General features: G+C 40.2%; 7 pseudogenes; all 7 read left to right on the forward strand.

Moving 5' to 3' along the window:
• The first annotated feature begins 38,365 nt into the window (after positions 1 to 38,365).
• LOC148357038 (U2 spliceosomal RNA) lies at positions 38,366 to 38,493 on the forward strand (annotated as a pseudogene).
• Positions 38,494 to 38,711: 218 nt separating this feature from the next.
• Positions 38,712 to 38,832, forward strand: LOC148357039 (U2 spliceosomal RNA; annotated as a pseudogene).
• Positions 38,833 to 39,071: 239 nt separating this feature from the next.
• LOC148357040 (U2 spliceosomal RNA) lies at positions 39,072 to 39,209 on the forward strand (annotated as a pseudogene).
• A 266-nt stretch (positions 39,210 to 39,475) lies between these two features.
• Positions 39,476 to 39,612, forward strand: LOC148357041 (U2 spliceosomal RNA; annotated as a pseudogene).
• A 28-nt stretch (positions 39,613 to 39,640) lies between these two features.
• LOC148357042 (U2 spliceosomal RNA) lies at positions 39,641 to 39,889 on the forward strand (annotated as a pseudogene).
• A 28-nt stretch (positions 39,890 to 39,917) lies between these two features.
• On the forward strand, positions 39,918 to 40,183 carry LOC148357043 (U2 spliceosomal RNA; annotated as a pseudogene).
• A 343-nt stretch (positions 40,184 to 40,526) lies between these two features.
• LOC148357044 (U2 spliceosomal RNA) lies at positions 40,527 to 40,651 on the forward strand (annotated as a pseudogene).
• The last annotated feature ends 31,438 nt before the right edge of the window (positions 40,652 to 72,089 follow it).

Consider the following 72,089-nt stretch of genomic DNA (forward strand, 5'->3'; position numbering starts at 1 on the left):
TGGCAGACACTTGCATGCCATTCTTGTATTTCACAATCATGTCCCTCTTTCAACTGGATCACGTTTGTCATAATATTCTTCTTTTCTTTGCCCCTATCCCTTACTTTCTTATTCTCAGCAATAAAATGCACTTCATCACAATACATTCTCAACAGGTGCAGTATATTTCTCCAAATTATGCTAACAAACTAGTGAATCACTGTTTGTGATAAAGGGCTATACAAATAAATATGACTTGACTTGACTATTTGGCTGTGTTCGGGTTTGTTTGAGTTTTTTGTTCATATAAAAGCAATAATTGCTGTCATAATTCAAGCAGAGCGCGCACATGGTTGTGAATTAACGCGTACTTCTAATTTTAAATTTATAATTATTGTACGATTTTGTATTAATCGTTCGTGGCGCAAGCTAAGCATTGTAGGGACAAGTGTTGGGGTGAAGGCAGCTGGGTGTTTAAGTGTGAAACAACCTTCGTCCACCCAACCTTCAGGTAAAGGTATACCCCAGCGGCAGCGTTGTGGTGCGTGACGTCATGTCGCACATACAGGAGTTCAAGACAGTTCACTTGGATATGCGCTACATTTTTTCTTCCTCTGTTATTGTGACAGCTCAAGGGCACAACGGATGGAGGCAACAACTGGGTGTGGACCTTGTTCAAGGTGGTCACCTCGGTGCTATCCAAATGCCACCTAAAACGTTTTTTTTTTCGCGTTTCAAAGTGGGTGATGCCCTAATGGTGCCCAAACATTCTAGTTGGTTGGCGAGGGATGATCCATTCTGGTGTTAACCACCTTAAATAACATCCAGGTTTTGAGACCAGTCTCTGATTCTTAATTTAAAATATTTCCGTTAGGGGGATGGCGACGATCTTTGTGTCTACTTGTCTTATGTTCCTCACTGCCGAGACTCAGGGAGCAATTCAAGTTTTGCCTGAAGATAAATTGGCGAACCTTTTTTTGTCATTAATGATTCAATGTACACCGGTGAGCAGTGAGATGGGCAGCAGCAGGACTAAAAGAGGGAAAAGTGGGCACCAAGGGGAGGAGGGCTGGGATGAAATGTAGGACGATAAGCGCCAGGAGTGGGTGGTAATTAGCCATGAAGCAATGTGGTCTCGCTATGACTCCTCGGGCTGTGTCCCCTTGCCCGTCAAACGTCCGGGGCCTTAGCCAAGGCTCAGTAGATGAGATCTGGCTCTCAGTCTCTGATTTGATGACTTCCATTGGTAGCCTTTTAAGTTAAGGTTGTAATCCTTTGCCATGGTCATGCATGTGTCTTGACAAGCTAGCTACGTTGATATTTCACAGACAATGTTTTAATCCTGCATGAAGTTGTGTTCTTTCATCAGATTATTTAATCTTGCATGTCTTGTCAATTCTTTGAAAATGACCAATTTGCTGCCAGGCGGTGCTTAACTGAAAATACTGCAATGCTATTAGTGGCTACAAACGATGCAGGCATATACAGAGAGCCCCTGCTACTTCGCGCTTTAGATATCTCTGGTTCACTGCTTAATGGATTTTGAATTGAATTGTCCTTATTGTCATTGATATCAACATATCGTTCATTTTGTTCAGCGAGCCAGAGATATCACGAGGCGCAGGTTGTATGTATGTGTTGTGTTGGGTGGGAAAGACCGTTTGCACGACTGAAATAGGGTGCTGTATGCTGTCGGTCAAACAGCTGGGGAAAACGGGCTAAAAGGTCGACGTCCCCGAAGCCAAACAAACTGGGAAGCGACGGCTAGCTTTTAGTGGTTTGTTTCATTGAAAAGTAGTTAATTAATTAAATTGGACTATTAGGAAATCCAGAAGAACGCGAAGAAATAGTGATCACCAACAGTTGCTCAGTGGATTGTTATTGTGTACGAGAATTAACTGAGGCGGTGTAGGGCTTTGGCATAGTTGTGCAAATAGGCTAACAACTCTCTAAAGCCACCCCAGCCAAACCTGGCTGGTCCCCAACACAACATCCATTACCCATGAAAAGGATGAACTGGAGCTACAACTTTTGGAAAAACGATCCGCACGTGACTCTTGTGTTTTAATCCTTGCTGAAACCTTGCTGAAGTCGTGCAGCTTGCCAGCCACTCCCTAAATCCCTAAATCGCTTTCTTACTCTGAGAGAAAAAGCCTTCAAATTTCATTGTGCTTTTGTATAATGACAATAAAGACAATTTTTTCAATTGCAATTCTGTATTCTGTTTTTATTTGTAAATCTATAGTTGTTATTTTGTCACAGTCATTTACGCTCAGTGAGTAATCATGTCACCTCGAGGTAAGTTTGCCCCGTTGGGGGCTTTCATAAAGTGGTGAGGCTACTTTGTGGATTTTCAATTTTCACAGTGGTTTTGGTCCTCATTAAATGTATTATATGAAATGTTTGCAAGTAATCATTTTACTTGACAATTTATTGGTTTAATATTTTCATTTTTCAAAATCAAATAATGTTTTTAGCTAATATTCAAATACTAAAAAGAGTTGAGCACTAACTGATCCTCACTGTGGATTCACATCCCTATGCCGAGAGTCCCTGATCTCACAATCGCCTCTTGATGTGAGCCAGGAAAGCAGTTTGTCTCACTTTGCATCTGTGCAAAACAGTTAAAGCACAATTTGTCAACATTTTCTTCACCACAATGTCTCATTTATCATATTTTTACCATGCATTCACACGCTCACAGCAATATGCGATTGGAGATAATGGAACGCGGCAGCATGAGTGCACTTTTCTCTCCACAGCATAACACAAAAAACAAACATGCCACACGAGTGCAGGTCATTTTAGGTGGAAATACCGTGCTGGCAAGAAAGGAATCGCTAGGTACTCTGGACCTACTTGCAACAATATGCGATCAGGGGTAATTGAACGTGGCTACACAAATGCTGTTCACTTTTTGCCGTACAGAATGGCCACCAGACCCGACTAAAAGGTGCTTGATCACAGCAATATGTGATTCGGGATAAAGACCACGGAATCTTTTTCAACCTGCAAATCACTAACACCTTGAAGTACCAATTGTGAAGTAGTGAGGGATTAAAATATTTTAAACAATTTTGGAACCCAAATATGTTTAAAATAAAGATAAAATCCCCTCTTTTGTTTTTATTAACCTACTTTTGCTTTTATTTAAGACGTGATAACAAAAATCCAAAAGCCTAAAATTGGACAAAATCCATCCAGGGGCTTAAACCAAAAAATAATGCCTCTCAAAGATGTGTGCTGTTGCTTTGATGTGAAGCATAAATTGTCCCCCACCCATCCATGCTTGATAGAGTACAACCAACCAACCCTTTCCGCATGAACTGAAAAACCCTTCTCAAAAAAAGCTTTCTAAACCAAACACAACAGTCCATTTACAATGGATTCAGCACCCCGAGATGGAAACTAACCGGTCTTTTGTGCCTGACAAGCAGGACACAAAATGGTCACCATGTTTCCACCCCTTTTGGCAATTGGTTTCCGATTGAATTGCGCCTAATCTGCTGACGGCCGCGGGAAAACCCAGATAAAACCTTTTTTTAATCATCTGAGGCCCAAGGAGCCAATCAAGCAGTCATGGGGATTTGATCTGCTCCAAAGGGCAGAGATAGTACAACCGTTACCCACAAATAGTGAGAGTACACTGGTTAGTTAATGGGTGAAGTATGAAGTACAGTGTGAAGTATGTTTACGATGTATGCTTACTCGGGAATATCTTAATGTTGTTTATAGCAGCAGTTTTACAAGTCCTTTTTGGTCTCCAAAATTGTGCAGGGAGCTGACGTATAAAACGCAGTGTGAAAGATCATAAATACATGCTCAAGTCCGTGACCCTGAGTAGGTGTCGTTTTACAACAACGATGAAATGTGAGTCTTCCAATAAGGTGCTGTCTATAAAAAAAACATATGCAGTAAAATTAATTTATGTAAATGACGGGAGGGTTTAGAGTCACCTTAAGACATTGCGTTTCATTACTTCTCCCGCCCGTACTCACGTTAAAAGAATTGCAACGTCTTAAATCTCAATGATGGGCTTAATGGGGTGAAAAAAAAATAATTTTGACCCGAAGGACACCAGAAAGCAAAGATAGGCCAGAATTTATGGGAAAAAATGAAAATAATTTGCTTCAGAAACGAAGGAAAACCTTACAAAGAGTCATCAATACAGCCTAGAAAATAATCAGCTGTATCCCGCCCAGTCTGGGGAAAATAGCCAACAACAATGTTCTGCTCCTATACAAATGAACATGACTTTACTTGACTCCTACACTGGCCACAATCTTATGACCTGCTACGCACTGGTGAGGTTACAGGTCCCTTAAAACAAAGACTAATAAGCTCAAGGACATTTTTTTCCCCCAGGGCCTCAACCACACCTACCTAACGCACAAGTTTGGGAAAATAAACATTTTGCTTGAATATAAAAAACAATGTTACTACCTGTCATAGCAAGGTTTTCATTGCACTATTGTCCTGATGCGTGGACAACTTAGGCCAGTATACAAGCAGGGCTTTTTGAGTTCTGTAATCCCCCGTTTATTGTGGTTAATGGGGAACAGAACACCCTGCTATATTTGAAAATCCACAAAATCGCCCCCCCTAATATTCACTCTTACCGGCCCCTGCTCACAACACTAGTCAGCCGGTAATAATGAATTGTAGCCGCACAGGCGCTCTACCCTTTAGGTGGAAAAAAATTGAAAAATAAGCCACCACGCATTGCACAAATGTGCTCGCTTTGCCCCTACTCTCAGCAATAGTTGACCAGGGATAAAGAATCACGGCCACAACCATGGATATCAATTTAGCCATGCCAGAAGGACATGCCTCCAGTGCCTTCTGCAAGTTCCTTCGCATCAATATGGGGAATAATGGATCGCGGCCACAAACGTGTAGTTCATTAAAGGTGTAGTAGCGAGAAAAGAGCCTCGAGGCCCAAAAATACCTGCGCTCTTACTGACATCGCTCGCAGCAATAGGCAATCACAGTTAATGGATCATGGCTGCACGAGTGCAGTTCACTTTTCTGTGCAGGGAACACCAAAAGACTGCTACCAAGCCTGAGGAAAATGCGCTCTGGTGGCCCTTGCTCGCAGCGATATGCAATTGTGGATTGTAGATCGGGGAATATTTTTCTACCCAAGATTTACTAAAGTGCCAAGCAAGAAGTAATGAGGTATTACATAGTGCTTATCAATCATAATATTCTTGAACTCTTTTTTCTTATACGTTTTTATAACATTTTTGGCCTGGAGAGCAACATCTAATGAGATTTTTTCACATGTCATATCATATTATTAATGACAAAACATACTATTGTAGCGAATAAGGTAGGTAAATAACGTTTTCAGTTCATTATATCAGGAAAACGGATGAAAAACCTTGTTTAGTTATTCAGAAAGGTGGCTACACACACTTTAGGTGAATTATTTTTACCGTTTTGAAAGTTCAAAATACTTTAATCAAGACACACACTATCTTGGATTTACAGACTTTTCGTTGACTAATCATCTACTGAAAAACATGAAAATAAAAACAACTACAAGTTGAGAACTTAAATTAGCACCCTTTGGATAGACAACAACGTTCGCTTGATTATTATGTTATTGTATTTTGATAGAATTCCCCCTTCAACATAACACCAATACCAATACCTAGCAACAACGACATCTTCTGCGAAATTCTGCTTCGATAAAGATGCCTGCCCAGTACTTACGTCTTTGGCTGTAGTGTGATGAAGAATCCTGGTTGGCCTGAATGAGGACCACAAGATGCAGGGTGTTGAGGCAGAGGTTGACTGCTGGTGGCTTGAGGCCTTCTCTAAGGTTGTTGGCTTTGTCCGGTTTGGCTGCTATCTTGATCAAGCTTGGCTGCTGACTTGGCAAGGTTTTCTGTCTGTTTGTTGAGCTGAGACTTGGTCAGCATTTTGATTCAGTTCTCCTTGTTAGGACAAGCCCTGTTGTACCAGCTTTGGGTTCTGGTCTCCTGGGATGGGCAGACCCCTGTGGTGGAGTTGTCATGGCAACCTTTGATGGGAAAATACAAGCTAACGCCCCCCTCCCCAACCTCACATTCCACCAGTATCAGTCAGATAACATATCTACGTGATTGACTTAAAACACAGTATTCACTTTACATGTCTTGCTGTGGTTTGATCCTTTTCTGACATTGCGAAACGAATTCTGACATAATGTTGAATATCTTACACTGTTTTTTTGTTTCTTATACAACTTATTTAACTTCACGCTGCACAAATGTGGTAGTATCACAGTAATATGAACGGACAAGGCGAGGCAAGTTGATCAAAAGATCATTTGGAGCGCCTTATATTGGATCCGGCGAAACAAAGTCCCCAAAAATTAATGCAATGGCGTAATCTAGGAAGAGATTGTTTTTGGGTGGGTATGATGTTCTTGGCAGAGCCATCATAGCAGCTGGAACATCTGTGAGCGGAAGCGCCAGCCGTGAAAACATCTGTATTTGCCGCCTCGTCCTATGCAAGCCTTCCACCACCAGTTTCCCCCTGACTGAGGCATAATGTGAGTATCCTACACTTGCTATACTCATGGCAAAATGTCCTAAAGCAACAAGATATCCTTCAAGACAAAGAACACAATAACTTGATGAGAATATGTTGGAAAAATAATTGCATTCAGATTTAAAGCTCTACATATAGTAGTCCACTGGAATGTTGCCTCCCCACTTTACGACGCCTACATTGTACAGTGTGAAATAAGATGTTTTTAGTGCCTCTCGTCGAGGATTTTGAGCTTTAAGGGCCCCTTTTTTAATTGATTGGTAAGACATGGCGGCGCATGGATACATGCTTGCGGCTCGATGTCCAGCTAATCTTCTATTTATTGCCGTTCTCTTGTCTTTTTTGCTTTCACTTTTGGACACATGTGTGGCCAAAAACACTTACAGTAGGGACGAACTTATTCGGTTGGGTGGGCGTCTAAATTTCGACTTTTCGGGCACTTTTTATACCGCCCATGATATACCGAGCGAACTTCAAAGAGACCCGGCATCCTTGTGGACAGCTATTCCTCTTAATAAACGACGGCGGCGGCCCCGTAAAGAAAGGAAACAGAAACGTGGTTGCCGTGCAGGTAGATGTGTGAAGCGTGTGAAGTCCAAGCAGCAAGATGGACGCGAGGATGTAACTAATTCCACCATTCATTCCTCGCCGGACAACCGACGCTTTAAACTCAGCGCTCACGAACGGCCACAACGCCGGGAGCTTTTGAAGATCTCGACAAAGACTACAAAGAGTTCAGCTAAGTCAAATGATTCAGCAAAGCTGAAATTTGGTCTGTTAAATATTAGATCGCTTGCTCCAAAAGCTTTACTTGTTGATAACATTATTCGTGATTATAAACTTAACTGTATGGGTCTTTGTGAAACGTGGTTACGCCCGGATGAGCACTTAGCGCTAAATTATGCCTCTCCCCCAGACTACGAGAGTAGTCATATAGCACGCACGCTGAAAAGGGGTGGTGGTGTTGCGCTAATCTCTGAAAAATCGCTCAAATTTAATACACGTACCTCTAATAATTACAAAACGTTTGAGGCTCTTGTGATGCGGTCCCCTCAATTGTCAATTGATGTAATAACTATCTATCGTGCACCTGGGCCATACACAACTTTCTTAGACGAATTTGCTGAACTTTTGTCTGAACTAGTAACCTATGCAGACAAAATTATAATTATGGGAGACTTTAACATTCATATGAACTCCCCACACAGTTCACTTACTATTGCGTTTAGTTCTCTAATTGATGCATTTGGTTTTACTCAACTGGTTGACTTGCCAACCCATAAAAATGGGAACACGCTAGACTTGATTCTGACTCGAGGAGTTTTAACCTCAAACATTATGGTGCTACCGTGTACTACTGTTATCTCTGATCATTATTTAGTGACATTTGAGGTGCTAACTAAATGTAGAGTTAATAAAGCTGAGGGATATAGCGGACGCAATATAAGCACTGGCACAGTTTCTGAACTCTTTGAACTCCTTCCTGGAGCAGTTGCGTCCTTTCCTAAATACAATGGCTCGATTGACTCACTCATGAATGAGTTCAATACCACCCTGACTAGTGTGCTGGATTCAATAGCGCCCATAAAACTAAAATCACATCCTAAAAGACGCACACCTTGGTTTACTGATGAAACTAGAACCCTTAAAAAAGAATGCAGGAAATGGGAGAGAAAATGGCGCGCTACCAAGCTTGAGGTTTTCCATCAAACCTGGTGTGACAGCTTGTTAAAGTATAAAGCGGCCCTTGCCTCTGCAAAATCGGCCTACCTTTCGAAGGTGATTGCGTCTCAAAAGAACAACCCCAAAGCCCTTTTTGACACTGTAGCATCGCTTACAAGGCAACAGCCTATCGCAGACAGTTCGACACACTCTGCTCAGGAGTTAATGGTCTTCTTCACTAAGAAGATTCAATGCATACAGGAAGAAATTGCAAAAGATATTGTTAGTACCACACGTATTAAAGGACTGAAATTTACAGATGCACGACAGGGTGGCTGCCCTGGGAAAATGGCCGGTTTTAGTGAACTGTCACTTGATGATCTCAAACAAGTGGTGAATGCGGCCAAACCGACGACTTGCCAGTTCGACCCGCTCCCAGGTTCACTTATTAAAAGTCTTTTTAGCGTCCTTGGGCCTTCAGTTCTAAATATTATAAATACATCACTCTCCTCAGGTGTAGTTCCAGCAGCTTTTAAGTCTGCCGTTATTAAACCCACACTGAAACGACCCAACCTTGATCCAGAAATATTAAGTAATTACAGACCTGTGTCAAACCTACCTTTCCTCTCTAAAGTACTCGAAAGAGTAGTGGCACAGCAGCTGAATGCTTTCATATCGGAGAATAACCTTTTTGAATCCATGCAATCAGGATTCAGGGCTAACCACTCTACTGAGACAGCTCTGATCAAGGTAACAAATGATCTCCTAATGTCAATGGATTCTGGCGCTTCATCACTTTTGCTGCTGCTGGATCTTAGTGCTGCTTTTGACACAGTGCGCCACAATATCCTACTAGAACGGTTGGAAAAATGGATTGGTCTCTCAGGAGCTGTCCTCTCGTGGTTCAAATCCTACCTCTCAGATAGGACGCACTGTGTTAAATATGGTGAAACGACATCTGAGCCCTTTAATGTTACCTGCGGTGTTCCGCAGGGTTCAGTGCTCGGCCCCCTACTTTTCAACATTTACATGCTTCCATTAGGTGATATTATTCGCAAGTACAATATCAGCTTCCATTGCTATGCAGACGACACTCAACTATATCTTCCGTTGGAGGAATCTTCCACACTAAACTGTGGAAATTTGGAGGCCTGTCTCACTGAGATAAAAGAGTGGATGTCACTCAATTTCTTGCGTCTTAACTCTGAAAAGACTGAAATGTTAGTCATTGGTCCTTCTAAATGCCGGGACTTATTCTCAAAAACTGCTGTGAACATTGACAAATGTCACATCACACAGAGTGACTCAGTTAAAAATTTAGGTGTCATATTTGACCCTGATCTATCCTTTGAGATGCATGTAAAGCAAATTACTAGAACTGCCTTCTTCCATCTTCGCAACATTGCTAAAATCCGTTCAATACTGTCTCAGTCTGATGCGGAAACAATAATTCATGCATTTGTTACCTCCCGTCTCGATTACTGCAATGCACTACTCTCCGGTCTCCCGAAGTCCAGAATCAAGTCTCTTCAGCTAGTACAAAATGCCGCAGCGAGGCTCTTAACCAGGACAAAAAAGTACGATCACATAACACCGATTTTGGCTAACCTGCATTGGCTCCCAGTTAGCCAAAGATGTGACTTCAAAGTTCTCTTAGTATTGTACAAAATCATACATGGACTTGCTCCCTCTTATCTTTCAGATCTGATCTGCCACTATGTCCCGGTCCGAAGCCTACGATCTGAGAGTGCTGGTCTTCTGATGATCCCGAAAGCAAAGAAGTCTTCTGCTGGTTCGAGAGCGTTCTTCATCCGGGCACCGGTGCTGTGGAATGCTCTTCCCCCTGAGATTCGATCCGCAACCTCAGTGGAAATGTTTAAATCTAAACTTAAAACTCACTTCTACTCCATTGCATACGAATAACCTACTCCTCTTGTCGGTTGAAAATAGTTTGTGTAATATAGTGTAACAATCTGTAAAGCCCTTTGAGACTCTTCGTGATTTAGGGCTATACAAATAAAAATGACTTGACTTGACTTGACTTGACATTTTAAGAGAAAGTTTTCTAAAGCATTCTATCTTATTTATCGAGTTATTCTGAAGGTTTGTTGCTACACAATTTTTCATTGCACTATTGTTCTGATGCAATTACACCTTAAGCTAGTCCTGAAATCATTTTTAAATTATTTCTGCTTTCTATTAGATGTTTATCCTTGAGCGCTATGCTTAATTTTGTTGTATACAATGTTCACTGCATTGTTATCAGTGACAATAGAGAAAATAATAATTTCAGGGTATTGTAATTGACATATATATAGAAAAATGTATAATTATTAGACAAAACCGCCTTTTCTGGAGGCATCGGCCTTAGGAGTAGAAACTCTATAGCTCTTAATGAAATTATTGAACTATCCAGAACTCATCAAGGTGCTTTAATCGCTGGGAATATCATAAAGCTCCAAGGTGCGATATCTCTTTGGAGCAAGGACAATATTGCTGCTTTCTTTCTGTCCGGGGAAGAAAAGTTTGCCCTAAATATGTGGCAGTGCAGAGTACAGAGAGCTCATTAAGGGGACAAGCTCTGGGTCTCTCACGTGGCGCTTAATCACAGGTCGGGATTGTGGTCATTGCTCAAAGTTCTTTTGGGTTAGGGGTGACAGTCTTGGTAGGAGGCGCAGATGGTGTCAGCAATTTGTTCGTTTGAAAAAGCTCTGCCGTAGCAACAGGCAAAAATTCTAATGACCTGGAAGTATCTCCTCCAGCATTCCTCGGTCGGTCTTATTGGATTAAGGAAAAAAAAAAAAGATCGAAGCCCACGGCTTTGTTGGCATGCTGCAAATGATACGTCCTGCCAAAACATCCACTTAGTCCTCCAAGTGTCCCATTAGAGAAGTGAGGCACCTTTAAAGTGGTATTTCAGTGTCACTTCCGCCAACTATAAAAGTCGCCTCGGTGACTATCGATGCAGTTGCTGAGGCAACGAACTAGCTCTTGAGGAGGAAGGAGTTTTCTTCCACGCGTGTTTGTTTGACATCCGGGTTGAGAGATGGATAAAATGGGTGCTGGATCTGAGCAATTCCGTGGTTTTGTTAATGTATATTCAGGTCACAGATGAGATACAAAACAAAGCTCATTCATAAGTGCGCAGTTAAAACAGCTGGCATTCACTTTTAGACTAGGAGGGCGAGCTATAATGGAACAAAACTTTAGTGCTAGTGGAAAAATCCATACTTTACACCAAAACTTTATCTAGGCCTGGTCTGGTGAGTACTGATAAAACTCAGGGCCTTCTACTAAGAACACCTCTCGCAACAATGTAGGAACTGAATAACAACTGCATAAATGGATAAACCAAGAGGTCAAGTGATCATATCAATAAGTAAGTAATTACACTTAAATATATGAACAATAATGAAAAGCATTAAATGTTCTAATAAAGTAAAGGAGTTATTAATGACTGTGATAAAGCATTTATAAATGAACGCATACAATTTCGACTAAATATGCAGTGAAACATTTAAATATTACTACACTCTCAATCTAAAGGTACCACATAGACTAAAGTAGTGGATTACTTCTGACAGCGCTAATAACATAAGTTGATCAATGCCAGTAGTTGTGTGAATCAATATGTAAATTAAGCGTTACGACTATGTATTCGAACACATTGGTATTCGACCAAATATAAATTGAGGATTTTTGATGCGAACAAAAAATCTGAACTCGAACCATTATGAACACAGCCCAACACAGCCCAATTCATGGTAAGATAAGTGACCATTTTAGCCTAATAGACTGGTCCAGTAGCAGTTTTTCGAGAAATATCCTCAGTTCGACAACATGTGTTTAGATATTATTGTAATTTTGTGTGTTTTATTGCCTTTTTGTGCCGACCTGGGTTTTTTGAGATACTATGGGTATAAAAATAAATGTCATTACTTCATATGGAAAAAAAGTTTGATGAGTCATACAATTCAGTTTTCAAACCGTGGATATCGGTCAAGTACCGAGATATAAATGTTTTCAAATCAACTGTTTTATTTCCCATTGTAGGCTTCCTGATGTTTTGGCCAAAGAAAGTGTCACAAAAGAATGTCAAAGGAGCTGAAAGGTTCTCTATTTTCTTAAATCTTTACTGTATAAATGACACCAAATTTAAAGGTTAGTGCAAACTGGAGAAACATGAAAAAAGGAAAAAAGCCAGAAAAAAGGTAAAAAAGAAAAGAGGAAAAGGTAGAAAAAAAGGTTTAAGATAGAAAAGAAAAAAAGGAGTAAAAATGAAATGTGAAAAGTGAAAAAGGGAAAAAATAAATAAAAACACACCCAAATTGAGCAAAAATTATCTCTTTTGATACGTTCTCAAATGTTTTCAGTTTTTATGTGAAGAAAACTGGAATAGATAAAGAACTACAATCCGAATGAGAAAGTAAGGAATAATAAAATACTGGTTTTGAGTGTAGCCCAAGTGAGTATTCTCTTCTTTCAAATAAATGCTAATTCCTCTACCGCATGTCAAGTCGTATCTTTTAGCTTATTATTTAAATCAATATCATTTTCATTTTTCAAACAAAGTTTTTTTTAACCACCAGTTGTTAAATAATACAAACTATATGTTTAAAAATATGTTGGGTAAGGCTTAAAATCAAGTGCAGCTTATAGTATGGAAATTACATAAGTGGGAATTGTGCCAATTTTCGGGATACAGACGCTGATCAACTTAGGAACGAGATTTGTTCTGGACGATCTTTTTTTAAGTTGAATTTGTTCGTACGTTGCTTCAGTGCTATATTTTGTATGGAATCTATGTTTAAGGTTTATATAAGTATGTTTAAGGCTTGTATAAGTAACCGTATTGTTTTGTACAAAAAATAAACATTTGATAAAATAATATGCTCTATAAAGATAAATAAAGGTATGTTTAACTTACTTTTGTAAGATTTGCTCCAAAAGGTCCTCTTCCGTGGTAAAAAGTAGCAGAAAAAAAGCGTTCCGACCATTTTCTCAACCGCATCAAGCTTTCTTATTCCACTTACATTTAAAAAAAAATGCCTTGCCTCTCATTTACACTGTACACCAACCACATTGAATGGATGCACAAGATACTAAACAGTAAAAAATGTCAGATAGTTTAGGCGTAGAATGTGAGGTGTGCATGAAGAATGTCAGTAGGGCAACGAATGTCACGAGAATTAGTGCGAGATTGTAGGGGAGGTGGAGAGGTTTGGTGTGTTTACGAATAGACGGATGCTGACGGTTGTCGCTCTCCAAAGAGACTGTTAAGTGTTTCTGAGTATTTTTTTTATGAACGAGGATCAATCCATTACCCACAGAAAACAACATGCTACATTGCTGGCAGTGGTGGGATTACGAGTAGGTGAAGGGGAGATGTTTACAAACGGACTAGATGTGGATGTTGGGTGACCTCTCACAGCACTACAAGCTGGTAGCGGCGGAAAGAAGCACTACACAAGCTGGTAGCGGCGGAAAGAAGCACTACAATAATGTCCTGTACTCGGGAAAAGGTGCACAAAATACAAAATTTAACTTAGAGCAATGCCGAATATTTTTCGACATCCCTAAGAAAATGTTCGTACCTACCGTTTAACGTGATCAAATGGTCGTAAGTAGGGGAGCGTCTGTTCTCAATTTTAGTGTTTGACATACTGCATCCCTGATGAATAGTCTCCCGAGTCCCGGCATGGAAATAGAACAAACTGTGTTGACACAATATCATCATCTCATTCCCAGGCAAGGAGGCACCTGCCCACATCTTGGGTGCATCACCAGCCGTCTCTGCTACCTCTCGTGTGCAATCGTTCTCTTTGCTTTCCACAAGAACAGATGTTCAGGTGAACATTTGCCCCACTTTGCCTTCTGGATTCATTTTCTGCTCTGACAACTTTCTCATTTACAATGGGTTTTTTTGGGCCTGCCGGACACATTTGGCGGCGCGGGTCTCGTTACATGCCCTTCTTTTTCTTCGTGTGACCTCTGACTATCAGTCCTCTGTGGCGCTCATCGCTGCGCAGTATTATTCCAAACAAGGTTTATTTTTCCTGCCAGTTGTACTGAGACATTAGCAATATCAATACCATGATTGATAAGAGCAATATTGTCATTTCATACCTGTGCAAGAGCCTGGCAACCCTTTGCTCTACTGAAACAAATGAGATGTTCTGGTTTGTAAGGCCAACATTTACCATGTGATGGAGGACATTCAAGTGTGTCCTTCTTCACCATACTGTAATCCAGGGATCGGCAAATTTTTTGAGTTGTGGGCCGTTAAAATATGTTAGCTCGGGAGCCGAGCTTCATGGAAAAATATGATTGATTGGAATTTATGTGGGCAGCAAGGCGGCGCGGTGGTAGTGCGTGTGCGGCACAGTTCTGAGGTCATGGGTTCAAATCCAGCTACCAACCTTCCTGTGCGGAGTTTGCTTGTTCTCCCCCTGCTTGCGTGGGTTTCTTCCGGTTTCCCCACATTCCAAAAACATGCATGTCAGGTTAATTTGCCGGTCAAAAATGTCCCTAGGTGTGAATGAGCGAGCGAATTGTCTGTCCCTGTGTGCCCTGTGACTGGCTGGCAACCAGTTCAGGGTGTCCCCTGCCCACTGGCCGAAGATGGCTGGGATGGGCTCCAGCACACCACATCAGTTCAAGTTCAAATCAATAGATCCAAAAAAATATTCATCTCAGTGACACAGCAGAAGATTCACCGCTTCCTCTTTCCACCTCTTCGTCCCTTACGTCATACGCCTTTTCCGCTTTGCTAATAGCCTAGAAGCTTTACAAACTTTCTTGCTGCATTTCAGCCAAAATCTTTCACTATTTGCATCTTGCAATCTGATTTTCTTTTTGGTGCCATTTCTTTCAGATTCATTTTGCTGCTCTTCCCTGAAGAGTGCACTTCAGCTGTGAAGTAGGCACTGCGCTGAAGTAAAGCGTCAGGTTTACTTTGGGTTCAGTACCTCAAATCCAAATTTGCCAGGTTCGGGTGGTATAAGGCAGGTTCGGGTTTATAGACCCTCGAGCCAAATTTTCTAGGCCCAAACTTACCTCTAATGCAGACATTTACGTTTACAGGTTATATTTGATTCTATATTCATTTATGAATAGAACATTCCATCAAATAGGTTTTGAAACATCCAGGGTTTAAATTGATTGAAGTGCCTTGTTTTAAAACCCTGATATGTAACATTTGACCACTAGATGGCATTGTATTGTCTGGTATGAGAAAGGGCCAGTGATACACGGGAGAGTGTGGCGGCAGGAGGCCAGAAGAACATAGCCCCGATCTAGGAGCGATTACACTGTGAAAAGTATTCGGTCAAAAATGTTTTTTTTTATGGACAAAGGTTTTTTTGGACCATTAGGAGGTGCTAAATATTACAAATGGTCCTTTCAAGCACTAATTATCCATTGAAAAACTCAATATACAATAGGGCTGTCTCAAAAAGTACTTTATTTACCATTATATATGTTTTAACGTTTCTACCATTTTCATTCGACAGACCGGATTAAAAAGCCTGATGGGCCGCACGTGCCCGCGTGCTATAGTTTTTGCATCCCTGTTGTAACACCTTGTTAATTGAGGTTAATGGAAAAATTCAAAAATCCATGAAATAGCCCGGCATTAAACATGCCTTCTGCCAGCCCTGCAGCAAAAGTTGACAGCGTATAATGAATCATGGCCACATGGGGGCTGTTCATTTTAGTACTAAAGAAAGGGAAGAAAAGTTGCCAAAAATGACAAAACTATGCCCTCTTTCTCCCCAGCATCCAAATCCGACTTTCAGAAATGGGCCACAGGGGATAACGGATCACTGCCAAAACAGTGCAGTTTGTTTTAGGCGGACCACCATGACACACTTCATGGCCGGAACCAGAAAAAAATGCAGTCTGCCAGCCACCCCTCTTCAGAAATAGTGGGTAAACAATAGTGGCCATCATTGAGCATTTCATTTTAGGCCTTCTGACAAAAGTAAATGGTCTGCATTTGTTTAGCGCTTTTCAAGTCAATGAAGACCTCCCAAAGCGTTTTACAATGTGCTTCACACTTACCCATTCACACACACTCACAAACCAAATGCAGCGTCAGCCGTGCAAGGCAACAACCTGCTTATCGAGGGCAATTGGGATTCAGTGTCTTGCCCAAGGGCACTTCAACACATAACACTGACGAGCCGGGAATCCAACCAGCAACATCTTGATCCCAAATCGATCGCTTGACCTTCTGCGCCTTCTGCTGGTTTCTGCTCATGGCAATATGGTATAAGAGGAAATGGATTGTGGCTACATGACTGCAGTTCTTTCTAGGTGGGAATACTGTTACGGTAGAAAACGAGCTGCCTGGCCTGAAAAAAGTACATTATGCCGGTCCCTGCTCATAGCCATATGTGATCAGGCAGAATGGATCGCAGCCGCACTAATGCAGTTTGCTTTTTGGTGGACAGAACAGCAAAAAAAGATCCGCCAGGCTTCAGAAAAATGCACTCTGCCGACCCCCACTCGCAACAACATGTGATTAGGGATAATGGATTGCAAAATGTTTTCAAGCTGCAATGCACTGAGGCTGTGTAGTACGAAGTAGCGAGGGGCGGCAGTCTTTTTTACTTAAGCAGAAAAGAGTAGTTTTTTTTGTTTTTTTTTAACGTCTAGCACAATTGCATTCTACCTTTCGGTCACTCATCCTAAGCAAGCGGGATGAATTATAATGAGATCATTGTTTAATGGATAGTTAATCGTGATTGTGTGTTGATCAATTCAATCAAGGCAATAGGGAGCGCAATTGGGCGACCTAATTAATGGCTAATTTTGCCTTCAGTCGAACAAGGACGCCTTCCTGTACCTAATTGATGAATAAATGATTACACACGTGACATAATTGCTCCTTTGCTGCCCAAATATGTTTTTCCATAACAAAAGCTTGCTACAATACGACGAGTCTTGCAATATGACTTTAAGAAACCCTGTAAAAACTACTTAAAATTAATCCAATTTATATGAATCTGCAGCATTTTTAATATGCTGGTGTATGTTTTAGGGATAAATAATGTCAGACTTTCAAACTCCATTTAAAGTCATCCTAAAACCTCTTGTCAAATATGCGGGCCGCCATTGAATTGAATCCAGCCCGCGAGAAACACAGGAGAAAAACCAGCTGCGTGTTCAATATGTCCACTTGATGTTGCCAAAGCCTGACACCACTCACGAAGATGCTGAAGTTGTAGTTTTGTGTTTCTCTCTTCTTTTCTCTCTTTTTACTCTCTCTATTCCTCTTTCTCTTTCTCTCCTGTTCTTCTCTCTTTTTCTTTCTCTTTTTCACACTTGTCTTTTTTTCTCTTTATCTCTCTCTATTTGTTTCTCTTTGTGTCTTTCTCTTTGTTTCTCTTTGTCTCTTCCTTTTTTCACTTCTCTTTCCCTCTCTCTCTTTCTGTCTGTTTCTCTTTCTTTCTCTTTCTTCCTCTCTCTCCATCCATCTCTTTTTATCTTTGTTTATCTCTCTCCCTTTCTCTCTCTCTCTTTATTTCTTTTCTGTGTTTTCTCTCCCTCTCTCTTTCTCCATCCATTCATCTTTCTGTGCTGCTTATGCTCACTAGGGTCGAAGGGGTGCTGGGACCCATTCCAGCCTTCTGCAGGCAGTGGGCAAGGGACACACAGGGGAGGAGAAGGGACGCAGAAAATAGATGGAGGGATTTTTTAGTACACAAATATGCTTGAGATTTACTCAATATCATATGACTTGATAAATGCACACGCAATATTAAATATGGAAATCACAGATATATCTGTGGCTCTGCGAAATTCATAAATCACAGCACATTTCTTTTCTATGGTAATGGATACATTGAAAAAAATGACTTTGAAAGTCCTCAAAAGTGCTTGAATTTTGCCATAAAATGTTGTAAGAAGCCTGAGTAACAAAAAACAGCTCTTTGCTTAGAAAAGGTTGGTGATCCTTGCACATTAGAATCCTGCGACATCCAGTGGTTGAATATAACACACTGCTCCTTTAAGCATGCAACATCGAGAATCCTTTCATTGACTAGCTGGAAAGTCACTCTTTATCTCTTCCTTTCAAGTCTTGATCCTCGGCTGCAGAGATCATTAAGGTTGCACCTGCAGGCCTGTGTGACTGACAGTCTTAGAAGTGTAATTATAACAGAATTACTGCCCGCCCCGGTGTGAATCAATATCCCCCCCACCCCCATCTGACCGCATTCATCCCCGTGCAAAGCGATTAATGTGGGAGGAATCAAAGGGTCCGTTTCGTCAAAGCAGCCATGATGGGTCAGAGGCTGAGCAGCATGAAAGATTACATGTATCAATAATACATTCAGACAGAAAGATTTAGTATGGGGGGGTATGTTTAAATGAGGCGTCAGTGCCTTGTCACATTAGGGAACATGTGTGCCGGCGCAGAAGCTCCTGTCCCGTGGCATAAGGCCCTTATATTTGGCATGTCAAACGAGCAGGTGTTGTGTATAATTCATCCGTGTTCCATTTTTCATGCTCGAAGGCAGGACGGAGGCGCCGGGAGTCGGCATTGTGAAAACGCTTGTATCACTTTGGCTGGGGCTATTGTTGAGCACTCGAAAACCTTAAAATGCTTGACAGCCTTTGAAGTGATACAACAAATAGAATGCTATGTGCAAATGTTCATCTTTTTCGAGAGTAGGCGACTGCAGTAAATGGAGAATAATTGTTTGCCGGCATGGAAAGACGAAGTAATGGTTCAGGGTTATGGTGAATTGTAAAAGATTTCAGAAACGTAACTAGAAATTGCTATAAATCTTTATTTTGTTCTTCCGCGTGTTTATTTGATTCCGGGTAATGACAAGGTAGGTTATCAAAATACAGGGTGTTGGAATGAGCAGATCTTTCAAATGTTTTTATTTACAGAACATTCTGGGCATGAATGCGTCAATGACTCCCTTTTTATCATCAGACTTCATTTCTGATAAGATATGCAGAGACTTTCCGGGAAATTAATGAATACATTTACGAACATAAGCATGTTCTTTATTAGTTTGGTGCACACCTGGCACCAACGGCGTGAGGAATTTGGCGTTTAGGCCTTTGGGTGCAGAACGCCAACTTTGCCGTTTCTCTGCACACCTGACACAGTTTTTAATAGCATCATTTTCTGTTATGCTCCGAGTTGTTTACGTCACGTGTTTTCAGAGCATGTGACTATTCAAGATAGCGATTACAAAGACAAGAGCGCATACATACTATAGCATATGAATACCTATATTTTATGTTGACAATATCTGTGTATTATTTGTTATTGCAACATCCATTGCAGCCTGGTTATCCTGGGAGAGGGACAACCTCATGTGCGGTCCCCTCTCAAGGTTCCTTTATTTCCCCTGTTGAGTTTTTCCTTGCCCTCATGTAGGTTTTAGATCACGGGATGGTGTAATAATAGTCTGGGGTTTGCAATAATCTGTGGTCTATGCAGCCCTTTGATACTCTTTGTGATTAAGGGCTATACAAACGACTGGACTTGACTTGACTTGAATGAAGGCTGCGTCGTGTAAAACGTGAGCCCGATATTTCTAGAAAACAGCATAAGGTTACTGTAGAGTATAATGCCAGATTGCAACCCAGACGTGTCTTTTTGTGTTGTTTTCATTGATTTTTGCGGTGGTAACGGAGCAAATTGTTTGGATTAAAGGAATTTTCAGTGAACAGACATTGACACCGACGATACAAAAAGAGAAGCGTTGCTTTTTTTTTTTTTTTTTGCTGTTCAATTATAATGTCAAAATTGAAAATTTGAGAGTGAAGAAGTTGAAATATCATGAGTACGTTGTAAGATTGAATAGAGTACAGTTAAATCGCGGTTTTCCTCCTTTTATGTATTATACGAATAGTGATTTTTCTCAAAGGGGGTTTAAAACTGTTTCCAGACATCATACCCGTGTTAGGTATAAACATTTGTGGCCGCGGTCTAGTAACCCAGGTTCACTATTGCTGAGATCACGGGCTGAGGGAGGAAATACATGTTGGTCAGCATGCTCTTTTTTACTGTTTTCCCTGATTAAATGAACTGCACTAGAAAAGAGCAGGCCGCTGTTTTTTCTCAAAGCTGTGACAAAAACATCCGCACCATATTGGAAGCCATAGTCATTAAAATATTATCGTAAGAAAGAGCGGCTTCTAGTCCCGAATTTACAGTAATCATTTTCTAAATCTATCCGTTACACGTTTATGGCATGTATAATTGTTTTAATCCTAAAAAATCTAAGCGTGGATATATTTTTATTTACATGAGAGGTACTGCTTGGTAGTTCATATGTAAATAGTCACAAAGCTATATTCTCTATATGAGTGACAATGCTCAAAATTGGCTTGCATTCAAGGTTGTCATTTCAGAAACCGAGTTAAGGAGTGCATTCAAAAATAAAGAAGTGAGATGCACTTTAAAAAAATTGGTCGATCGAGAGTTTGTCTGAAATGCCTCCGTGCAATTAACAAGAGTTCACCAACAATGTTAATTGGACTCCCGCTTTTTCTGATGAAGCACTCCCAAATTATACAAAGGCCTCGTGTTTGAATTGCTCAGCTTTGTGACGACAAGACACAATATTCCACTTTGCATTCGGAGAGCGTTTATCGTCTCTGCGCACGGATTTCGACGGGATCAGACGTTTTTGCAAACAACAATTAAAAGCTTGGTTAAACTTGTTCTCTCTGATTACCAGTGAAGTTGGTGCGTGCATACAAAACGGCATTCCGTTGATGTGCATTTGTGATGATCAAGGCTTTGTAAAATGGACCTACTCACAACGCTGCTCAGTCTTTCTCTCAGTCAGGATCTGTTAAATCCTGCAGTTAAAGGACATTTCATATTTCCAATAGTTGATCGCAGAAGGCTCCCAGGAATCTAACACATCATCTGAAAGTTAAACATAAGTTACCATATTTTCTTAATTATAACCGCAGAGACAATTTTCCGTTTTTTTTTCAACAAAATATTCAGCGATTCATTATCCTCATTCCCGTCAGAAGCCACTTTTGTCCACAGGCTGATAAAAATTAACTGCGCCTGTGTGGCCGCGATCCATTATCCCTGTATGACTACTGGTGCTAGCCGAGGCCATCACAGTGTGTGTTAAAATTAGAAGAGGGGGGCTTCTTTGCAGATATTTGCATTGGTGTGGAGTTCTGGTCCCAATTAACTGCAGTAAAAGCGGGAATACAGTAAAACAAAATCATATGTTTTTTGTTACAAATAAAAAATATGATATACTGTATCGAGAAATATAGTGCCCAGTACTTCGTGGTGTGGTTGTCAGTGGTTCACAGCTTTATGGGTATTCATCCGTACTGTGATCTGCATTCTGATTGGCTAAACAGAGGAAGGCACTTTTTATCGCCAACAAAATTGAACCTCTCCACCCTCTAAACCTGCTCAGGAGCCACATTCAGGACTTTGGCACTCCCTACTTCTCTGGCGCTCTTTCAAAAATTGTTTGAAAGTAACATGTAAAGGTAAGTGGATCAAGTCTTTATTTTTTTAAGTCGTGTAATAAAACAGCAAACGTATTGTAACAATTACAGTTTACAAGTTATTTGTAAACAAAAAAAAGGTTTATAAAGTACAGTACTTTAAAAGCACTTGAACCTGTAGATTAGGTCAGTTCTTCAACAATAAATACATAAATAAAAAGCAAACAAATAAATAAATGAAGGTCTCTGCTCCACGGATTTTCACATTTCGCAGGAGGATTCTGGCCCCCCATCAACCGCAATAAGCAAGGGATTACTGTTTTACCTGTCAGGGATTCGATTCAGACAAAATAAAATCCCTCACTAATGCATGCTACTTGCTAAGCGGCCTCAGTGCATCACTAATTGAATATATTCCAATATCCATTATAACAAATTATATATACCGTATTTTCCGCACTATATGGCGCACCATGTTATAAGGCGCACCTTCAATGAATGATATATTTTAAAACTTATGCCATACATAAGACGCACCCCATTATAAGGCGCTATAAGTGCATGCTGGTTTAAGATCAGGTAATTGTGCAATTTTGTAATTGTAATCCTGTGCAGTCCTTCGAGACATTTTTGGGATTAAGGGCTATTTACGGTAAATAAATGTGACGACTTGACTACAGTAGAGAATATAGTTACGTTATGCAACCTCTAGATGTTGCCACGCTCAAGGGAATGTCAACAAAACATTCAAAAAGGTCCAACTTTATTAACAAACAAGCTTTCCACAACTCCATTCACTCCCAAAATAAATAAACAGCCGTTTTATTATTTTCTCTGAGGTAAAGCATTTTCGTGACACATCTTTAACATCTTTGAACAACATCGACATATCATTTTATTTTTTGTCCATTTAGTCAACACGCAAAGAAAAAAACGTCTGATACTGTTATTTTTAATGAAACGTTAGTGCAATTGCAATAAAGTGACACTCGTAATGTGCAAAAACAACGAGTGCAAAACGATAACAATAAAGCAATAACATAATAACTGTAAAATGTAAAACGTAAACACACAAAAGAAAAACAAAGATCACTCTATAAGCTCCTCATCGACGAATCCCTCGAATTCTTCTTCTGCTGTGTTCGAATTGACCATATCTCAGTGAATGGGCCATCCAACACGTCCGGTGTTTTTGTGCCAGCGCTGTTGCCTTCATACGTATAGTTATCGTACTGACACTTCTGCTTGCCGCTCTTTGTTGAACAACCCACTGTTCAAGTGTCTCCTCTAACTCTGGCCATCTTGCTTTATTGCCACAGAAACTTTGTTGAGTTTTCCTTACTTGGCGGAGCTTATCTTCATCCTTTCTCCACTTCCGTACCATCGATTCATTTAAGTTTAACTCTCTCGCTGCCGCTCTATTGCCGTGTTGTGCTGCGTGACTGATCGCTTTGAGTTTAAACTCGGCGTTGTACGCGTGTCTCTTAACAGGAGCCATTTTTTATACAAATGCACGTATGAAAGAGAATCTCGCTCTCTCTCTCTCTCTCTCTCGCTCTCTCTCTCTCTGTCAAACGTGACATTCTGAATAATTCTGCGTTTGTTTAAGGTAAATTGTGCTTTACATCTTCACCAGTCAAAACCCTGGATTCAGACAAATACTGTATTTGTTGAATATGAATTAAGCAGTTTAATGGGGTAGCCATTTTGCCACTTAGTAAACAAATACAACACGAGCCCCGGCAACTACCAATCGTTTAATATTTCCCAGTATGCACAGCGCGAAAAATGGAGTCGGCGGCTGTTTCTCGTAGTTGCGAGACCTTGCGAATTTCATATTGAGCCATATATAAGGCGCACTGTGTTATAAGACGCATGGTCAGCTTTTGAAAAAAAATAAGACTTTTAGGTGCGCCTTATAGTGCGGAAAATACGGTACCTGTATATTCTTAATTTTCAGTCCCAGGTTGTAAACATGCCCACTAGAAAACTACAATACTTCCAGGGTACTCTTTAATCCTAGGAATTTATGTTATTCCCAAAGGGAGTTGTCTAGTCCACCAGTATGTCCTACAAAGTTTTTGAACGCGTGGCTCCAAATTTTGAATATTCATTTCCCGGTGCGATAAAGCGTTACGACTACGACCTGGTTTCAACACCACAGTGGAGAGCACAGCTTTCGCTAATGCTAACAAATTGGCAGTTCGATATGTCAATTAATTGACTTTATGATGTTCTTTGACGGCATATTGTAAACTACAAATCGACTTTGTGACCTGACGCTTGCTTGTAAACTGTTAATTAGCTGGCCGTAACCCCCCCATGGGCCTCGCAGGCCGTGACTCATCTGCCTGGAATCACGAATGCAATTCTAGTGCCGTCTTTCTCCCCGACACATCAACGCTCTCCCGCTCGGATGTGAAAATAGCACCGACCTAACAGCGAGCGGCCTCCCATCCGACAAAATATGTGATTCCAATTTTCGGGAAATGGCACTGATTACCGTGCGCCTGCCGGTCAGAATCAAATTTTATACCAATGGAATATTTGACATGACGGAAAGCATACATAAGTTATTTTTGACATTGCAGCTTCGTTATTCTAAACCAGGGGTCTCAAACTTGATTTACTTGGGGGCCGGTGAAGTTTGAGGTTTGGGCCAAATCAAGTTTTCCACCCAAAAAACTCTGGTATAAAATGTTGTACTATTGCACTTTTAACAAAAATGGCTATAGAAAAAAGAAAATTAAAAAATCAATATGAAAACATTGCAAACATTCAAAAAAAATCACAAATCACAAGGAAGGACACAAACTACGGAGACTCAAAGTAACCAAAAAGTATCATTTTCTTCCCATTTTTTCCCAGCCTTTCAAAAGGAAAGAACGAAAAAGGAAAATGTAAAGGGGAAGAAGAATTAAAAAATGAGAAAAACAAAAGAAAGGGGGAAAATAAGGAAACAAAGGAAAAAATAAATTTAAAAAAAAGGGAAAAATTAGGAAAAACAAAGAGTAAAGGGAAAAAGAACAGAAAAAAATTGTACTTTTCATAAGATGGCAAACAATCCCATGTTATGTAAAATAAATGCAAAAGTCTCTCCCTATAAATATTTCAAAACACAAAAGCCAATATCATATTGAGCTTATTTTTTAAATCAATATATTGTTTGATAATAATACACAGTCCCTTCATATTTCATATCAAGACGGGGGCCTCAAACTGTCACATCAGCGGCCGCAGTTGGCCCCCTAGCCGAAAGTTTGAGACCCCTGCTCTAAACCCTTTTGCTTCCGGCCTTTCTTTCTCTCTAATGCAAAGTCCATCTTTTCAGTCAAAATTGTTTTAGTCTTGTCCGTAGACATCTGGAAACGAGCCCTACCACGTCATCAGGAACATCACCTCGGAACAGAAACTCATCAATACAGCTCAGAAAATCAAGGGCTTCTCTCTGCCATATCTATAGGACATTGCTCCTTAGAATGAGACAATATTATTAGGGTCTCATCTTACTCTGGCCTCAACCTCGATGGCCTGCTACCATCTGGCAGATGCTTCATGTCACTTAAACCAAACGGGCTCAGAGACGTTTTCATACTCAACAAGTTCACAAGACTGTGAAGCATTTAGACAGTACATTTTCAACTGCAAGTCGCTTCTTTCTGCGGCATTTTAAACACTGAAGGAATGCTTCTAGGAGGCACCCTTATCAGGTGCCCGCGTAGCCTCAAATGGTTCCTCTCAATGCAGAAGAGCAGCGATTGCACACTGAGTCCCTCCTGGATGGCCAAGTTTCTCACCTCTCACCTTATCTGTAAGGGAGAGCCCAGTTACCATGCAGAGAAAAAACATACTTTGGAGTTCAAGTTTTCTCTGCTTTTTGGTTGGAGTTAAACAGCCGTGATGAGCACGGCACATCCAGACGGGAGCGATTATCTGTCATTTTCTAACATGAAGGCGGACACCTGCGAAGTTAGTCGCGCGTCTCTTCGCAACTGCAACATCTGCAAATCAGCTCACAAATGTGTCTAAAAAATAAGTAAATAAATAAATAATAAATAAATACATAAATAAATAAATAAATAAATATATATATATATATATATATATATATATATATATATATATATATATATATATATATATATATATATATATATATATATATATATATATATATATATATATATATATATATATATATATATATATATATATATATATATATATATATATATATATATATATATATACTTTATCACAGCAATATACCAACAATAGTAAGTACGAAATACCCAAATGTTAAAAGAACAGATACATTACAGAACACAATAAGACCCTTGCAGTGACGAGGACTGCATGGCAATGACTGTAACCTTTGAGGCCAATAATCATGCAGTTGCAATCTCCCATATGTGGCTTTGATTGTCAGCATCTTATAAGCAAATAGAGTAAAGCTATCTAATCAGTTTCATTGTATTATGATAAGTGTTTCCCCATAATTAAACACAATATATTAAGTAGGGAAGGACCAAGGTACAGTACAAAGTACAGAGAGTGTACATATCAAGAAATGGTTTTACTTTGTTTATCAATGATGACTCCCAGGAATTTTTTTTTCCGTAACATTGTCAATTGGTGCATTATCAATCAGACAGCACACGTCTGCTTATTTATCCTAACATTATTTTTCTCTTTTAATTATTTATTACATATTTATCCTGGTGTGCCAGGTCTTATCTTGTAAGCCAGGGGTCGGGAACCTATGGCTCGCGAGCCATATATGGCTCTTTCTATGAGTATCTGTGGCTCAGAGACAAATTTGATTGCATGCAAAATTTCTCCATCTTGTTCAAAACTTGAGCTGTCGATCCTACTCAGGTACACTCAAAGCCAAACCAAAGCTAGGTGTGACAGCATTACTTTGCAGTATATATAGGGCACGTTTTTCACTACAATTTACAGTCAAGGTGTTACACAAAAAAAGGGGGAAAAAAAACTCGTTTTGGCTGTACAACGCTAAAGAATCCTTTATATAAAAGTTCACTATATAATCTGTGTTCAGTGTTCAGATACCTTATGATGAATCCACAGAACTGTAAATACGCCAAAACACCGGGAGAGAACTTAGTCATTTGATTGGGTGAGTGGGAGGGATGGGTGGAGCTATGCAAAAAGTGCAAGCACTCCCTCCCATCTCTCGCCCTACGCCGTCTGCGCCAAAAGTGAGCTCATCAGGCTCCCTATTTGCAGATGTTGTGACGTTTTTACACAATAACTGCTTGCATCTGGTTTTGAAAGCAATATGTAGGAAAAAAGGGTCAAAAGGAGTTTAACCGATCTTGAGTAATTGCGAGAAAGAGACAAGTTTAAAGTGGTATGTTTGTTGATTTTGGGACAGGAGCTCTGGCATTATTCTCTTTTCATAATTTTTATCAAATCATCAAAAATAAATGTGCTGAAGACTAAGCTTTTGTCTGGGGCGCGGGTTTAGCAATTTAGTAAATTTGTCTCATAATATGTAGTGTGGCTCTTTACCAAAATAAAATTATTATTTTTTGCTTTTATGGCTCTTTGAGTCAAAAAGGTTCCCGACCCCTGTTGTAAGCAATGTTCATTATGTTGGTATCAATGACAATAAAGAAGATTCAATCCAACAACAATATGAATGGAAGACATTGTTATACCTTTTTTAATATGCATAATCTACACACCCTGATAATTACCTTGTAGAGTATTCAACTTTTGGTCAGAATTCCGTTTTGCAATGTCAGAAAATAATCAAACAATATTAAGACATGTGAAGTGAATACTGTCTTTTAGGTCAATCAATAGATACCTGATGTTATCTGACTGATACTGGTGGAATCTGAGTTTGGGGAGGGGGACATTATCTTGTATTTTGCGCATCAAAGGTTGCCGTTACAACGCCATCACAGGGTCCGCCCCTCCCAGGTGACTGGAACCGAGAGCTGGTACATTTCTCACCTTGGAAGGGCAGTATGAATTTTGGCCATCAATAAACAATAGTGCATGTCCTAACTGGACCAAGGCCGCCCTGGTCGGTCCTGACCAAGTCTCAGCAGCAAGAGAGCCTCACCAAGTCAGCAGACAAGCTTGATCAAGCCAAACCAGTGGGACAAAGCCGCTGCATCCTGTGGTCCTTGTCCCAACCAGCTCTCAAGTCGACCATGATTCCTCATTGCGCTACAGCCGAGGACATAAAAACTGGTCCGTCATCTTCATCAAAGCAAAACTTCGCAAAGCATCTCGTGGTTGCAACGTATCGGTATTGGTGTGACCTTAAAGGGGGAACTCTATCAAAATACTGTAACATAATAATCAAGCCAACGTAGTCGTTCATCCAAATGGTGCCAGTTTACGTTGTCAACTTCTAGTTGTCTTTGTTTTTTGTTTTTTTTATAATTATTGATTTGTTTTCTAGGGCAGCATGGCGGGGCAGTGGTTAGCGCGTGTGCGGAATAGTTCTGAGGTCTGTGCGGAGTTTGTATGTTCTCCCCACGCTTGCGTGGGTTTCCTCCCACATTCCAAAAAAACAGGTGAATTGGCCGGTCCAAATTGTCCCTAGGTGTGACTGAGCGAGTGAGCTGTCTGTCCCCGTGTGCCCTGCGATTGGCTGGCAACCAGTCCAGGGTGTCCCCTGCCCACTGCCCGATGATTGCTGGGATGGGCTCCAGCATCCCCGCGACCCTACTGAGGATAAGCAGTGCAGCTGATGAGATGAGATGAGATTTGTTTTCTATTCAAGCTTCTTCAATAGATAAGTAAAAGAAAACTCCATAAATCCAAGTGTGTGTGTGTTTTGATTAGAGTATATTAAACTAGCAAAATATCAAATACTGTAACGTAATAATCAAGCCATTGTTGTTGTCTATCCATATGGGGCCAGTTTAAGTTCTTAACTTCTAGTTGTCTTTTTATTTAATTATTATTATTGATTTGTGTTCTGGGCAGCATGGCGGGCAGTGGTTAGCGCGTCTGCGGCACAGTTCAGAGGTACTGAGATCGAACCTCCTGTGTGAAGTTTGCATGTTCTCCCCGTGTTTGCGTGGGTTTCCTCCCACATTCCAAAAACACGCTTTTCAGGTTAATTGGCGAGTCCAAATTGTCCCTGGGTGTGAATGAGCGAATGAGTTGTCTGTCCCTGTGTGCCCTGCGACTGGCTGGCAACCAGTTCAGGGTGTCCCCTGCCAATTGCCCGAAGATGGCTGGGTTGGGCTCTAGCACCTCCGCAACCCTACTTAGGATAAGCGGTGCAGATAATGGATCAATGGATGGATGGATGGATTTGTGTTTTATTCAAGCTTCTTCAATTAATGATAAGTAAAAGAAAACTCCATAAATCCAAGAGTGTGTGTGTCTTGATTAAAGTGAATTCAACTATCAAAACGGTAAAATATTTCACCTAAAGTGTGTGTAACCACCCTTCAGAATAACAAACCAAGGTTTTTTTTTCTGACGTTATGCTCTAAAAACGTATGTAGTGCTCGAGTTTTGAAAGATATAAACTTGGCTATTTAATTTAATTGGTCAATAAATTGTTTCTTATTCAGCACCCATATTCGGTACCACCTGTACACTTTGCGTCTCTACTTCAGAGGTATTAGAACAATGAATGGGTGAAGGGTCCAAATGGAACACGCTTTTAATCGTAATGCTTTTGCTGAATGGATGGAAAAAAAACGGATTTTTTTCCAGCTTTTCTTTTGTCACTAAAAAACTTGCCTCTGAAATGTATTTTTTCGACAAAAAATACCCCAAGAAATAATTGAGACATTTTTTGAAAGTATTTATTTACAAATTCCATGTTGCTGCTCGGCAAAATAAGCACTGGCCGACGATATATATTTGAACAAATCTTTGCACAAATCTTTGCCTATTTATCCTAAAATCTTTGCAACATCTAATCTCTCTGTAAACAATGTTCGCTACGTTGTTATCAATGGCAATACAAACAATTCTAATAATCAAAATGAAAATATTGTAATGCGTTTTCAGTTTTGGAAGCATTGATTTTGTATGGCGGAAAGTGAGGACGAAAAAAGGTTATCATGATAGGTACTTAGCATTATACCGGTGTTGGGACTAATTACTAACAAAGGAGTGTGTTCCTAGAACCCAATTACTTTTCTCAGTAATGTGCTGTAATACAGTGGTACTGTAATACGTTATAGATGAAAATGTTTAACTCAATTGTCATTCCCACATGGTGTGTTGTTCTGATACTCATTCAAAGCAAATCATTAAATAAAGTGTTGTTTAATTAGTGAACACTACTGCTGCAATTACAATGGCATATGTGTGTCATTCCTGTTATTTGGTGCCATTTGAACCCCAGAGACATAAAATGTGTAAAAATGTGCCTATACTTAATTGCAGGATATATCAATTTTTAATAAATTGCTCTGATTGTCGGGCAAGTACACTAAAATGTTATGTACCCAGTCACATAAAGGTGAGAACAATCCCCCCCCAAAAAATCCTGTTTTTTAAAAATATTTCTGTATTGCCTTAGTTGTAATATTCCTCACCGAATGTCAATTTTAGTTATTAGTGTGTTGTTCATGTTTAAAATCTCCAAAATATGCTGTGTCCCAATGTTAACTGTCCCCTCTTACTCTGAAAAGAGGTTAAGAAAAACATCTGCCATCATTTCAGTTATGTAACAATATTTTTAGAGGGAAAACATTCAAGTAGATGGAGAGTAGCTACTACTCTTGAATACACTTTTTAAAAAATGTTTATCATAGTTTACTGATGAAGAAAAGCATGATACAGGGGTGTCCAATTTTTTCAGAAAGCTGGCCGGATTTGGTAAGCTGAAAATGTGTGTGGGCTGTCTATGCAGCGTTCTTTGAACAGTCCATAATACATTCACCCTCCATGAACGGTTTGCTTGGCGATCAGCGTCGCTTCCCTCGTTGCTCACTTTTGTAGCATTTTCATTCGACTCGTAGGGTCTTGGGAAAAATTGCTTCCGGTTACCTCACCGAGTAGGTAGCATGTTTCATTTTAATAGTAAAGTCTTTGAAAGCAACCACAATATCTTGGCAAATTAGGCAGACGCAGTTATACTCCAATTTCCTCTTGCCTGGAAACAGGGTCCTCAGTCAACTTTTCTTTTCTTATTCACAATCGCCATGTCGCAAACGGGGTAGGCGAAGATTTTCACAGAGAGAGCTAGGTGGTCAATGGGCTACTGCTATCTCGTGAAATTGAACTTATTTTTTTGGCGCATTTTTTTCATGCTGTGGTCAACATTACTGTCGGATCATATAGTACAGACGGCGCCTTACATACGGACGATCGTTTGTAAGTTGAATTAGTTTCTAATTTGCCTCAGTGCTATATTCAGTATGTTTATGGTTTGTATATGTATGTTTAAGGCTTGTATAAGTAACCTGTATTGTCTTGTACTAAAAAAATAAACATTTTATGAAACAAAATGCTCTATAAATATAAATAAAGTTACTTGTAACTTACTTTTGGAAGATGAGCTTCAAGAAGTCCTCCTCCGTGTTAGAGAGTGAACGGAAAAAAGCGATCTAACCATATTTTCAACCGCATCAAGCTTTATAATTCCACAACTTCATTTCAAAAGAAACGGCCCACCTCTTCTTTACATTTTACACCAACCATATTGAATGGATGCACGAGATATTAAACAATAAAAATGTCACAGTTCATAGTGCTGGACAAAGTATAGACATAGTATAGACAGGTTAGAATGTTTACACACGAACAAGGAAGAGGATTTTTTTTTCTTCTGGGTAGATGCTGGGTGACCTCTCACAGCACCACACGCCGGTAGTGGCGGAAGGAAGCACTACAGTAATGTATTCGGAAAAAGGTGTACACAATACAAAATCTAACTTACAGCAATGTCTGGATATTTTTCGGCATCCAGAAAAAATGTTAATATCTGCACTTTTTCGTCAGTCAAATGATTGTGAGTAGGGGAGCCTATGTATTGTTAATATTCTAAAATAAATCGTGGGCCAGTAAAACTTCACGGTTTGTGATTGGCCCGGGGCCAGACTTTGGATATGCCTGGCATGACATGTCCACTCCTATACAGTTATTTATAGTGGGAACCTTTTTATTTTTTTGTAGTTTTGATAATATGGTTAAAAAAGGAGCTAAACGTATTTTACAGTAATCATTGTGCACTAGCTTATTTTACACATTAGTTGTAAAGCCTAGCTTACAAAAAAACTTTGAAGACATTTAAGTATCGCAAAAGGTTTTTCCTGTCATAGAGGCAACACTGTCAGTTGTGAACTCTACACCAACTGAACACAAATGTAGATCCACAGTGGTAAAAATTTGGTCCGCAGTTGTAGTATTAAAGGGCTCTCTTGTGAAGAAAAAAATTGTTAAGTTCAACAAATGCCTCGCGTAAACAAAAAAAAATGTCTTAGTTTGTTATGCCAATAGATTTACCCATTTGTTGAGTAAAATGACCACCTGCTTTAATGAGAGCTGCCCTCCGACATGTCGTCAATTCGATGACTTATAGTGTAATTTGAGAGAGGTATTGTTTTTAGATTTTCATCTGCATATTGATCCAAAACGTCTGCAACCATGTCCATTTATGAAGTCTTCAACAATTGCGTGGTGCTTTTTAAACTATGCTTTACATCGTGCTTTCTAGTAAGATACAGGAAGTGGCGATCTAAAACACTTTTCGATGTCTTCAGGTCGCGCGACTGACTTAAATATATATATATATATATATATATATATATATATATATATATATATATATATATATAGATATATTATTATTATTTATTTATTTACTTATTTTTTAGACACATTTGTGAGCTGATTTGCAGATGTTGCAGTTGCGAAGAGACTCGCGACTAACTTCGCAGGTGTCCGCCTTCATTTTAGGAAATGACAGATAATCGCTCCCGTCTGGATGTGCCGTGCTTATCACGGCTGTTTAACTCCAACCAAAAAGCAGTCCTCTACTGAACTACAGTGCTGTTTTTTTTCAAATGCTGCTTTGTTTAATGCTGTTCATGCTGCGCAAAAGACAGCAAGGTTTTTGTCTTTTTTGTGTCTCCAAACTAATAATACGTATATAATTGTCTCTATCTTCTCTCTTCATGCTAAACATGTGTAAACTAATGTTGTTGGTCTATTTCTGTGGTGTGGTTTGGTGTATTATCGCCATCCTCTGTTGAGTGGAAATGACCCTCAGTTGTTTTTTTCTGGCTTTATTTTGCCATGACAAACGCCTATAACCCACTTAAAATGGGTCCGTGCAACACCTTTAAGTCGCAACCCATCCGTTGAGAAACACTGTCATAAAGAGATGTACCACAACATGGCTCTAGCCGTCTCAGATGAAGAATCAACCATCAGATGTCTGCCTTTTCCATTGGTCCTGTCTGGGTGGGTGGGGTTTGGTTACAAGAATTAACTGACTGACAACCAGGCGCTTTGGCAATCTACGAGATGTATATCTTCCATAGGCTCGCAGCAGCCTGACTCTGGAACAAGGACTTGAGACTTTTAAGTACTGCAAACCGCACCCCCCGCCTGCACCCCCTCTCCTCTGCACAAAAAGCACACAATACTGAATGCTAATAAACTATGCAGACCTGCCTACCGTGATAAGATATTCAAATCTACTAATAGTTCCATATGAAAATATTCCAGCGCAAGTCAACTGAAACCTTCCGTGATAGCATCTTGCTATGCCTTTCCCACTCTTGTTTTTTTCTCCCCACCAACCTTTTTTTTTTTAATAATTGAATTTTACTCTGCACAACCGCGCATCGGCCATTGTTGATTTTATCCCCACAGATTCATTAACTCGTCAAGAGCTTTCGCTTTTCGTCCGTCGGAAGGAAATATATAAAAGGATTGTTTTAGTTTCTTTTTCACGGAGACGTGTCATGAATGTTTCATGGTGAGGAGGAACAATCATAACTAATGAAGTACTGCTTCATCAGAGAGAAAAGAGCAGACTGCTTTTAATTTAGTGTCGACTTTTTTTCTGTTTTTGAGGGGAGGGAAGTCACAACAAACGTCTGTTTTTGCTCTTTTCACTGATTTTCTACGCGCCACATTCGATATGCGCCTGTTCTTATCTGTAATTCAATTTCATATTGCTTCACTAAGGACCTTTTATGGCTTTATATAATATTCATTTCACACATTTAAAAGGAAGCCCACGGCCTTTGACTGTTCAAACAGTGTGTTCCGCAGTTTGGAATTCTAATTCTCATCTTCGCTGACTTAAATGAATCCTAAAATGTCCCTGTGGTGTACTGGCATCAATTAAAGATGGCTGCGGGTTCAGTTGCTCTGTGCTCGGACTTTTAAAGCGAGACGCTTTTTAAACGGTGAAATGCGGCAGAGTGACTTGCCCTCTTTTGGATCTGGTTTCCTTTCAGTCAAGACTTGCATCTGAAGGCGGCCAAGTAAAAGACGCAAAACAAGAAACACTGTATAGATTTCATGAATTGTATTTGTGAGCAAAGGGATGAAAAATAAAAATGGTTGCATTTCAGTCACAATCAGCAATGCAGTGAAAGTTCTGAAAAAAATTAACGTGGGTCGAATTAATTCAGGTAATTGGAGAAAAATTCACTTTAGTTTTCAAGAATTAGAAAATATCCGGAATGAGAACATGAGTTCTGTTACTCTTTCATTACCATATTTTTGGTGAAAACTGAACTTATATTTTTCCTTGCGCTTTTAAGGCTATCTGAATTTGGTGATCCAGGGGTTTCAAACATCTACTGTAATGCCTCCTTTATCACTGTTGATGGGGACCCCTAACCCACTGGAATATCCAAAAAGTAACCATGCCCTCTCCTGGCCCCTGCTTTTAACAATAGTCGGCCACAGATAAAGGATACGTGACGCACAATTGCGCTTTATTTTAGACGGAAAGAACGGAAAAAGTCCCCACACATGACACAAATCTGCAGTCTTGGTCTTCACTATCAGCAATAGTTCTGTCATGGTTGCCCATTGCCCTTACCTGTAACTGCTCGTTTGGCTCCAGCTGCTGCTCGTTTCCTGATTGGTTCCCCTCCTATTCAAACACAATGCTTCCAGTCACTCCTTGTCGGTCCATCAACAAACCTCTGCATTTGCAGGGCAAGCATTTTGACTCTGGTTCCCGTTCTGTTCCCGACCCGTCCTGTCTCCTGTATCGATCCCTGATCCAAGCCCCATTATCCTGTATCCTTTATCCATCCTGTCTGTCCTGTCCGGTATCCTGCTGGTTATCGATCCGTAAATAAAGCTTGGTGTGAAAACGTTTGTGTCTACTGTCTGTTCAGGTTCTGAAAAGTTAACCAGGGGATAGTGGATCGTAATGGACGGCAACCAAAACTGGGCAGTTAATTTGGGGAAGCCCTTCAGCGACCTGGACTGCAAAAAAATGAGGCCTTTGTTCTCAGTAATAGTTGGGGATAATGAATCCCGGAATATTTTTCAACCTGTGATACTCTGAGGTTGGAAGTACAAAGCATGAATAAATCAGGGATTACAGTATTTTTGTTTTTAAAACAAGTGTATAAGACATAAAAATAAATATTGAAAACTACTATATAAACATTCTAAAATAAAAACACATAAAAAAATACGGGCGGATGGTGGGGATGTATGAGATGGGTGAGCTGAGGCTGGTGCCAGTGGGTCACCATGGCTCGTGCCGCATCGACGGGTCGGGGTGGCTTTTTCTAGCAGGCGCTGCTGCCGGGGGTTCTTCCCGGTGCTCGGGGAGTTAGTTGGGTCGGGGAATGGGAGAGTATGCTGCCCTGTTGGGCCCTACGCCATTATTAATTTTGCTACAGTATGCTGCCCTGTCAGCACGGCGGCGCAGTGGTTAGCGCTTGTGCGGCACAGTTCATGTCTCGGGAACCTGTCGTGGGTTCAAATCCAGCTCCAGACTTCCTGTGCGGAGTTTGTATGTTCTCCCCGTGCTTGCGTGGGTTTTCCTCCGGGCACTCCAGTTTCCACGTTCCAAAAACATGCATTTCAGGTGGATTGGCCGGTCCAAATTGTCCCTAGGTGTGAATGAGCGAATGAGTTGTCTGTCCCTGTGTGCCCTGCGATTGGCTGGCAACCAGTTCAGGGTGTCCCCTGCCCACTGCCCGGAGATGGCTGGGATGGGCTCCAGCCCCCCCGCGACCCTAATGAGGATAAGCGGTACGGCTAATGAGATGAGATGAGATGCTGCCCTGTTGGGCCCTACACATTATTTATTTCGCTGTGGGTTTTTTGCATGTTTAGCTCTTCCATCACACCAGTAACTACCATGATTCAGAAGGATAATCCACCTAAAGTATAGTCAGTTGATATATGCTGGTGTTAACAATCTGCCTCTGCTAATTTCAGTTTCATTCCTCTTTTTGTTTTATTCATAAGATAAAACTTCTGGTAAAGGAAAATGAGCTGGCAACTTGGGGGAAGAATGCTGAGTTGATGATGATGAAGTCAGGTATCACATTGCTACATCTACTATTCACTTCTGTGGGTTTCCTGTCTACTAGAGTCTGTTGGAAGTCAAATATGTCAGAGAATGGCCAGAGTATTCTAATGTTTTTATTATCTAATTGATTTGGTACCAGGCAGCACGGCAGCGCAGTGGTTAGCGCGTGTGCGGCACAGTTCTGAGGTCATAAAATCGAACGTCCTGTGCGGAGTTTGCATGTTCGCCCAATGTTTGTATGGGTTTTCCTCCGGGCACTACGGTTTCCTCCCACATTCCAAAAACATGCATGTCAGGTTAATTGGCCGGTCCAAATTGTCCCTAGGTGTGAATGAGCGAGCAAATTGTCTGCCCCTGTGTGCCCTGCGACTGGCTGGCAACCAGTTCAGGGTGTGTCCTGCTCACTCCCTGAAGATAGCTGGGATGGGCTTCAGCACCCCCGCGACCCTACTGAGGAAAAGCGATGCAGATAATGAATGATTTGGTACACTTAGGGAATTCAATTTTACTTACTCTACCGGGGGATACAGTCAGCATAAAGTGGATTGCAGCCACATGAGTGCAGTTCATTTGAGGCAAAAATATGGCAAACAAAGAGCTGCCTAACTTGACAATAGTGAGGTCTGCAGGAATAGTTGATTGCGGCCGGATGGGTGCAGTTCACTTTATAATGGATAGAACTGCAAAAAAGAGACGCCATGTCTAAAGACTATGCACTATACTGGTCCCTGCTTGCAGCAATATGCAATCGGGGATAATGAAACGAGGCTCCTGGTGTAGTTCACATTTTGGCAGAAGCATGGCAAAAAATTAGCTGCCAGGCCCGACATACTGGTATATGCACTGTCGATGAGGAATTGCAGATTATTTTTCATATTTTTAACTGAGGCTGTGAGATACAAAGGGCGAAGTCTTGAGGGATCACAGAGTAAGAGTGATGATGAAAAAACAGAATGCAAACTAGTCAATTGACTGCATTACTGCCGTGCAGTCTCCGAGACAGCACTCTACATGTTGTCACATCCACTTCATTAGCGGTGTCAGGTTCCAATGGGTTCAATTTCCTTGTTTTTCCTCAGGGGCCTCTGCAGCAGTGAAAACGTTGATACCTTCCACAGCACCCAAATGAAGAGGCCTCTGCTGAGGAAATCACCTCTCAATTCAGCTTTGTCACCCCCAGATCCCTCATCTCTCCTCGAAAATCACCTGCCGCGCTGCCATTACCAGGCTACCGAGACTTTAAGCTTAGCCAAGACGGATCCAAAGGATGTCCCCGTCACTAAAGCCCCCGCATATCTCCCCTGTCTGTATTCCATCAAACAGTCCGGCCGGCTGGCTTTTCCGGATGTCTCGTTTGCCCTCAAAGGCCTCTTTTTTTCTTTGTTTTGGTGGCTGTAAAAAATAAAACAGAAATATCTGGAGGCGGGAGCCACATCCAATAAAGCAAACTGATGAGAGAAGCTGTGACAAGCGATCGCACCATTTTGAGGAGTGTGACGATGATTTATTGGCTGGTTTGAGACTTGAATCACCCCGTAGGAACCGCATGACGAATGCTCATGGACCAACAAGACGGCCATCCAGGTGAAAAAAACAACATTAATTGATTATGAAACAACACAAATTGCTCTTTACAGTTGGCTAACTGCACCGCTTTGCATGATAAGAGTGATTGGTGTATTTTGTAGACTAGCATAGCCAAGTAACACGAGGGTCTTGTTTCAGATTCCAAAAGCTGACTGATAATGGAGGACCAAAAACACCCCAATGAAAAAAACAAATAAAAGAATTATCAGACGGTTTGGAATAAAAGTTATAATATTATTATTAAAGCTTTGAAAACTCTCTCAGTGTACCGTCTTTCTTTGTAAATATGTGTAACCATGTATAATATGTATTTGCAACTGTATATTTTTTGCAATGTATTTATTTTAGTGACTTATTCTGATATGTTTTCCATGGGCGAATCAAAAAGAAGGGGCAAATACAACGGGGGCTGATGGGAAGTGGAGTAAAGGTGAGACGTGTTTGTGGACGCAGCGGACAATAGTGGATATATATATTTTTCCCACCCTTTCCTTTAGAAATATACACTTTTTTTCCTTAAATTATTTTCAACAGAACCAGGACTCTGCAGGTCTGCGTCATACATTAAGTACCGGTATCATTTTACATTCAATTTGCCGGTTGTTGTTTTTGGACTGTGTACTTAGTTCTAGAATTAGGTACTATTGGCCCGGTATTGCAGTACCTCCGGGAAGAATGCATTTTTTGGCCTTTTGATTTTTGCATTCCGGAGATGGAATAAGAGCTTGCTCTGTCCACTCCATGCATCGGCCCGGTATTGCAGTACCTCCGGGAACGGTGCATTCGCAATGATCGCAACAAGGCTTTAGGGCTAGGACCTTAGCTTAGCCTTTTGGCTGAGAGTAAGTGTCCCGGCTCCTAGGCTTTGTAGTGTATAATGAACTGACCGATAACGGATAATGGATAATGAATAACGAAGATAGATCAATAACCCTTAAAAACCCCAAAACCCCATTAGGTACTATCTATGTAGGTACGAACGGTGCAAGGCTTTAATGCTAGGACCTTAGCTTGGCCTTTTGTCACTATCTTTGATTTTTGCATTTCGGAGATGGAATATGAGCTTGCTCTGTCCACTCCACGCACCGGCCCGGTATTGCAGTACCTCCGGGAACAGTGCATTCGCAATGATCGCAGCAAGGCTTTAGGGCTAGGACCTTAGCTTGGCCTTTTGGCTGAGAGTAAGTGTCCCGGCTCCTAGGCTTTGTAGCGTATTATGAACTGACCGATAACGGATAATGGATAATGAATAACGAAGATAGATCAATAACCCTTAAAAACCCCAAAACCCCTTGTAGCGAAGCACGGATGCTAGGTCCTTAGCTTGGCCTTTGATGCTAGGTCTTTAGCTTTGCCTTGATGCTAGGTCCTTAGCTTGGCCTTTTAGCTTGGCCCTTTGCCATGATCTTTGATTTTTGCAATCCGGAGATGGAATAAGAGCTTACTCTGTCCACTCCACGCATCGGCCCGGTATTGCAGTACATCCGGGAACGGTGCATTCGCAATGATCGCAGCAAGGCTTTAGGGCTAGGACCTTAGCTTGGCCTTTTGGCTGAGAGTAAGTGTCCCGGCTCCTAGGCTTTGTAGCGTATTATGAACTGACCGATAACGGATAATGGATAATGAATAACGAAGATAGAACAATAACCCTTAAAAACCCCAAAAACCCCCCGCAACGCTTTATTGCTAGGACCTTAATTTGGCCTTGAAGGTCTTGGACTATACCAATGTTTGATGCTAGGTCCTTAGCTTGGCCTTGATGCTAGGTCCTTAGCTTGGCCTTTTGTGTACTTTCTAGGAAGTCACTATCTTTGATTTTTGCATTTCGGAGATGGAATATGAGCTTGCTCTGTCCACTCCACGCATCGGCCCGGTATTGCAGTACCTCCGGGAACGGTGCATTCGCAATGATCGCAGCAAGGCTTTAGGGCTAGGACCTTAGCTTGGCCTTTTGGCTGAGAGTAAGTGTCCCGGCTCCTAGGCTTTGTAGCGTATTATGAACTGACCGATAACGGATAAAGGATAATGAATAACGACGATAGATCAATAACCATTAAAAACCCCAAAACCCCCCTGCTAGTATGATCTTTGATTTTTGCATTTCGGAGCTGGAATAAGAGCTTGCTCTGTCCACTCCACGCATCGGCCCGGTATTGCAGTACCTCCGGGAACGGTGCATTCGCAATGATCGCAGCAAGGTTTTAGGGCTAGGACCTTAGCTTGGCCTTTTGGCTGAGAGTAAGTGTCCCGGCTCCTAGGCTTTGTAGCGTATTATGAACTGACCGATAACGGATAATGGATAATGAATAAAGAAGATAGAACAATAACCCTTAAAACCCCCTAACGTGTCACTATGAATCTTAGCTTGGCTTGTCAGCTGTGGTTCTGAACTAATTGAGGAGATGGAATAAGAGCTTGCTCTGTCCACTCCACGCATCGGCCCGGTATTGCAGTACCTCTGGGAACGGTGCATTCGCAATGATCGCAGCAAGGCTTTAGGGCTAGGACCTTAGCTTGGCGTTTTGGCTGAGAGTAAGTGTCCCGGCTCCTAGGCTTTGTAGCGTATTATGAACTGACCGATAACGGATAATGGAAAATGAATAACGAAGATGGAACAATAACCCTTAAAAACCCCAAAACCCCCCTTATGAACTGACCGATAAAGGATAATGGATAATGAATAACGAAGATAGAATAATAACCCTTAAAAACCCCAAACCCCTTGATTTGTGTACTATCTATGAAGTTACAATTGATAAACTTACAGCTTGGAATGTGGTTCTGGGTTTGTGTACCAAGGTGAAGGACATGTAATCTAAGAATCCCCCAAATTCAGCAATGCTGTAAGTTTGATTTTTGCAATCGGGAGATGGAATAAGAGCTTGCTCTGTCCACTCCACGCATCAACCCCGGTATTGCAGTACCTCCGGGAACGGTGCATTCGCAGTGATCGCTGCTTGGCCCTGTGGCTAGGACCTTGACTCAGCCTCTTGGCTGAGAGCAAGTGTCTCGGCCCCTTGGCTTTGTAGCGTATTATGACTTGTCCGACAATGGATAATTGATAAAGAATAGAGAACAATAAACCTTACAAAATCCCCCAATTGCGAGACTCATAGTCGGGTTTGGGTTAATTTCATGATTGTGTTACCTGTTTTAATGTGGGTGCCTGCGGCTTATATAGAGGTGCGGCTTGTGTAAGTACAAAAGCGGTTATCCTCTTAAAATGTGGTGGGTGCGGCTTATAATCAGGTGCGCTCTATAGTCCGGAATTTACGGTATATATATGGAGCCATGGAGTTTGACAGGCATGAAAAACACATTTAAAAAGGCTTCAAGCGACTAAATCCAGAATGCTTAAATGAGTAACAAAAATAAAATTAAAAGACAATTTACTTAAAATACATGAAAAGTAAAGCGATTTAAAAATAAGGCATAAAATACCTGGACTTTTTTTTTTCCCTGAAAAGGAATAAAAGCAAAACTAACTACACAAATTTAATTCAAACAATCAAAAACAAATATTTAAAATATATATAAATGAATGCAAATTTAAAACTATACATACAATTACTTAAAATATATATTAAAATGATAAAAAAAAAAAGATTAATAAACTGATTTGAACAACGGAGGCCTCAAAACACATGAATATATGTATGAAATTAAAAAATATATATATTAATAAAAAAATAAATTTTAAAATAAAAACGAGGTTTGAAATTATTACACAAAGAATTAAGAAAAACAAATACAAAACAAATACTAATCAATACCTAGCAAAAAAGCACCATGGACCTCTAAAAAGGTGTAGTTTATGGCAACTTTATTTCCAAAGTTATATTGTTATTAATTAATGAAGTAAATATCTAGTTTAACAAATCATTAATAAAGTCCAGAGACACTTTCTTTCCCAGGTTCATTGCCACCCTAAGCAAGCACACAAAACTGCGGAGAGCAGGATAATGCTTATTAACGAAAAACAACAGCGACCAGATGATGAAAGTGCTTTATCTGAGTCAGATCACAAGGCTCCTCTCGCTACTGGTAACCATGGGAACCGATACTGTTTCATGTGTTGGGTCAAACCCCTACCCCAAAAAGCATACTGGAAAGGGGTGCCACTCAGCTGTACTTGCCCAAAACACACAGCAGGAATGGTGCCTGGACTTATTTTCCTCTTTTAAGTGTCATGTTTAATCTTGGCACTCCATGTAAACAATGTTCACTATGTTGTTATCAATGGCGATAAAGTCAGTTGTAATTATAATATTTGAAATAACGGCGATCTCTTTTAGCTGATTTGGTTGGATTGAAAGATTTAACGACAGGATTTTCATACTGAATGAAAACTTGCGGCAGGGTTTATGTATTATGACTGGTAAAGCGATATATAAATGCAGACCATTTACTATTAACCATTTTAACACGCAATTCATGCTAGCGAGTTCGCAAGATAACTAACGAGCTCGCTAGTTCAATCTCACATTGAAACATTATCAAAATTGGCAAGTAACGGAAAAAATTTAACAGCGTTATATAATTAGAATACGCAAAATGTAATTGTATTCAGTTACAGTTATGGGAAAAAAACAATTAAATTACATGTATATTTAATACAAATAATGATTACCTTTCAGGAGTACAATTTGATTCAAAACAAAATACTTACATAGACATAAAGCGCTGATGAATTGTTTAGCATAAATCGACATTATTCCAGCATAGACATACATTGTGGCTGTGGATTCGTAGTTCCGCGGATGCCACGGTATGTCGCGGAATATGAGAACACCATCAGGCCGTTACAGCATACAGTTGAATTTGTACACAAGACATCACAGATTGTTGGAAATTTAGAAAGTGAACACAGGATACCGGACAGGACAGGACAGACGGGGTCGATACCGGATGCAGGATACCGTACAAGACGGGACAGACGGGATCAATACCGGATACAGGAGATGCGTGCAGGATACCGGACAGGACGGGATAGACGGGATCGATACCGGATACTGGATACACGAGCAGGATACCGGACAGGAAGGGACAGATAGATAAATTAATAAATTGCCTAGACTTAAGACACACTTCTATTCAAAAGCGTATGATTGATGCCCACCTTATATTTTGTATTGTCCTGTCTTTTTCCGACTGGCTTGCTTGTGGTGATCCAAAGGAGAAGGAGGATTTGGGATAAGTCAGCAGACCAGTGACCTGAAGCATGTCAACGCCTGCATCGACCAGCTAGCAGAGATCGGAAGCTGCGTTGTGGCCGTCATAGACTTTCCGGACTAGTTTACAGGCTGGGGGCCTCGTTGCTGTCATGCACATTCCGGACAAATTTTCAACATGTTACCTAGTGTTTACTATGTCTGTGTACTGTAATGCTAAATGTAATTCACCCTGCTCATTTGGAAGGGGGATACCACTTGTGAGGTCCCTTCTCAAGGTTTCTCTTTTTCCTTACGCTGAGGTTTTGAGTTTTTCCTTGCCCGCAAGTTGGTTTAAGATCAGGTAATTGTGTAATTATAATCCTGTGCAGTTCTTTGAGCCATTTTTATAATTAAGGACTATATAAATAAATGTGACTTGACTTGACTAGATGGGATCGATACCGGATACTGGATACACGAGCAGGATAGTAGACGGATACTGGATACCGGACAGAGTAAATATGCTTGCCTTGCAAGTGCAGCGGTTCGTTGACGGACTGACCAACAGTGAATGAGAGCACTGACTTTAAATAGGAGGAGAGCCAATCAGGCAAGAAGCAGCAGCTGGCACCAAAGGAGCGGGCACTGGTGAGGGCAATGGGCAATCATGACAGGTGTGCTTGAAATGAAATCCAAAAAGAAGCATATTTTGTCCATCACCTGAAAGAGAATGTTTCAATTGTGCTTAATAAAATATGCTGCTTGATTAAAATATGACCAGTTTTTTGTAGGACCACCTTGGTGTTAGGGTTAGCATGAGGGTTAGTCTTAGGGTTGGGGTCCAATTATTTTTTAAAGTCACATTGTTCATTTATCTTAAACAAAATGTTGTAATTGTGTTATTGCATTCATTTTCAATGTTCAACAGGTAACTAGTAACTGTATCTTTCAAAGTAACCCTCAAAACCCTCATCATGTTGCAGGCGTACTCAGTTCTGTGCGAAAATAAACTGAGCATAAAGTCCCCCCCCAAGTAAAGCGCTGACGCAAAAGGTAACAATTCGGCGTTCTGTGGTACATGCCTGCTGAGCACAGCGGCAGCTGTGTTGGATACATTACTGCATTCAATCAAAGCCAATTACTGCCATCTCATTGCTCTTACGCCTCAAGAGCTATAGCGATGCTCCAGCAAACTCACACACAGGTGAGAAAAATGGTCTGCGGGCCAGATCAGGCGCGCCAAGGTTTTGATTTCCAGAGAAGCACATGATAAAAATAGGCTGCAGTTTAAATTATGACCACTTGATGTTGACAAAGCCAGGTGCCACTTGCAAAGCAACTGGAGCTAAATTACTTTCCCTCTCCCTTTCTTTTTATCTCTCTCGTTCACTCTCTTTTTCTCTTTCTTTCTCTCTTTTTCTTTCTCTTCTTTTTTATTTTGCCTTCTCTCTGCTTTACTTTTTTACTCTCCATTCTCTCTTTCCGCCTTTCTTTTTCAACAACTCTATCTCACCTGTTTATCTTTCTTTTTCTCTTACTAATTCTCTCTCTCTTTTCCCTCTTTCTATCTTCGTCTCGCTTTCTCTTTCTCACTCTTACTCTTTCTTATCTATTTTTTCTCGTAGTTTCTCTTTCATTCACTTTATCTCTCTCTCTTACTCTCTTGCTTGTTTTTCTTTCTTTATACATAATTTTTCATTTTCTCTTTTGTAGTATTCTCTCTCCCTCTCTCTCTCTCTCTCTCTCTCTCTCTCTCTCTCTCTCTCTCTCTCTCTCTCTACCTTGTACTGTTTCATAAAATAATGAAATGAAAATATTTAGCAGTTTTAAGCAAATATAGTGGAATATAGTCACCTTTTTTTCAAACAAAATGACTAACAAAACCAAAATGTTCTGCATTTGCTCACAAATAAGCCTATATCCTGGAAAAGGGTCCCTCTGAAACTGCTTTAAAATGACCACATATTGAAGAAATTTGTACCCACATTATTCATTAAACAATTACCTTAACATCGTTAAATATTTGACTATGTAGATGATAAATATTAATACATTGGGAAATAGCTAAAAATATAACGTTTTTAAACCATTTCCTGTACCTTTGAGAAGTGCTTCATTGGCAGACAGTCGTAGATCATTTTCGCATATTCCAATTATTCGCTTCTAGTCATGTCAGGTCATCTTTATTTGGCTTTATCACAAGGAATCTCAAAGGGCTGCACTGACCACTTATTATTTCAAACTACAGAATATTATTACACCATCCTCTGATCTAAAACCTGCATCAGGGCAATGAAAAACTTAAAACCTCATCATTAGGTGAATGAAGAAACCTTGAGAAGGGACCACACATGAGGTAATTCCCCTTCCAAGGGTGACCAGGCTTCAACTGGTGTTGCAAAAACAATTAATACACAGATATTGTCAATGTGAAATAATGGTCATTCATAAGCTATAGAATAGAAGTATGTTTAAAGCCTAGATTTAAACAATTCCACTGAGGTTACAGATTGAATTTCAGTAGGCAGAGCATTCCACAGCACCGGGGCCCGAATGGAGAACGCTCCGGAACCTGCGTATATCTTCTTGGTTCTTGAGATCATCAGTAGACCAGTATTTTTAGAGCTAAGGCTCCGGAGCAGAACATAGGGGGAAATTAAGTCTGAAAGATATGAGGGAGCAAGTCCATGCATGATTCTGTATATCTTGATTTTAGACTTCAGGAGACTGGAGAGTAGCCACTTGATTTTTTTTTGTCACTGTTTAACACTTTTCATCCCCTTTGTCGTTAACTTTCTTGGGGCATAGTATTGGCCGAAAATGAAGGAAGAAACAAAATCACAATAAAGTGAAATGTGGTACCTCCCAAACACATTTGGTACAGCGCTGATTTACTGAACAGGAAGAGATCGAGCAGGGCTTTATCAGCATCTACTGTTTAAGGAGTGTAATTGACCCTCGTTTTTTAATCTTTCTAGCATTATATGCCAAAGAAAATGCCTGCGACCTACTGAAAACTGGTCCATGACCTACTTTTGGGTCCTAAACCAGTTGAGAAACATTGTACTAGATAGTAAACAATGTCCCTTTAACACTTTGATGTATATTTTAGATGAAATTCAGTCTATTTTTTTTTCTTACAATCCTACAGTGAAGTTCTTTTTCTTTTCTGTTTTTTTTACTCTTAACAACAGACACTTTGACATATGCACTTGTGAAGGAAGTGGCTTTTTGGGGACAGCCCTACAGGGAGCGGGTCAGAATTGCCAACTTGTAAAATGGGTTGGTGTTTGTGAACTTATGTGTTTAAAAAAAGAATGCAGGTTAAAAAAAGTGAGAACAGCGTGAAAGAAAGCAAAGTAAACCGAGAGGCGAGATCGCAGCTCGGCAGATTGCCTGCCAAGCCACCGGTTGTCTCCGGCGAGACACACTGGGGGTGTGTGTCAGGTCAATTAGTAGTACAGTGCTTCCATTTTCCCCCTGACTTCCTTCATTAGTGTTTTTGTCTGTCGCTTTGAGCTGCTTCAAAGTGTCTGTTTCTCCAGTCAGACGGCTGCAAGTTTTGTTCTCTCTCCGCCGAGGACTTGTAAAAGTGCCAGACGTCGGACAAGGTCAAGTCTTTGCGGCAAACTTTTGAGGTTTTCAGAGAAAGCGCAGAGGTCTGAGTTATACGACAATGTTGTACGTGATATGTTAGCGCCTTGTGATTGTGCGGATTGCTTGTTGATTCAATTAACTCATTCGATGCCAAAGCATATAAATACGTTTTCAGAAGCATTGTCCCTGAATGCCAAAACATAAGAATATGTTTTTCTTGTTTTATTAAAAAAACAAAAAAAACTACTAATACGGCTTTGGAGCAGCTAATCAGTAAAAAGCAAGCCTCTGGAAATGACTCAAATATGAAAAATCGCCAGCAGATGGCAGGAGTTCCCCTGATCAGATTATTGTCCACACATCAATAACGCTTCCATACTTCTTAGCGTTTCTTCCTGTATCTGGCGAGTGAATGTGTGTGAACAACCCCACGTGTGAGTAGGTATAGTGAAGCAGTGTGGTTAGAAAACAGAGTTTATTCCTTTAAGAAAAAAAGATAACAGTTGCATCGCCATTGTCTGGTCAGAGAGAGATGATGTTTTGTGCCCGTCCGTAGAAACCTCGTCGCCTGAGGGAACGCAATCGGCATATGACCAGAACCATATGATCAAATTACGACAAAAATCTAGCGCTGAAAATTCTTGGAAAATCCATGCTTCATTCATGCATAGGTTCAGTGTTCTTGCATCCATGATCTGCACCGCTTATCCTCAGCAGGGTCGCGGGGGTGTTGGAGCCCATCCCAGCCATCTCCGGGCAGTGGGCAGGGGACACCCTGAACCAGTCGCAGGGCACACAGAGACAGACAACTCATTCCCTCATTCACACCTAGGGACAGTTTGGACCGGCCAATTAAGCTGACATGCATGTTTTTGGAATGTGGGAGGAAACCGGAGGGCCCGGAAGAACGGGAAGAAGATGCAAACTCCACACAGGGGGTTCGATCGCATGACCTCGGAACTGTGCCGCACACGCGCTAACCACTGCACCGCCGTGCTGCCCTCATCTCATCTCATCTCATTAGCCGTACCGCTTATCCTCATTAGGGTCGCGGGGGGGGGGGGGGGGGGGCTGGAGCCCATCCCGGCCATCTCCGGGCAGCGGGCAGGGGACACCCTGAACTGGTTGCCAGCCAATTGCAGGGCACACAGGGACAGACAACTCATTCGCTCATTCACACCTAGGGACAATTTGGACCAGCCAATTCACCTGAAATGCATGTTTTTGGAACGTGGGAGGAAACCGGAGTGCCCGGAGGAAACCCACGCAAGCACGAGGAGAACATACAAACTCCGCACAGGAAGTCAATTATTATGTAACATAACGTAAATTAAATATCATAAAATGTTTTGGACAGAGGTGGCCAAAGACCTACAGAACTTTAAAAGGGTGCCCCCTGAAGGCAGTTTAAAATCACGGCAACACATAAAAAAACAAATGTATAATATATACATTTTAAACCCTTATAAATATTTATTAATCCCCTTTCCAAGTGCATATACCATTACGGTTTATGTAGTTTTTTCCACATACACACTGACCTCTATATCTGAATTTAACAGATTTTCTCAAAATTAAAATGAAAAATTGCTAATTTGAGTAATTTTTTCACTTTCTTATACATATATATTATACATATGTATATATAGTATTTTGCAATGAGCTGTGCTCTCAAAAAAAATTCCAACAGTTCTTGAAAAGCTTCTATCAACGAGACATAACTCTAGTTCCTGATCGAAGAGCCATATTTAGTAATATACTTTTATTATTAATGAATTATTATCGATGCCACTGACCAGCATCTGCAGCGTTGGATGCACATGGAAAATTTCATTGTCATGGCAACCAACCAAAACTGAAGTCTGACTGGATTAAAACAATAGAAAGACTATTTTATATGCTCAGCAGCCACATGAAAACACAGAAAATTGATGTTTTTTGGATGTGGTTCTCTGTCTATTCAGTTGCAAGCGTGTCGCATGTATGTTGAATGTTGAATACAGCGCCGTGAAATCCCTTGTTCAAATAATGGCGGACAGGCCGACGTCCGAAAAGCGTGCAAATGGAATGCGATTATGGGGCCGATATGGAGAAGCTTGTCAGGTGCGATAACATCATCCTGAGCCATGAGGAAGTCATCCAGCCCCTACCCGGCTAAACAATGGCACGGCGTCACGTCACGCTAGATTCTCTATGGGAGTAGATCTCAATAGTGGGATGACTAAAAGCAACGAGGAGAGGCAACAAAGCCTGTAGCATGTATTTCCCTTCACGAAGACCCATTCATTCTCCATATTTCACGCTTCTATCGCTCAGGTGCCACCCGAGGCTCGAGCGCTTTACATCGAATTCGGAGAATAACAGGTACTGCATACTGGATTTATTTGTATATAGTAGACTGTACCCTGGATCACAGGTATAGCTAGTCCTGGAAATCTTGATCCCTATCCCTTTGTAAAGAAGTGTCTTTTGGAAAAATGAAGTTAATCATAAGCAGTGTTGCGCGTGTTACTAAAATACAATTATTAATTACAGTTAACAGTTACTTCATTTAAAAAAGATGTTACCCCCCCAAAATTATTCACACCTAAAAGTAGCGCGTTATTCTGAATGTAACCATCTAGTTACAAATTACCGTATATACTCGCACAGAGGCCAACCTACGCTTTGAAATAGCCTCTTCTTGAAGGATTCAAAGGAATACTTGAACAGTACACCAACCTGTTGAAGCGGTGAACCCTTTATGATTTTTGGCTTGGGCACTCTTGAGACCTTGCAAACAATCGAACAAACATTTTGACTCTGGGCCTTAAACTTCTCGAAGTTTTATTTTTCCAGGCTCTGTTTATTGCAAAAAATTATAAAAATAGTAAAATAATTTACACCCCTCTACCATAAATTCAGTGCTCACGTTTGCCGTATTGAATTTGTTGTTCCTGCATAAGCCAAACACCCTCCCAACGTGCTGCATACCACTCTCTACTATTGACATACAATCAAATAGGCCCATACAAACTGACGCCCTGATCTCAGAATTGTGTTTTATATTTGGAAATACAGAACCATCATTCGTATTAACACTGCAAGTAAAGGTATGCTAAAGGTCCTACTAACCATTCTGAAACCACAAGCCGAAAAGAACCAGATGAACACATAGGATTTTAGGGAGGGAAGCAGCACCAACAATCATGTTTTTAATCTGTGCATCTGTGTGAGAAGTTTCAACTACACCAGGGAACTCTCTATTTTGACTTTGTGGATTTCAGGAAGGCATTTGGCAGAGTATGGCAAGCTGCCTTGTGGGCCACCACGGGGAAGGACAACATGGACCAAGAACTAGCTCATACCATGGTACCATTGGAATATGGTTTCAACCCAACATCAGAGTGAGATGATGCTGCATTCTATCTGACTTTATTTAACATCTTCCTGGAGAGGATCATGACTCGAGCCCTGGACCAACAGGAAGGTACAGTCGGCATTGGGGTCCCAACGTCACTAACCTACGTTTTGCTGATTATATTTTGTCGGAATGGCAGGAGAAGTACAGTATAGCAAATTGAGGTTGTCAATAAAGTATTTGAATAAATAATGGATTGCCTATCAACTGTAACTCAGAGATCTGGCCAATCATGAAACCAGTATGAGATATAAATTAGCACAGAAAAAACAACAACCTCCAAGATATGACCACAAACATAAACATTAACCATCAAATTTAAATATATTGGAACTGTCGTGTCAGGAACGGGATCAGAACCGGAAATCATTGATTGCCATGATTGCTCAAACCACAGCTGCACTTGACAGTCTCAAACCCATCTGGAGGGACAAGAGCATAGCAGTGAAATAAAATTATCATACTCATGCAAGCGCTGGTTACTTCCATCTTCCTCTACGCTTGTAAAATATAGACTCCCACCGCAAAGCTGGAAAGGAAAATTTGGTCCGTGGAGAACTGTTGTCAACTCTGCACTGAACTGCAGTGGAATGTCCCATCACAATATCATCAGGACTGACCAAGATTATTCACCAGGACAAAGGCCGAGGGGGCAGAAAGAGAGGAAGACAGAAAAAGTACTGGGCCGACAACATTAAGGAATAGACTTGTGCTACCTTTGCCACGATCCAAAAACAGGCCAGGAAACTTCAGAATTGGAGAAAACTCCAGTCGTGTCTTCAGTAGTGCCCCGATGACCCAGCCGGTAAAGGGATCCACTGACTATTAAGTATGGCTCAGATGTGAGTAAATATAGTAGGGAGAATATATCCTGTGGACAAATTCAACATTCTCATACTCAATGCATCAAATGGCGCCACTGTAACTGTACTCAGTTGTACTTTTTAGGTGAATATAAAAACGCCAACCTTTGTTCATTGATATTGGTGGTTCTGATATTACGTTGTGAGTGAATAACAATTAGCTATCAGAGGATATTGTACTTCATGATCTGCATTTACTAAGTAGCGGAGGAATGCACCATGTGGTAAAGACAGTTGAATTACAATATTTTATGAACTCATCCAGTGCCGGACGTTTCTCTTGGATCCGAAGTGCAGGAAGTGCCCGCCATTTTTTGCCATTTTGACTATAGCTTTTACCATTGATTAGTAAACGAAATCTGAACATGGCTAAGGTTCTTAAAAATATTTGTTTCCACGAAAACTTCTGGGAAAGACAGCTTTTCGTGAAAGGAAGCATTTCAAACAGAACTTTCACTTTGTTTTTTTTTTGTTTTTGTTTTTTTCTTGCATTTTTGATGCCTCCAATATCTAAACCAGGGGTCTCAAACCCACAGCCCAGGGGCCAATTGCAGCCACCAGGATGATATTTAAAGAGAAAGTAAAAGTTAAAGAGACAGTATTATTTTCCCAGCAGATGTTGCTGTATTATTTTGTGCCACCGAAAATGAGTGCTAAAAGCATAATTAAAGAAGACAAAATACTGAGAACCAAAGTGACAAAAATGCACTTAAAAAAAACATAAGAAGAAAAAAAAAGAAAAATGAAAAGATAAGAAAAATATGACAAATCTTTACTGTTTTTTATTCCTTTTAAAATAAGTATTTGTTTCCCTTATTTTCGTCAATCTTTGAGAAAGGCTGAATAAAAATAAGAAAAAAAAATGCTGCATTTTGCTCACTTTAAATCTATATAGTTTGTAATCTTCTTCGGACTCAGTTTTGGTTGTATTACACATTACAGCGAAATATTGTGGACAAATATAAAACACTGTCCCTTTAAAAACAGCGGAATGTTTTTATGAGCGCTGTTTTTGAGGAAAACCCCATTTGGCCCAACCTCACCCGGATCCTAGCTTCAGCGGCCCGCAACTCAATTGAAGTTTGAGACCCCTGATCTGAACAATGCTTTACAGATGAACAATGCATGAATTCTGCAAGAATATTTCAGCGCCCGATGTTTACGTGGAAATTATCTCATGATTTTTGGCCACCAAGGGGACCACAGACACATACAAAAATGTTATCCCTCTGCTCGAAAGATGCTTTGTCATCTTTTAAAAAAGAACGAAGCATTGAAGCATTACCAATCTGTACTTATACCTTCGCTTTTTACACTACACTGCTTTGCTGCTCGTACTTGCCGTTTGAGCTCATACACTGAACAGGCAGTTGGGCTACATTGGTGTATGGACAAAGATCTGATAAAAGTAATTCCTGTTATATAATGGTGATTCATCATACTGAAATAATTCCCAGAGGCTCGATAATGACTAATAAGCAGCACCAAAGCTTTTGAAGTAGATTTTAATAGACATACACGGATACATTTTAATGTTATTACCACTATTGGACACCGGACACTTCTCTCCGGGGCTTTTTTTTTTCTTCCTTCCTGTCGCTCTGTCCTCTTCCGGCACCCCTTTTGCCCTGCCCCCATCTTTTTTCTCTGTTTGTCCCTCGTGTTCCACTCGCGCTTTGTTCTCTAAATAAATCGTCATTCCAACTTGACAAAGGAGAGTCTTTATTGCCTCAGTCAACAATGTTTGAACCAGTTCCTGCATGCACTTGAGAAAATACACGTCACCTATGTAATGGTTTTCTAAAATAAAACAAATACTAAAGGTATTTTAACGTTTTGGCACTTAAAGACACTGCTTCTGAAAAAGTATGTATAACTTATGGCACTGAATGAGTTAATAACGTGTTCCAACACATTATAAGTGGTGGGTTTGGAACAAAAGCCCTATATCTGCTAGGATGAGCTTCAGCATTCCCGCGACCCTAGCTAGGTTAGATAGTTTGGAAAATCAATGAAGTAGCTTATGTATTCTGCATAATAAAATTGTTCACCAATGATATATAACCGTGCAACAGTGGCATGCACAGCTAAACACAAGGTAGTGTTAGAGCTCTTGCCACATATATCTTTTACAAAAAAAGTGCCGTGAAATATAAATTAAAAGTAAAAGCACATTTTTGGTCCTGTGAGCATTTGTTCCTCCTGAAAGTCTCAGCAGCACACTTCTGCATAAAGTATAGTACAGTTAATACTGGGCAAGTCCTGCAGAGTGATGCATAAATAAAGACAAGGAGTTGAGCGCCTATTTTTTATTCATACACTCCACACAAGAATGTTCGCTGGTCTTTGTTCATGTAAAATGAGCGTAATCTTCAGGCGACTTTGTCAGTGAATGGGAACGACATCATTAGAAGTGAATCGGAACTAATAGGATGTGGTCATTTATTAAAGTCTGGCGTGTTTTGCGTTTAACGATGCTCATTATGGCAACGTTGATTTCATTAAGGCTGTGCGCAAATGAAGAGTTTCAGACAACGCCGGCGCAATCAGCGCCGCTCAGTTACGACCCCACGCCGCGAATAGCAGCCGCTCCCCTGCTGATTATGTAGATAGCAGCGGATCTTAATCTGCAAACACTGTACATCACGTCCATGTGTCTATTCTTTTTTTCGTTTTTTTCCACTTCGGGTGTGCAAGGACCCTAATCCTCGGCCTGAGTTAGGACACAAGTTATCCTCAAACATATTTCACAAGAGAGAAACTGCCATTCATGAATTAATCATTGGATATTTCATATTTGTAAAAAAATAAATAAAGTGAGGCAAGATTTTTAACACTACCGCTTGCTCAATGGGTACAAGTGTGCAGTTAATTTAACCTTTTAACGTTTTTTTTCCAGGAAAAGCAAAGTACTGCTTTCATGAATAATCAGAGATATTGATGTCATGTAATGACTAAAAAAGGCTCTAGTACATTTGGTAACTGATAGAGCTATTAAAATATTGATACGCTAATCGCTAGAGTGATCAGGCAGGAATGCAAATGTAGTTCTAGAATCCGCTGCGCAGCGGAGACAGCTAAGGTAGTATCTCCCGTTTTGGGCTATACCAAGGCCTCTCTCACCCCGTTTGCAGACAGTGAACAAGTTTTATTCAAAGTTCGCGCATGCGTGGAAATGATCAATGACGTCACAAATACATCTTTCCATACATGCAACAAAAAATAACTGAAGTATATGTGTGAATTAAAATCAGACTATGTGTGTGTATTTTAATGATTACTCATACATTCAAAATGGAAAAATAGTAAATACAAATGAGAAAAAACAAGTTAAAATGCGGGTTAATTTAATCAGGATTATTTGTAACATAGAACACAGAGAAATACACAATTAACTAAATATGATCTACTTTACAATAACTGGTACCTAGACTTTGGACTACCTTACCAACCATCCACAGTATGTAAGGACCCAGGACTGTGTACCTGACTCAGTGGTTTGCAGTGCAGGGGCCCCGCAGGGAACGGTGCTGGCTGTTTCTCTTCACCCTCTACACTGTGGACTTCTTATATTACACACACACACCTGTCACCTGCATTAGTTCTGACACAGGAATTTGTGGACAGGTGACAACGGAACTGCCTCCAGATCAATGGGGGAAAAACAGAAGAACTGGTGGTGGCCCACAGACAAGGACTACACATCCTAAAAGTACCTGGGCGTTTACCTGAATGATAAACTGGACTGGACCCATAACACAACTGTTCTGTACAAAAAAGGCCAGAGCAGACTCTAACCGCTTAAGGCCCAGTCACACAGCCTTTCACGGGCGTATCAAGGCTGAATCACGGCCAGAAATGTCTGCCCGTGAAGCAGACGCTGTTGGACGCTTTGAGATCGCGATACAGACGAAATACAGCAGTGCTTTACACGCGGTAAGAAATTCACACGCGGTTGGCCGCGCGAAAAAGTTTTGCGCTGCTCCAAACTTTATACCACGGGTAACTGCGGGCGGCACACGTGGTACACACGAGGTAAAGACGCGGTACGAACGTGCTAGGACGTGCTACGGCCACGGCCAAGACGTGGTTACACGCGGAAAGGACGCGAAATTTTAGCCGGTAATCGCGGGTGGAGCACGGTCATAGCACATTTGTTCTGCGCCTGTATCGCCGTGTTATCACGTGCATTAGCGTGTGTACCGCGTGTAAGCACGGTCAAACGCGAAGCAGCCGCGGTTACCCGCAATAAGGACGCGGAACAGTCGCCGGCGTCTGTTTTGCGGGCATACCACGGGTAAACAGCGGGTTTATCCAATTTTGCACATTTTCCACCGCGTCTGCTTCACGGGCAGAAACTTCTGGCCGTGATTCAGCCTCGATACGCCCGTGAAAGGCTGTGTGACCGAGCCTTTAGGATAATGTCTTTTGGAGTGCAGGGGGCACTCCTGAGGAACTTTTATGACACCGTGGTGGCATCAGCCATCTTTTACGGAGTGATCTGTTGGGAAAGCAGCATTTCGATGGCTGAGAGGAAAAGACTGGACAGTCTAATCAGGAAGGTCAGCTTTGTCCTGTGGTGCTCCCTCGACTCAGTGGAGGTGGTAGGGGAGAGGAGGATGATGGCTAAGCTGTCATCCATGATTAGAAACATCTCCCAACCCCTGCAGGACACCTTATCTGCTTTGGAGAGCTCCTTCAGTGACAAGCTGCTTCACCCCAAGTGTGTGAAGGAGCGGTTCCGCAGGTCCTTCCTTCCTGCAGCCGTCAGACTATACAATAAGCAGTGATCTCGATACACTGCACACACTCCATGCACATTAATGGCCACTTTAACTATTTTGCGAACTGCCATTGGAAATATACTGGTTTTTACTTTTTTTTTATTTCCAAGTATGTGTTAATCATGTTGATATTTTTAGCTGTTATTCATTATTCTTGTCTTACTGCTGTAACAAAAGAAATTTACCCATTGTGGGACGAATAAAGCATTATCTTATCTTAAAATCTGCTCAATGAAAATAGTACTGTAATCCCTTATTTATAGCAGTTAATGGGGAACAAAACCCGTGCGATTGGCTAACATCAATTTAGTACCCCCCATCGCAATTTTTCCATGTGCTCTGCCTGTCTTCTGTTTGCAATAAAAGTCAACCAAAGATAATGGAGTGCAGCCACAAGGATGCACCGCAAAGTGTTGATTTAACAGTCGTAGATGATATTCAAATGTTCACTAAATTAGTGTTAAAAGTTTACTCTATAAGTGTAAAATATACACTAACAGTGAGTACACTTAAAATAATCTTTGTAATTTAACACTTGGGAGTAAAGGACATAGGAGTAAACTTTTAACACTACCTTGATGAATATATGGTCCTCATCTAAGGAATGTTAAATTAACACCAGTAATTGTGCTGTGTGCTGTCACATTTAGGCAGAAAGAATGGAAAAAGAAGAGCCACCACACATGGCACAAATGTGCTCTCTCTGCCCACACACTAGTCAAATGGAGATCATGGATTGCGTCCACAGAATGCGCTGTCCTCTCTAGGCGGGCCACGGCGGAATGTTTAAGCAGCTATAACAAAAAAAAAAGAAAAAAAATCACACTTTGTTTACCCTTGCGCTCATCAATAATTATTGGATAGTGGATTGCGGCAATAACCTTACATTTGGCACACCAAAGTATCATTTGACAGACCCGATTTTCTGCAATTTGAGATGGAGGATACTGGATCGCGGCTGTATAAATGCTGTTTCACTTTTTGGTTTACAAAAACTAAAAAAGAGCCCACAGGCAAAACGAAAATGTGCTCTGCCAGTCCCTGCTTGAAGAAATATGTAATAAGGGATAATAGAGCAACCTCATTAGTGCAGTTCCCTTTTTGGTGGTCAGAAAAAGAAAAAAGAGCCACAAGGTCAGACAAATGTGCTTTGTCGCCCCTCACTCGCAGCAATATGCGTTTGGGGATAAAGGACCGCGGAACATTTTCCAACCCAATGCACTGACGTTGCGAAGTACAAAGAGCAAAGTAGCAGGGGATTAGATAGATAGATAGATAGATAGATAGATAGATAGATAGATAGATAGATAGATAGATAGATAGATAGATAGATAGATAGATAGATAGATAGATAGATAGATAGATAGATAGATAGATAGATAGATAGATAGATAGATAGATAGATAGATAGATAGATAGATAGATAGATAGATAGATAGATAGATAGATAGATAGATAGATAGATAGATAGATAGATAGATAGATAGATAGATAGATAGATAGATAGATAGATAGATAGATAGATAGATAGATAGATAGATAGATAGATAGATAGATAGATAGATAGATAGATAGATACTTTATTCATTCCCGGAGGGAAAATCATATTTCCAGGAGCATCCCTGAGCTGAGAACAATACAATAATAAAGCAAAAAGAATACAATATACAAATACCCAATGTGACGTGCAAATGCCCACTGTAGCGTGTTACATAGAATATCTAAAAAGTGCTACACAGAATACATATTGCAATAAAATTCGGTAATATGCAATTTAGGTGGTGTGGTTTAATGTGGGCTTTTACTCTGCCGGGTAGAGTTAAAGAGCCTCATGGCATGAGGAAGGAAAGATGTCTTCAGTCTGTCCGTAGTACAAGACAGTGAGAGCAGTCTGTCGCTGAAACTGCTCTTCTGTCTGGAGATAATGCTGTGTAGTGGATGCGATGGATTGTCCATGATTGACCGCAGCTTTTCCAGTGCTCTCAGTCTCTCAGCTACTGTTGTTAGGCTGTCCAGCTCTTTGCCCACAACAGAGCTCGCTTTCCTAGCCAGTTTATTGAGACGAGAGGCATCCTTCTTCTTGACGCTGCCTCCCCAACACGCTGTCGCATAGAAGAGGACGCTTGCCACAACTGTCTCATAGAATATTTTCAGGAGCTTTTTGCAGATTTTGAAGGAGGCCAGCCTTCTGAGGAAGTAAAGTCGGCTTTGCCCTTTCCTACATAGAGCTTCTGTGTTGGCAGTCCAGTCCAGTTTGTTGTCCAGCTGCACACCCAGGTATTTGTGTGTCTGGACAAATTCTACACATTCTCCTTTGATAGTTACAGGAACCGGGTGAGTTCTGGTTCTCCTGAAGTCCACCACCATCTCCCTGGTCTTGGTGGTGTTCAGGTGCAGGTGGTTTGCGTCGCTCCATCGGACAAAGTCCTGAATCAATTTCCTGTACTCCTCCTCCTGCCCATTTCTGATACATCCCACGATCACAGTGTCGTCGGCAAACTTTTGCACATGGCAGGACTCAGAGTTGTACTTAAAGTTCGATGTATACAGAGTGAATAGGAACGGAGAGAGCACGGTCCCCTGCAGAGATCCTGTGCTGCTAACCACAGTATCCGATGTACAGCCCCCCTGTTTTACATACTGGGGTCTGCCTGTCAGGTAGTCAGTAATCTATTCTACAAGGTGTGAGCTAACTCCCATCTATGTCAGTTTCCTACTCAGTAGCAGAGGCTGTATGGTATTGAAGGCACTGGAGAAGTCCAAAAATGTAATCCTCACAACCCCCTTTAGGGGCCGGTCACACAGACATTTGCGGCTGAATCATGGTCAGAAATTTCTGCCTTTGAGGCGGACGCTATTGGGCGCATTGAGATCGCCATTCAGACGAGATACAGCGGTGCTTAACACGAGGTCGGAAATTCGCGCGCGGGTGGCAGCGCGAAATTGTTTGGCGCTGCTCAATTCTTCAGAGCGCGGGTGCACAGCCCTTCACGAGCGTATTGAGGCTGAACCACGGCCAGAAATTTCTGGCCGTGCAGCAGATACTGTTGGGCGCTGTTGGACGTTTTGAGACCGCCATATAGACGAGATAGAGCAGTGCTTTACTCGCGGTCGGAAATGTTCACGTGGTTGGCCGCGCTCAAAACTTTTGAGCTACTCAAAAGTTTGAGCACGTGTTAAACCGCGTGCCGCACACGTGGTCAACACGAGGAAATGACGAGGAAATGACGCGGAAATGACGCAGAACGACGTGCTCTGGCCGCGGCCAGGGCGTGCTTACACATGGGTAGGACGGGAAATTTCAGCGGGTAATCGTGGGTGGAGCATGGTAATAGCATGTTCTGCGCCTGTATCGCGGTGTTATTACGTGAAATTAGCGTGTTACGCGTGTGACAGTCAAACGCCTTTCTCCGCGTATATACAGCGCGAATGCCGAGCACACGTCAGTTGTGCTCGTGACGTCAAGGGGGTGAACATGGTTCCCCGTCAGTGTAGTTTCTATTCATTTCGAATAAATCTTTCGGTGCATTCGCAATGGTTGTAGCAAGGCTTTAATGCTAGGACCTTAGCTTGACCTTTTGGCTGAGAGTAAGAGTCCCAGCTCCTAAGCTTTGTAACGTATTATTAATTGATCGATAACGGATAATGAATAAAGAAGATAGAACAATAACCCTTAAAAAATTCTCCCCCCTCCCGTCAGCGTAGTGACTTCGTCTTAATTCATTTTTATTTCTTGACATTTCTTTTCAAGATAATAAAATAAAAATGGTGCCATAGCTTGAAACCTTGATCTTCACGGGACTGTGTCTTGTGCGGTTATGATTTCTACAGCCCGGTGCCGAGATATGCATCCCCTCGCTAATACAACCGCATTTACTTCGTTTTCACTCACCTTTAGGGAATGTAATGGCGAACATATAACCAAAACCACTTCGTCTTGCATTTGTTGGAAATGTAACACAACTTAAAGTTTAAGTTTAAGTCTTAAACCATTCCGTCTTTGTTTTTGTTGTGAACGTAATCGAACGGTAAATCCTCCCCCCCTCGCGTGAACGCGCATTTTGCTGCGCTTCCAACGAAAGCGATCGTATTCTATATAAAACGCTTATTAAAACTATAAAGCGAGCTAATTATAACAATTGGAAGATCCTAGTCTATATAACGCGTTTATTTAAACAATAAAGTGCGATCGTATTCTACAAAATCGTTTGTTAACGTGGATGAAAAAGTCACGCGAGGGGGTGGGGCGGTGTGGGTGTTGCGTAGGAGTCGGATTTGGGCACAACACCGGCTCGGGAGCTTTTATACCCATGGTCCACACGAGAAAATGACGCAGAAATGACGCGATGAGGAAGCGGAACAGTCGCCGGCGTCTGTTTTGCGGGCATACCACCGATGAACAGCGGGTTGGCCAATTTTGCGCATTTTCCATCCCGGGCAACCACGGGCAAAAAAAAAACGCAAAATTTTAGCCGTGATTCAGCCGCAAACGGCTGTGTGACCGGCCCCTTAGTCCTATTCAGGTGAGAGAGGGATCCTTGTAACATGTAACATTATTTATGTATTTTTTTCATTTAATCAAAGTAAATTATATTTAAATGTTTATTTTATACTCATATGGCCAGCGTTGCCACCCTTTTGTAATGCCAGGCATTCTACTTGAGCGAGGTTGTTGGGGGACGTAGTTTGTTGAAAAAGCACCAGGGAGCAACAAAGGAGTGCCAAAGAGCAGTATGACCACATGCAGTTCCAGAGCCGCTTGTACGGGAAAGCAGATGTTTATCGATTTTGTTGGTATTTATTGTGGGTTCCTTGACAAAAAACCTAGCTGAATACACTTCTATGTGCCTAAAGTACTACTGTGTAATTTTTTTTTGGGGGGGGGGGAATTGGTTCAGCGGTATTGGAGCCTGTAAGTCACACACAAATCAAGATTTATATAATTATTTCCATCCATCCATTATTTGCAACGCTTATCTTTAGTGGGGTCGCGGGGGTGCTGGAGCCCATCCCATCTATCTTCGGGCAGTGGGCAGGGGACATCCCGAACTGGTTGCTAGCCAGTCACAGGATACACAGAGACAGACAACTCACTCGCTCATTCACACCTAGGGAATATTTGGACCGGCCAATTAACCTGACATGCATGTTTTTGGAATGTGGGAGGAAACTGGAGTACCCAGAGGAATGGGGAAAACATGCAAACTCCACACAGGAAAGTTTGAGCTCACAACCTCAGAACTGTGCCGCACATGCACTAACCACTGCGCCGACATGCTGCCTATATAATTATATAATTTATTATTATTTAGCATTATTAGGTTATGTCTGAACTTCACCTACGCTCAGTAAGTCAAAGCGAGCTTATTTTTGGCAGTAAAATTACTTATTTCAGCATTTAAAACAGATGAATAGTGTTTTATGTGTTTTATTTGTGTTTGTAAAGGAAAAGTTAGTGTCTGGAATTTTTTTTTAATCAACATTCAACTTTGCTTCATGCATAAATCACTGCAAGCATGGCTAAGCACTGTTCAAATTTGCCCAGGAAGTAAACATTACGTTGAGCCAATACTAATGACTCTTTTGCCTGATAATTGTGCAGCTATTTTAATTATATACTGCTATGCCACATGCTTTTAACCCCAAAAAAATGCAAATTAATTGTGTACAAGTTGGCTCCCTGCTACATTAAAATGATCCCGGGAATTGGAATAATGAAGAATCAATGGAGCAACATATTGGATGTAGGTGTTGATCAATATGGATGTAGGCAAGGAGCGGGTGCACTACTTGTGCATTCGTGTCACAGGGACAGGAATTTGTGTTTTTCATTAGGCCTGCATTTTCCATAATAAATAACAGCATCCATAATCAAGCTACTGGGCCAAAACATATCAAATATACGCATTGCTTTGCAGGGAGCTACTGTGAATACATATTATGATTGGAAGGTGTCCTTTGGCACTTAAGACAAGTGCAGTGTCTGGAAGCCAGTAGAAAATTATTCATATTTCCTCAAAGACGGCCCTCGGGGAGAACATTTGGCCGATTATCGAGCAGACGTGGATCCACGATTGCTTCTGTCTTGATGGACGGTGTGAATTTGCACCAAATGTATTAATATTGGTAACAAAAGTGATTTCACGTGGCAGACAGCGGTAGAAAGTACAACACTGATTTGAAAAGCAGATCGAGGTTGGGAAGAGACAAACGTTAAAAAGACTCAAAGGTTTTGTCCAAAAGACTTCTTTATTTGGGATACAAATGGGGAAAAGTGTTATTCAAGAGGTTGAAAAGACCTTGAAAAGAAAATGAAAAAATGGTGAAAAGACATCAAGATTCTTTGCAAAACACATTTTCATTTTGTCGAATTGTGAAAGTTGAAAACAGTCTGTTTCAATACGTTAAAACTATGATGAAAAAAAAGATGGTTAGGTTATATCCCCAAAACGTTATTGTATTGTTTAATGTTACCCTTATTTTTTGAGACTTTGTTTTTATATTTATTGTCCTTATTTGTTTGAAAAGTCTACTACCCTAGTCATTGTCAGGACCAGAACGGAGACAGGACCCACTTGTGTTGCGTTTCTCACAAGTTTTATTGGAAGAAAGAGAAATGGTTGTGCCCACGATCCAGTGATTGCTGAATGGGGGAAGCAGGTCCCTCTGAACGTGGTAGTGGATCTTGCGTGGCGAGCGATGGCGGTGTTGGGAGTGGAAAACAGGTCATGTTTTCGTCCTTCCAGATGATGTCACTTGAGTCAGGGTGACAGAACACTATCTTCTGTTCAACAGCAGGGCCCGACAGCTTTCACTGGTTTACCCCTGCCGTATAATACAGGTGCCATGCCCATCCCTTAGAACACGTCTAAACATCCCACTTTCCTTTTAAAACACCTCTCCACTCATTCCTATCACCAACAAGAGCTCTAGCTACAACTATATTTAGACCTGTTTCCTGTAGTGCACTCATAACACCATCCATCCACGTCAATCGCGGTCATCCTCACCATGTGTCGAAACCAACCGAGTACTCTCTTATCCACATACTTGCTCAATTCCACTACTACTCCAGTTCTGTCTCTCACAATTTCATTTTTCAAGCTATCCAATCTTGTCACTCTTAACATACTCCTCAAACGCTTCATCTCAAAAGCATTTAATTTCCTTCTCAAATCTGCATTCAGGCTCCAAGTCTCTGCACCATACACAGAACATAGTCGGCACAATCACACTCTCATACAGTCCCCTCTTATCATCCATACTAATACTCTCGTTGCTCATCACTCTCCTCAGAGCACCCAAAACCTTTCTTCCTTGATTCACTCTGTGCAGTGCCTCGCACTCCATACCACCAACTGTAGCCACATCACAACCTAAGTACCTAAAGCTTTCAACTTCTTCCAGCACCTGTCCATGCAACCTTATTTCTAACACCATGCCCACTCCATTACATAAACACTTCATCATCTTACTCTTCCCAATATTCACAAATAACTTACGCCTATCACACACTCTTCCAAACTCTACTACCAACCTTCTCAATGTTTCCTCAGAATTAGCTGCAAGCGCTGTGTCAGCTGCAAACAACAACTGACTTACCTGCAACACCGTTCCACTGTTATGGATCATCTCTACACTTCTGCCAAATACTCTTGCATTCACCTCTCTCACCATTCCATCCATGTACACATTAAAGAGCCATGGATCCCCCCTGTCTCACACCGGTCAACACAGGGAACCACTCCCTACTCTTACACATGCTCTGCTGTTCACTTAAAAACCTTTCAATGCTTCCAACAACTTTCCACCCACTTCATACATTACCATCACCTGCCACAACGTCTCTCTATCAACTCTGTCATACGCTTTTTCCCAAGTCCATGAAGGCCAAATAAACATCCTTACATTTGCAAAATATTTCTCACACACCTGTTGTACTGCAAACACCTGATCCACACATCTTCTTCCTTTCCTGAAACCAATCTGCTCTTCCATCATCACCTCATCTGTTCTTCCTCTAACCTTCTTAATCAAAACTCTTCCATAAAGTTTACCCGGCACAGACAACAAACTGATACATCTCAAATTGTTACATTCATACCCCTCACCTTTACCCTTATACAATGGCACCACACATGCACTACACCAATCAAGAGGAACCACAACACTTAAAAAGCACACATTCAACAGGCGTCCTGTTTGAAAAGCAAAAGTTGAAAAAAATGACTTTCAAGATGTTGAAAATACGTTATAAAGACACCAATATTATGTCTGAAAGACGACTTTATTTCGATGAAAAGTGAAAGAATGAAAAAGTATTTTTCATGAGGTTAAATATGTGTTGAAAGAAACGCTGGAAAGATGTCAAAGGAATTTAAAAAGAGGCTAAAAGAAACTAAAATAGACATTGAAAATACTCTAAAACTACATTAAAAACACATTAAGCAGATGTTAAAAAGAAGAAAAGGTTATGCCAAAAACACATGTTTATTTGGTAGAAAAGTAATTGTTCGAAAACGGTGGTTTTGAACATTTTGAGATCAGGTTGAAAGACATTGTAAAAAACACTGAAAAGACTTAAAAAAGACATTAAAAACTAAAAGTTGAAAAGCAGACTAATTGTTAAATATGTTGAAAGACGTTGCAAACACATTGAAAACATGTAAAAAAAAGATGTGAAATGACTGTTAAAAGACGTCAAAAAAACTTGTTTGTATTTACAACCAAAATAAAAATTAAAAAATTATATTTTTGAATATGTTGAAAAGATGTTAAGAACACAATGAAAACAAACAAAAAAGACATAAAAAAGAATAAAAATACATTTTATTTAATAGAAAAAAAAAAGTTAAAAAAAAGAGTTCTATTGAATACATTAAAATATGTTCAAAATATGTTAAAAAACACGTTTTTATTTGGTAGATAATAAAAGTTGAAAAACGGTCTTATTGAATATGTTGAAAGACGTTGAAAGACATTGAAAATATGTTGAAAAGGGTTGAATAGATGTAAAAAGATAAGAAATAGTCTGTAAAAAGATGTTAAAAAGATGACAAGCTTCCATCAAAATCACATTTTCATTTAGTACAAAAGTAAAAGTTGAAAAAGGTTTTTTTTTTAACATGTTGAGAAGACTTTGAAAATACTTTGAAAATACATTGAAAAGACATTTTAAAGATGTTAAAAAGACAACAAGGCTCTAGAGGTCCAAAACATGTTTTTATTTAGGAGAAGTCGAAAAATAGTCATATTGATTATGTTGAAAGTTGTTGAAAATAGCATTAAGAAGATGTTGAAAATATTTGAAAATATAGTAGAAAAAGTGAAAGTTTAGAAGTGTTATTTTTTCTTATATGTTAAGAAGTTGAATATAGTAATAAAAAATTATAAGAACGTAGAAAATATGCCATAGTTATGTCAAAAATAAGTCTTGTTAAAATAAAGCATTTTTCAAAAGACGTCAAATTTTCATAAAAACACGACTATTTTTGTTTTAAAAGTAAGGGCTAAAACTGTTTTCAAGATTTGGAAAAGACTTTCAGCCGTTATGACCAAAATACATCTTTGAAAAGAAATTGGAAAAAAATCATTTTTGACTCTAAAATTTGAGCCGCATTAAATAAGCACAATGACATTTTAAACGTTTATTTTTGGAAGTATTTACGTCTAAAACAGACCGGACCAGATTAAGCTTAAAAGTCCTAAAGATGTCCATCGCTGGGTAGGACAGTTTTGTCGTTTGACTTGTGTACAACTCGTACTAGAGTGGCATCATGTGTTGTGTTTTCACACTTGGACGGATGGTGATCGGTCGTATCCTCTCATTTCACACATTTCCTGCCAATTAAAGACGGGCTCCGACAGTGCACGAGCCAGGGGACTTGGCACAGTTTTTCTCTGAAATCCGACAGAGGTTGCACGTGTTACATTATTCGCATCTGGAGGGTTACAATCTGTGTCGCCCCCATCTGTAACGGAGGCACGTGGCACGGCGCCTGCCAAATTGTGAAAAGGAATAATAATTGAGGATTCAGCCGTTGGTCGTATAAGACGGAGCAAAACACATTTTCTATTTTTGCAGATCCACGCTCGTCAAATGCGCTGGCAGATGATTTACGCTCCGATAGAACCCGATGATTTATGTGACGTGATAATGATGAAGAGAAAACGGCTGCGCTGGAAACACCAGCTAGGTGAAATCGCAACGCGTCAAATTATCATCTCGTGCAAATGAGTTTTCGTTGCTGTGTGAAAATATCGAAATAAGTGAAAAGGGGACTATTGTTTTCATTTTTTTATTTTTTGTGAAGAACAGCAAAATTGTTTTTGGATAACTTTTTTTACCTCCTGGTAATATTCTGGCTACTAAATGCATTTGAAAAACCATGGTTGATCGAGTTATATGCCATCTTAAATAGAGATGTTTCAATAATACAGAGCACAATTTTCTTTAGGCCAGATGGCTCTTTTATGCCTATTCACCCAAAAAGTGATTTGCACTCGGGTGGCCACGATCCGTTATTTGCATATTGCTACCAGTGGGCACAGGCACAGCACACTTATGTATGGCCTGCAATATATTTTTTTATCATTATTTCTGCCTAAAATGAACTGCACTCGTGCGACCACGGACCTTTATGATTAATCCCATACTGCTGAAAGTGGGGAGCGGCAAAGTGCACTTTTGTCAAGAGCTGTGCTGTTCTGGCCCACCTAAAATGAAAAGCACCTTTGTGGCTGTGATCTGTTATTTCTGTTTGTTGAGAGCAGGGGTCAGCAGAGGACTTCTTTTTTGTTCAGGCCACTGCAGCATGCACTTATGGCCCAGCTAAAATGAACTGTACTATTTTGGCTGGGATTAATTATCCCCTGTTGACACTTGCTGAGAGTGATGGCTGACAGAGAACATTTGTGTCAAGAGTGGCAGCACTTCTTCCCTTCTTTCCGCCTAAAATGAAAAGCATCCGTGCGGCCGGAATCCATTATTACTGGATGACTATTGCTACAAGTGGGGGAAAGCAGAGCATTTGTAAAAAAATAGGGGATTTTTTCCAATGTTTGCATATCATTGTGGGTTCTGGTCCCCATTAATCAGATTACTGTATTAAAAACATTTTTAAAACTTTTCTTATACTTAAAATGAGCTAAATATTTCACAAATGGGCAAATCATTCATCTTTGCATTGAAATAGGTTAGAAATGAAAATATTCAGACAAGAAGAAAAAAAACTGGGCACATCAAAATGGGTGGAGAGGAAGCAATTTTCCCTTTTGCACATATTTTAATGGCGTCAGAACACCCTTAATATTGCTGACTTGTTTTTTTAACTATGTTGTTGTCTGCCTTTAGACCAAGTCATTGCCTCTAGGATGAACCTCATAACAAAAACGAGCAAGCAAAAAAGCCAGTCGTTAGTTTCCCCAAAATAAAGCTTGGCGGTTTGCATGTTTGCTGACGTGCTGGTAATCCTGTTTCATGCTCTCCTGGAGAGCAGTCATCTCATCATCCTCAGGCATGACAATCCCACCTACTGGAGTGCCTCAGCAACCTCCGCAACAGCGCTATGACTGATGTGTTTACGCCTTTTTTTTTATCACATTTAGCCTTCGGTACTCACGGGACCAACTCCTCAACATATGCGGCCAATGAGTCACAGTGCACGGAGAACAGGGACGCATTATTCGAAAATGTCAAAGCGCGCATTTTTCTTCATCTCATTGGCTACCAGGAAAGCAATAGCAATAACCCTGATGCCTTTTTTCTTTCCCTTCTGCTGTGCCCTGAATAAACGAGAGAAGCAGTTTAAGTCAATCAAACCTACGCTGGCCCGTTTGGTGGAATGAAAGAAACAGAAGCTTTTAAGCATGAATTTCTGGATCACTATTTCCATTTGAAGGTTGAAATGTGATTTTTTTTAAAAAATTGAGAACTGTAATACCTATGTACTTTGTGCTTTGTACTATTTCAGTCATAATGCGATTTTTTACATCACATTTTTGAGACCTTGTGATCTTTCAAGATGGAAATACAAAGACAACCTCATATTCACAACTGCAGTGAAAGAAAACGCCAATGAGGTCTGCTTTCTTTAAAATGTGAGCTCTATATTTCCAGATGACAGCGCGGGGGCAAACATATTTAGAGTAGTGCCAAAATACAACAAATACGTCGAAGTCGTCTTTTTTTGTCGTCAATAGTGGTTGCTGCAGTACTGGCCCAAATCATATCTGCTTGTTATTGTAACTATGTTGTAAATATTCACTGAAGAAATATAAAATTTTAAAAAACTATTTTGGTCCTATTATGTATTATAAGCATAATGTTGGCACAAACAAACTAATTTCTCTTGAAAGGGGTCATAAATCTATCCATTCCAAGGTTAAAAATTAGTTTTTTTTTTGGTTTTTTTCTCTGCCATGTGAAGCAACATATACATCCTTCATATTTGATGTGGCTATTGCATTCACCGTAAAAATGGCTACTGTTTTTACAATTGAATTAGAATGACATGATACTATAAAAATGATTATTTTCTCATTTTTCTTTTTTCCTTTTTTATTTTATCATCCGGGTATCCACAGGCATTATTCTCTCAAACTCGAAAAAAAAAAAAAAACACAAACAATCGTCATAGAAAAGTTCAAAATGACTAAATTACGTTGTCCAATCTAATGTATTCATGGAACACAAAAGCAACAGATCAAACAATTAGCTTGAATTGTTTAGCTTCACAAACAACTACAACAAGGAAAGAGAAAAAAATCGACTCAGAATAATTGTTGTAAAATCTCTATAAGCGCAAACATACTAATTCTACAAACCGAGCAATAATACAAGTGTGGTTGTGGGTCCCATTTATCGGGAAGCACTAAGCTAATAAATAGGCTGGCAGTAGAAGTCGGAAAACGATGCTTATAACAAAGTGACATATTCTTTTCTCCAAAACACAAACACCAATAGTCTGCCAGTAGCAGCGAGACCCGAAACAAACATGGCGGCAATTTCTAGAAAGAGATTGCACGGACTAAAAGAAATACACATATCTCGACCTATGATTTTTATTTTTGTTTTGCAAAATGTATCATTATTATGATAATTTGTGTATTTTTGCTTCATATTCAAATCAATGTTTATTTGTATTAATGAATATATATATATATATATATATATATATATATATATATATATATATATATATATATATATATATATATATATATATATATATATATATATATATATATATATATATATATATACCAGTATATATATAATTTTTTTTTAACACTACTGTATGAGGCACTAAACATATGTACTTTGTCTTTAAAACTCTTCCTAATCCATATCAGTTCAAAGAATTATACTCCATATCTATTTTAGATAAATATGCTAAAAATAAGTAATAAATCAAAATTCTTTGGGTATTTTAAGTACAGTCATTAGTGGTAGAATTCTATTTTTGAATGGCATTTATTTATTTTCCAAATTCCCTTTTATGGGTTAAGGTTCTGTTTTCTTGTTGTTGTTTTTTTTAATCAAACTTCACTGCAAGGAAAAAAAAGTTATTAGAGTAGGCACTTAAAAGTACATGTTTATGTATTGTTTAATTCTATTGTACAGCTGTTTATTTTGTTTCCATTTGTGAATTAGTGGTTAACGTTGTTTTTGTGTGTGCTGTACCTAGGTGAAAAGGCACAAACAAACAATTAAACTACTCATTTTGAATACATCACCAATCAATGTGTCAATGGAGGCAAGATAATAGTGGGTCTCAATCTCCATCTGCAAACGCTCACCACAGTAATATGTTACAAAATGCTCCTTTTGAATACAAGGATCAAAAGAAAGGTAATCCTCCATTTTGGAGAAAAGTCCATCCAAGGAGAAAACAATTACTGGATGGCTTGATTTGCTGTTAGCTTCCTGACACTACCATGAATTCTACAGTTTTTTGCACCAAATATGAATCCTTGTACTCACTTACGCCCTCTGCTTTGATGCAAGAGAACTGTGTGCCTCACTGTGCATCTGCAGACGCTCAGCAGAGTAATGGGTTATATACTAAGTGTATTAATAACACAAATAATATAATGTGAAAATGAAGCTGTTTTGATAAAGAAAATTAATAATGTGTCAAGTTAAATGAGAATTACTTTTGATATTATATAACCTTTTCATATATTTTTTGGTTCATAATTTATGATGATTGATGAGGCACAGCCTCAACTGCCTCGTCTGACCGCAAGTCACTGAAATGTATCCTCGTCATCCTTAAGGGAATTTCATTGAGATATAAAATGTTCATTCAGAGAGGTATTCATATCCATGATTTTCATTTAGTTGTACCATCTGGATCAGGGGTGTTAAATTCAATTGCAGAGAGGGCCAAAACTCAAAAAACACATTTGGTAGCGGGCCGAACGGGATTATCTTGACTTTTTTTCTTTTAATCATAAATATGAATTTAAAACAGACAGGAATATTATTCCACAATAAACAAATTTAAACATTTAATAACATAAAAATATCTTCTGTCAAAACAATACAAATTCAAAATATGAAAAAAACAGAAATTAAAAGAGAGTTTTGTTTTTCACTTTGGGAATTTTGCATAGGAGAAAAACATATACTGGGTCTTCATAATGTTTAACTCTTCAAATTCCTGTATCTTCTGCTCTGCATTCAGTTTTTTTTCAGCTTACTCTGATGTTTTATCTTGTGGTTGCGTTTTACATTGATTTCCTTAATTACGGCCACATTAGCTCCAAAAAGAAGACACATGGGTTTACTGCTAATGTCAGTTAACAAATAGTCAGCCACTTCTCGGTTTAGAAACGCTGTTTTCTGAACCAACTCTTTTCTTGGCCATTGTGATGGTTTGGCATCCGCGTAATCCACAGCAACAAAAAAATCACCCTGCTTTTCTCCGTTAAGCTTTCCGTTACATCGTGATGGATAGAAGTTCGTCCCTGGGCGTTATGTCTCCGCTTTCTGACACTAAAGACTCACTATTAGTGCACTTGTCTGTCTTGTTTTTCAAGTGGCAGGCGTGTTGTTTGTTAGTGAATAATTTTAAAAGCCTCGCTTGATGTGGGAACATTTTCCCAAAAACTTTGTGGCGGCAGCAGAAGCTCTGCATTGTGGAATCTGTAGTTTGAGCGTTATCAGAGTTTCATAGAGCTGAGCCATTATAATATGTGTATATAAAATGATTTAACAGGCCAGATAGAATTGTACGCCGGGCCAGCTGTGTCCCACGTGCCGTGAGTTTGACACCTATGATCTAGATTCACTGCAATCGGAATACTTGACTTCATGTAAATCCAGCTACTGCCTGCATGCAAACATGGTCTCATAGAAAGCAAATGGCGATGAAATCACCCTGCAGACTGAAAGAGGCGATGATTTAGGGGAATTTTGCCTTCTCTCTCCAGGCTGATGGATACTCTGAAAGAAAGGCAGAAAGATGGAGAGATGAGATGAAGATGAAGAAGTGGCGGGGGAGAGAAGGAAGGGAGTAGCTGTCTATTGACGCTGCTGCAAATGTTCCCCTGGCTGCCTCTGACAAAAATGGATGATTTTTATTAAGAGCCTTGGCTTTGTATCTCCCAGCCCATATATCTCCTCCAACAGAGGAAGGCCATCTCCAAACTCGACATTGAAGACAAGTGGTGCGGGGCTTTTATTTGGAGGGTTGTGTGTGTGCACCCTTAAAAGCTTTTCTCTTCCACTTAAAAGAAGAAGGAGAAAAAAAGGAGGCAGTCATTCTGGACAGATTCCAGGGTATTGGACCAAAACTTTATAGGCTTAAAATTGAAAGGAAAAGTTAGAAAATAAGCATTCTCTCCCAAAGCTAAAAGCATTGCTAAAAAATACCAAGAATTTTTCAGAATTGATATTGCAATATTGAAATGTTTCACTGCATACACATCCAAAAAAAAAAGAACAAATGAAAGAAAAGGAATCTAGAGGAAGAAAAAAAAAAAGAAGAAGATAAAGAACAAAAAAATCAAATAAAAAGGAAAAAGACCAAAGAAATAAGAAATAAGAAACTAGACTAAAAGAAAATAAAGAAAACAGAAGAGGAAAAAGAGGGAAAAAAGTAAAAAAATTCAAGGAAGGAAAAAAGAAAAAACTATGATAAATTGGAAAACAACAAAAGCCCTTCGTTCTGAAATTACTACGCAAGATTGTAGAATATTCCAAAATACGCATTATAATTCATTTTGATATAGATTGTTTTTCAAGATTTTTGTCCTAAACACTCAAAGGTACTAAATAATATACAATGTCCCATTAAATCAGGCATGTTAAACGGAGTTTGGCTGTCAACGATATACATTGATCAATTGATTATTTTACATTTTTATTTTTATCCACTGGGCATCGTATACAAGGTTACCAAAAGTTGAAAATCAACAGCTCTAATTAACAATTGGTATTCAGAAGGCGAAAAAAAGGATACAACGGAAAGAGCCAGATATTGCTTTTTTCAGTACTACAGGGAGTGCAGAATTATTAGGCAAATGAGTATTTTGACCACATCATCCTCTTTATGCATGTTGTCTTACTCCAAGCTGTAT

This window comes from Urocampus carinirostris, chromosome 11 (genome assembly GCF_059441175.1).
Source record: "Urocampus carinirostris isolate Australia breed hairy pipefish chromosome 11, RoL_Ucar_1.0, whole genome shotgun sequence".
Lineage (NCBI taxonomy): Eukaryota > Metazoa > Chordata > Actinopteri > Syngnathiformes > Syngnathidae > Urocampus > Urocampus carinirostris.